Source organism: Notamacropus eugenii, chromosome 2, assembly GCF_028372415.1.
Source record: "Notamacropus eugenii isolate mMacEug1 chromosome 2, mMacEug1.pri_v2, whole genome shotgun sequence".
Classification (NCBI taxonomy): Eukaryota; Metazoa; Chordata; class Mammalia; order Diprotodontia; family Macropodidae; genus Notamacropus; species Notamacropus eugenii.
Window position 1 is genome coordinate 388,805,044 of NC_092873.1, and position 60,948 is coordinate 388,865,991.

Genomic DNA, 60,948 nt, shown 5'->3' on the forward strand with positions numbered 1-60,948 from the left:
TGATTTCAGATTCTGCAAAATAGAAAATAACTGAATATACTCATGTAACAGCAAGGACCCGGCCTGCTGTACAGGCTCTTAGATCTGTTTTTCTAAAAAGAAAGCAGCTTTTGAGGGGATCAACAATCACTTTAATCAAGCATATATATCATTCACTTAGTTCAGGGGGAAGAGTCAACACCCTGAACTTGATCCAAACAGAGAAATAAAGATCAACAGACAGGGTTTCCAACTGTCTGAATACTTTTCAGAGTCAGAGGACATCACAACCCCTGAAAACCAGTGCCTCATTAGATATTAACAAAACGTATGGGACTTCCAGGGAAAAAAAATCTCCCCTAATCAAGCTTCCTTTAATGGGCAGGCCCATTATTGGGTGGGGAAGATCTTTAACTCTCATTTGCACTACAACCCATAACAGAGTTAGGCTCTTCATATTCTTTTGGGATTCCACTCCTACTTCAACACCTATGGCCGGGATTTGGCCACAGGATTCCTCTCAAAATGCTTGTATGATCAATTTCAATGTTTTAGCTGATCAGATCTTGGTGGGTTTGTTTGTTTTTGAGATTGGGTCTCCCAGTCTCACCCAAGTTGAAAGTCACTGGTCATTCTCAGTCAGATCTCATCACTGATCATTACAAGAGTCAATTTGACCTGACCTCTGAGAGGCTTCTTCCTGGGAGCTCACCATATTGGTGCTGGACTTACTTCAAACACTCATTCAGGTGAGCCAAGCCCACTGCAGATCAGAATGCTAGAATTCAAAAGATCTGCCAAGCTCAGCCTTCCCTGAAGCAGGGATTACAGGCATGTGCCATTATGCTTAACATCAAATCTTGTTAAAGATTTAGGGACGATTGACAATGAAAAAGAACCTAGGGGAGCGTGGAAGTGAACTGTAGTTAGCAAATTCTTTGGGGAGAAGTCAAGTAATTTACCATAACCTTGGTTTATTTCAGAAAGCATACTCACAGCATGAGGAAAATAATAATAACCCCACCTCGGAGAAAGCAGATGGAGAATGCGATGATGGTGATCCTAAGATTGAGAATAGGAACCTTGAAATCTCATCCTATAATAGGTAGGCCAAAGGATAAATCTCTGTAGCTATCAGTTATGTATTTCATAACTTTTCTAAGTTAATTTCAATCATCTCTGATTGCCACCACCTTTCTAGATTCACAGCTCTTAGATCTGCAGGGAACTGAGGCTAAATATAGAATGGAGCTCTCATGGCCTAGCGTTCAGTGTGACATTCAGCTGCGAGATTAATCCTGTACATGTTTAATCTTTTGTGCTAGAAAATGAAATGACAAATCATCTTCCAGGTAGAAACCCCCCTGGTGAACTACTGAGCAGATGGTCTAGTTCCCCTGATACTCACACATGGTAGTTACAGAAACCCTAGAAAGTGCTATAATTGGAAAATAAAGCACTTTTTCTCCTGACAGATGAGAAATTCTACCCTCCCAGAATGACTTTCATTAAGGTTTTGTCTGAGTGTGAATCTCTCCGGATTAATTCAGACCTAAACTTTTGATGACACTGACAAAAATCATAAAAATTATAAAGTTATAAAAAATAATAATGATACATAGAAAGTATTATGCAATGGAAAGAATGCTGGATTTGGAGTCAGAGGCACTGAATTCGAATCTTGGCTTGGCCATTTACTACTTATGTGACAATAGGCAAGTCATTTAATCCTTTTCAGTCTCAGTTTCCTCAGTCATGAAAGGAGGGATATGAATCAGGTCAGGGGTTCTTACCTTTTTCTCTGTCATGGACCCTTTTGACAGTCTGGTAAAAATGTATGAGCCCCATCTCAGAATAATATTTTTAAATGCATAAAAAAATACATAGGATTACAAAGGGAGTCAACTATATTGAAATACAGTTATCTTAAGATGTTGAAAAGACAAATTTATAGCATAGTAATATAGGTAGTGACAGGTCTAAGAATTGACAATTTCTGTGTAGTAGTGATTATAAATGATATTTTGAGATATCTGTAGTAACTGCAATGTGATATGAAAATATTTATGATTAACAAAAATAAATAAAATTGACTTTAAAATAAATAAACAAAAGGAAGCACAAATAAGCAGTACAGTGTTAAAAGCAACATGTAGAATTTATTACATACTTTAAAAAATCAGAGACTCAGTTTCATACACAATCCTCTTTATGTGTTCTGCTTTGTGTATAGAAATGGGTTTTTTTTTTGGTATGTTAAAAATAAAATTTTGGTGTGTTAAAAATAAAATGTATTTGGTATGTTAAAAATAAAATGCATGAAGAAAAACAAAGAAATAAAATATCTATTATTACTATTGGTGACAAAAACACAGGTATTGTTCATATTGGTCACTCTACACTCATCATTAAATGATCTTGATGTATCTATCTTCTACGACATTTTTTCTGCAATAAGGGTAATAATACCTTTAGAGAGTAGGGCTAGAGATCCCAGTCAATCTGATGGTTAAAGGATGAGGTCTTTTGGCTGGGCTTTTGCTATGTCTCCTGTGTAGGTGCTAAATTTCAGTTAGAGGTTAGTGGAAATAAAAATGAAAATTTTTTTTCTAATCTAAGTTAATGGAGTACCTGAACTCTATCTACAGACTCTTTGGGGGTCTATGAACCCCAAGTCAAGAACCTCTGACCTAGAAGGTTCCTTCTATCTCTAAAGAGTTCCTTCTCTATCTCTATCTCTATCTATTACAATGAATGATCTCATCAGTGGATTATAACTCTTCCATGATTCTGTGTAAATCTCCTACATGTCTTTCTGTAAAATTTCCATAAAGGGCACACTCCAAGTGTAGGATGTCTTCTTCTCAACCTTTTAATATTTATCTTATCATAGGATCATAACTTTAGAGCTGAACTGAACCTTAGAGGCCACCCAGTCTGATCCCCTCATTTTACAGTGGAGGAAACTGATCTAGAAAAGTTAAGTGACTTTTTTCAAGGTCACACAGGTAGTATCAGAGGTAGTATTTAGTAGCTAACATTTATATAGCATCTACTTCATGTGATTTGAGGATCAACAAGGACATATCTCTTCTCCTTCCTCACTACCACCACTACCACCAACAACAAAATTTCTCTAATCCACTTATAACATTCTACTAAGACAGATTTGATTCCTTTGGGCTTATATCATTTTTAAAAATGCAAATATCCCTCGAGGGACAGAGGAGTGCTACTGGAAGTCATTCATAAATTTGCTTGAATCAATATATAAGCTTAGTTTTCCTTGACAGCTAGCTGTTAAAATAAGGGCACTGAAGGAACAGAAATTTAGATTAGGGAGAATTTTAGTATGTGGAGTCGCCAGTTGGGTAGAGTGGACCTGGGTTATCTGTGGTGAGAGGGTTAAAAAAAAGAAGCGGGGGGGGGGGGGGGGGGGGGCGGGGCTGGGGAGGAAGTCAGGACAATGAAGGGAAGCTTTACCTATTTCCCTATTTTCTTGTTAAGTCATTTCAGTTGTATTCAATTCTCCGTGACCCCATTTGGGGTTTCCTTGGCAGAGATACTGGAGTGGCTTACCATTTCCTTCTCCAGCTCATTTTACAGATGAAGAAATTAAGGCAAACAGGGTTAAGTAACTTGCTGATGGTCACACATCTAAAAGTGTCTGATGCCGCATTAGAACTTAAGTCGTCCTGACTCTAGGGTAAGCTCTCTGTCCATGGTGTCACCTAGCTGCCCATTTCCCTCTTAGTGTATAATAATGTACTGTGTTGAATTGCTCTATAATTCTTTTATATGTGGCATTCCTGTTTTATCTGTTAGACTGTAAGCACCCTGAGGGCAAAACATCATACTTCTCTTTCATCTCCCACAGTATTGGGCATATGGTTGTTACTGATGAAATCCTTGTTGATAAATTGATTCATTGTTCAAAGAAGTGGAAGGCTGACTCTCGAATTTGGCACACTGGGTTTATGAATCATTCTGATTTAGTGGTATAAGTAAGGTGAATTTTAGTGTATGTAAAGTAGACTTTTGTTATTATTTCTTAGAATTCAGTTTCCCAGGATCCATAGCCATAACAGTCTCTTGTTCCCAGGTATTAGATATGAATTCTCATGATTATAGTTCAAAACATCACTACACTTGCATAGCATTGTATAATGATAAATAGAAACATTTGTGCTTAAATTGTACATATCCACTGCCACTGCACAGTAAGATACAGGGATGAGATGATGTAAACTTGTGAGGCTATTGCTGGCAATATGCCTTCTTTTTCTGTTGCCCTATAAAATAGCTGGGTACTGGTCAAGGGGTGGGTAACTTTTAGGGTTGAATGCACAAACTAGAATACTGTATGTACCTTGACTGGCCCCCATCAAGGCTTGGGGGAAATCTGTGTTTGCCTTCAACTGGCCCTCATTGAGGCTTGAGGGGATTTAGGGGAGTGCACAAGCTCTGTCCTTTTCGACTGATCCCATGAGACATAGGAGTAGTGGCCCCTCCCCCCCTTCTCACCAGCCCCTGTGAGAAGGGTGATTAGGGAATGCTGTAGGAGTTGATTCTCCCATTATCAGCAATCCTTGTGAGAAGACTAGATTAGAATAAAGTAAGATTACTAACCCATTCGAAGGTATCCTAGTGCCTTTCCTGTCTGACTAGATCAAGAGTGAACCTGTGCTAGCAGCCCTCCTGTGTGCTGTGTTTATCTCTTACAAGTGGAGAGCAAGTTTCAAAGTCATGAAGACCTGAGTTCATATCCCATCTCTGCCATATCCAGAGGTAAGTTATTTAATCTTTCAGCACCCCAGATCACTCTCTTAGACTTTTAAGTGGCAAGGAATATTCTAATCCATACTGGTGAAGGCAGTTTCTTCTCTCATTGGCAGCTCCCTAGATATGTGATATCATGGGTCTAGAACTCCTCCTCCCCCACCAAAGTACAGAATATTCTGGGTTCCTCTTTACAAAGTCTCCTTTCAAAATACATCTGAACAAAAACATCTGAATCCTATTGGGACTGCACATTTAACTACCCTCCCCTCCCTCACTCAAAAATCAAAGTCAACTGCAAGTCATGTCATGATCTCCGAAGGTATGATCCTCTTCAAGAATGAAGGACAAACACAACAACTTATTTCATATTTTTTCTGTTGTCTCCTCCAGAAGACTATAACTCCCTGCGGTTAGGGATTGTTTAATTTTTTAAGTCTATATCCCCTGAACCTAACACAATGCCCAACCCCTATTAGGCACTTAATTAAGGATAGTTCATTGAGGGTCCTCTTTTACTTTGCTCCTAAATGAAGAACAGGATGTGTATGGGGTAGGAGATTGGAACTGCTCTCTTCACTCAGTCTATAACCTCATCCACTCACAGGATTGTGTTCATCCTGTGAGCAGATGCAGCTGGCTGAATGGAGACCCAGCTCAACTCCTCTTCTCCTTCCTTCTCCTCTCCAAAGGAAGGTAAATTTGGATGGCCAGAAGATGTCCAGTTGACTTGGATTTTACTGTCCCTTTTCCCTTCCTTTCCCTTTCTTTCTCCTGTTCTGCCCTCTTCCAAAACCTTAAACTTACTGCACTGTGAAACTGGGACACCAATGGGCCCCTGCCTAAGGGGTCCTCTTGACCTTCCTAGTTTTATAGTCATTATCAACAGTAACTGTTGCTGTTTCCCACCCAGTCTGAGGTCTTTCTTTTTCTTGACCTCATTAAAGGGGCCATGTCCTGGCTACCTCTTAAAAAGGTCTATTCAATGAATGGGTGTTACCTCACCTTAAGTGAGTACCTGCATAGACCTTGGCCTAAAGGGCCCAAGGCCTCCCAGTGCATCCTGGGTTATCCCCAGTCATCCTGATGAATATCTGGTCACTGGATTCAGATGGCTCTGGAGGAAAAGTGAGGCTGGTGATCTGCACAGTCCTCTCTCACTCAAAACAAAGTCAAATACAAGTCATGTCATCATTTCTCTGATGGCATGGTCTTCTTTGGCAAGGAAGGATGAACACAACTTTCTCATCCAACTTGTACCACACACAAACTTTCATGATCCCTGCAAGAGCTCGTAGAAGAAAAAAGGAAAACAACAAGCATAGATTAGCAGAACAAAGTAGAGTCTCTTCTGCATGGAAACATGGATGAGTGACTTAATGATATGTGGTTGGAAAGTCAGATGATGTGACAGGTGGGTGCAGGCTCAGCATAGGAGATGGTGGGAGGGTTCTGAGATGGGTGTCTGTTTCTTCTCCACTAAGTACAGATCAGAGATGACAGAGCTCCACTCTGGGATGGTGGGAAGAGGTGGCTCCCCATCTCCCCTCTGAGGAGGGTCCCTGGTGACAGAGCAGATCTGAGCAAAATCAAGTCACATTCATATTTGATGTTTTTTCCATCTCCTCTTTCTGAATCCAACTTCCACCTTTTGCATTCCCCTTACCTTTATTCCTTTTCAGTAGTGAATAGAATTGAATAGAATTCTCAGCTTGGAGTCAGAAAGTCTCATATTCCTGAGTTCAAATCCAGCCTCAGGTACTTACTAGCTATGACTTTGGGCAAGTTATTTAACTTTGCCTCAGTTTCCTCATGAAACTCAAATGAGCTGGAGAAGAAAATGGTAAACCACGTCAATGTCTTTGCTAAGAAAATTCCAAATGGGTTCACAAAAAGTCAGATACGACTGAAAAACATATATATGAATAAGGTGGAAAACTTAGCCAGATGTTCACAAGAAGGTTCCAATGGTCTCAGAAGAGAAACATAGTCCTAGGAGAGCTGAGAAGGAAACAAAACATTATATATTGGGGTAAATCTTGATTGGCTGAGATTTTACCCCTTATATATTGGACCTCTGAGACCACTGGAGCCTTCTTGTGAACATCTGGCTTAGTAATACCACAAGGGTATGGTGGGGCCACACCTATCATGCCCAGGAGGTAAATCTGGCTTCCAAATAACTACTTTGTTGTGCTACTGACTTCTTGTAGCAATCCCAGGGGAAAGTGAGGTGATTAAACTACTTCTTACTCAGGTGTAAAGAACTCGTGGGCCAACTTAATGGCCACTGAGCACAGAGCTGGGACTTGAGGCTTAATTAGTCACCCTTCTGGCAATATTTACATTTGAAGATAAAGTACCTCAATTGCCTAGATTTCAACAAACTGTCAAAGGTGTTAGAACTACAGGCTATTGTTTCAAGAGCATCAATTGTTTTAAGAAAATCAGTATCTCTTTTCAGGCAGGCTCTCATGGGGTAAGTCACTTGCAGGGTCTGGGGGTTCGTGTTATAGTACCCCAGTCAATAAACCGAGCCACTAGATGTGAAGATTGGGGAGGGGTCATTGTATCAGGTCTACCAAGGTCATGTCTAAGTAGTAACTTACACTTTAAATTATAACAAGGGTGAGGGAGATCAAGAAAGTAGCCCCTAAATGAAACCTTACTCATATATTCAGTTTGCTTCCCATTATTCCATAAGCCTCTGCCTCACTAGTAGAAGATACCAGTTAGTAGTAGATAGAATCTATCATTTTTGTTTGCAGGAAAGCAATTTTAGGCATTTATTAATTAAAAAAAAAAAACCATATCTTCTCTAGCTTGCACCCATGCACCCAAACACTTAGAGCCAGAGTTAAATGACCCTAAACATTGACTTGGCATTGCTCCCAGTGGGCTGATAAAGTCAAGTCTGGTAAGGTTGTCTTTGCCCTCCCTCCTCCAAATCTAATCACACACTTTTTCAGCCCTCCATCTGAAAGAATTCAGCAACTTTGAAGCCCCACTTTACCTCCAATTCTAATGTATAGCTTACCATTCACATTTCAGATCAGACTAAAATTCAGGTGAGTCACTCTCATCAGAGTTCACCTGAGATCCTCACAATCTTAGCTAATGACAAGAGGGGTAAAATCTCAGCCAATCAAGATTTACCCCAATATATAATGTTTTGTTTCCTTCTCAGCTCTCCTAGGACTATGTTTCTCCTTCACATATGCATCTATCATATTTTACTTTCTATTAAATTAATTTGTGTACTTTTAAAAATTAAATCCAAATTTGTGATTTGGTATAAGGAATTCCCAGTGAGGAAATTCTGTAATTATCCTGCAATTTATAGTTTTAGGAGTTGTCCTAGGACACTGAGAGGTGAAGTGACTTTTTGGTGATCACACAGCTAGGAGTGTCAGGTCAGGATTTGAACTCAGGTCTCCCTGACTCACAGTCTGACACTCTGCACTATGGAAGCAAAGCTGCCTCTCTGTACTTATCTTAATTAAATCAAAAGCTAATGGTGAGCAGGAATTGGGTGGGACTTCATTACTTTTCTATCTTCCTCTGCACCTAGTTCAGTGCCTGGCCCAGGTAGGCTCTCCTTAACAGTTGTTCAGTGTTGAATAAATAAGTATAAGGGTGTGTATTCCACTTCTGTTTATCCAATCAAAGAATTCTGAGACATTTTAATTGAATCAACTGTGAATGTCTACTTTTATAGTGTCTCTCATGTCTTTCTCTTTCTGCTTACACAACCACAACCTTAATTCAGGCTCTCATCATTCCTTACCTGGACTATCAATGAATGAATCAATAAACATTTATTAAGTGCCTACTGTGTGCCAGGCACCATACTATTTCAATAGCTTTTTAATTAGTCCCTCTGCTTCAAGTCTCTTCCCCATTCCAATCTATCCTTCACTTACCCGCAAAAGATGATTTTTCTAAAAGTGCGGTGTAGCCATGTCACTACCCTGCTCAGTGAGTTCCAGTGGCTCCCTGTTACCTCCAGGGTCAAATATAAAAATCTCTGCTTGGTAATAAATCTCTTTGTAATTGATCCTTTTCTACTTTTCCTTTCTTCCTGCACTGTACTATCTTCAGTGTAATCTAGGATCCAACTACACTGGCCAACTTGCTATTTCTTGAATGCACCCACTGTCTTCCACGTCAGTGCCTTTGCACCGGCTGTCCCCTCATCTCTATTCCTTACTTTTCCTGGCTTCCTTCATGACTCAGTTCAAGTTACATCTTCTTCAGGAGGCCTTTCCTGGTCTCCCTAGCTAATAATGCCTTCTGCTCTCAGATTACCTCCCATTTCCACTATATACTTAACTGTATACCTTTCTGACTACTTGGTTATTTACAAATTGTTTCCCCATTCGAATGTAAACACCCTGAAGGCAAGGACTAGGTTTTTTGCCTTTCTCTATTGGCCCAGCACCTAGTAATACTTAATAAATGTAGTACTAGTAGTATTTAAATAAATTTATTAAATAAATACTTTAGTACTTAATAAATGCTTGTTTTGACTGACTGGCTGACTTCCTCTGTGAAACCTTCCCTGATCCTTAAGTAGTTAATGAATATAATTCTAATTTGTGGATATGTTGCATCTTCTCAGTAGAATGAAGGCAGCAACTATTTTTTGTTGCACCTTTACAACCTCCCCTACCCCCAACACTTAGCATTAGTGACTTGCATTGGAGGTGCTCAATAAATGTCTGAGCTGCAGTTAATTTGATTGAATGTAACTCAGGCGGGGTGTTCTGGTGCTAGCTCTGACCATCTTGGAAGAGCCAGTTGTGAAATTGTCAGTGTGAGCATTTACACCTTGGAAATTAACAAAGGCTGCAAATAAAGGCTTGATTTGCTGTTTTGTTTATTGTCTAGAGCCATGATGTCAAACTCAAATAGGAACAGATGCCACTAACCCCTCCCTACACAAGGATCCTTGTGGAAAATCACATATTAACAATATTTATACTTTGTTCTATTTTCATTTATTTTAAAAAATAGTTCCCAATTTTAGTTCCCATTTTAACCTGTTTTTCTTTTTCTTTTTTCCCCCACTGTTTGACACCTCTGCTTTAGACTTGAGAGAGTAATGGAAACAATGTTAATAACGCAGATTAAACCTTCAAAATGTGTCATGTACATTTGGAGGGAACAGCTCATTGTTAAAACATTTACCCCACTTCCCCCCCCCCACATACCCTGGGCACAGGCTGACTCTGAAAGAGCTCCTTCTAAAAGAGCCTGAATTCTAAAAGAGCTCCTGTTACCACCTACCCCTCTCCATAGAGAGTGCATAGTAAGGAACAGCAGTAATTCATAAACTTTTTGGTACCTTTACACTCTTAAAAGTTATTGGATGTCCCCCCAAAACTTTCGTTTGTGTGGGTTAGATTTATTAATATTTACCATATTAGAAAATCAAGCAACTCAGTATTGTTATAAAAATAGTTTTGATTTCATGGATCCCCTGAAAGGATTTTGGGGACCCCCAGGGTTTTATGGACCACACTGAAAATTGCTGCCACGGGACGTCTAAAGCTGTAAGAGCACTCATCTAAAGCATAAAACTTTGAAAGAGGAAGTGCAAAGAAACTTATTAGTGGCCTTGAGGCCAAACATGGAGGCAGAACTTCAGGGACTAATAGCAGAGGCAGTTTCAGGAATGTTCTGTGACTGTAGATATAGAACTAGTTGTGACTGAGGGTAAGAGAAACAGCTGAAACACCTGAAGGAGCGGGGAGGAGAGAAGGTCTTGGGGTGGGGGAGTGTCGTCCTTTGCCACGTAGGTCCTTTCTACCCAAATGACAGATGAGGAGACAAGGAGCTGCCCAGAGAGCCTTCTGGCAGTGACTCAAAGCATCCCTGCCTCTGATATTCATGGAGATGGGTTAGGCTGTAGCACAAAGTAGCCATCCCTCCATTACCTTTGGAGAAGGAGTTTCCCAATGGGGGTTTGACAATCCACTGAAACACTTTTCAGTAACCTCCCCCCAAGAACTGTTAGCATAAAAATCAGTTCAATTAAACAACACATTTATTGTCTACTATGTGCCAGGTGATGTGCTAAGTGCTGGGGACACACAAAAAAATGCATAAAACAATCTAAGCCTATGAGGAACTCATACTCTGACAGGCAAGATGACAGGGAAATAACTATGTATCTCTCATTGAGCTATGGGCAGGATAAAGAGGAAGCTTTCAACAGAGGGAAGGCACCACGGTGAATAGGGATTCAGACAGGCTCCCTGAAGAAGGCACGATTTTATCTGGGACTTGAAGGAAGCCAGGGAACTAGGAGGCAAGTTGAGGATGGAGAGCATTCCATGCAAAGGAGAGCCAGAGGAAATGCCCAGAGTTGAGAGGGTCTTGTTTGAAGAGCATGAAGAAAGTCACTGTCATTGGATGGCAAAGTACATGGTGGTAGGTAATGTGTTAGAAGAATGGAATGGTAAGGGATGGGACTAAGTTATGAAGGGCTTTAAATGATAGAAGACTTTATGTTTGATTCTGTAAGTTCTAGGGAGTCACTAGAGTTTAGAGTGAGGTGTGTGTGTGTGTGTGTGTGTGTGTGTGTGTGTGTGTGTGTGTGTGAGAGAGAGAGAGAGAGAGAGAGAGAGAGAGAGAGAGAGAGAGGGAGGGAGGGAGGGAGGGAGGGAGGGAGGGAGGGAGGGAGGGAGGGAGAGAGAGGTGGTTGAACTACGTTTTATGAAAATGATTGACAGCTGAATGCAAGTTGGACTGGAGTCAGGGGAGACTTGTGGCAGACAGACCAGCTGGTAGGCAATTGCAATAGTTCAGGAGTGAGGAGATGAGTCCAGGGTGTCAGAGGAGAGATATTGCAAAGATGAAATCAACAGGCCTTGGCAACAGTTTGGATATGGGAACTAAGAATTAGTGAGGAGTCAGTGATGATGCCTAGGTTGTAGAGGCTGGAGGACTGGGAGGATGGTGGTGCTCTTGACAGCAGTAGCAGAGTTTGGAAGCATGGATAATTTAGGGAGAAAGATAAGGAGTTCAGTTTTGAAGATGTTACATTTAAGATATGTATGGGGCATCTAGTTTGAGATGTCTGTAGGCATTTGGAGATGTGAAACTGGAGATCAATAGAGAGGTGTGAGTTGGATAACAGATCTGAGAATCATCAGCATACAGATGTGTCCTGAGTTTATGAGATCACCAAGGAAAGTAATACGGAGGGATAAGAGAAGAGGCCCCAGGACAGAATTCCATGGGACACCTATAATTAATAGGCATAACCAGGATGAAAATCCAGGAAAAGAGATTGAGGAACGGTCAGATAGGTAGGAGGAGAACCAGGAATGTAGCTCCCAAAGGCTGGGAGAGAAGCGAGTATCAAGGAGAAGAAGGTTATTTTTAAAGGGATTTAACATTTTAAAAAATAACTATAATACAGGACTACAGAAGGAAACTTCATAGGATCAAAGGAGGAATGCAGTCAAAATGCTTTATTCTTTTTGTCTATTAACAAAAGAGTGTGTGGGGAAAAGTAGTTTTATTTTCCATTGGTTTCTCAAAGACATTTTATGATGTGTTTCCTTGTTAATTATGTTTTGTTAATATTCTTCAGTTATATGCTTGATTTCTGGAGATTTATCTGAACTAAATTAAATAAATGAATAAGCAGAATACATTTCCTCCCTCCCCCCCCAATTCAAGAGTGGCATAAGAACCCTTAGAGTGGAAGAAAGACAACCTCATTATATGTAGTATATGTTTGTATATGCAAATTATGGCAAATATTATTTTATGAGCATATCTAGATGTGTTATGAGAGTCTTGCTTGCAATCTGAGTCTGTTTTATCTTTAATAATGATGATAATTAACATTTATAATCATAAAAACCCTGTGAGGTAGATGTTATTATTATTAACCCATTATACAGATAACAAAACTGAGACTGAAAAAGGTTAAGTGACTTTCCCAGGATCACAGTTAGTAAAGTGTCTGTGGCAGAGTTGAGTTCAGGTCTACCTGATTCCAGGCAGCTAGGTAGCGAAGTGGATAAGGTGCCAGACCTAAAGTCAGGATGACTCCTCTTCCTGAGTTCAAATCTGACCTCAGACACTTAGTAGTTGTGTGGCCCTGGACAAGTCACTTAACCCTGTTTACCTCCGTTTCCTCATCTATGAGACAGGTGGTAATAATGGTCAGTAGATCTCTTAGGGCTGTTTCCATTCAGTCTATAAATATTTATTAAGGGTCTCCTATATATCATGCACTGTGCTAAGCGCTGGGGACAGAGAGAAAGATAGACAGTTCTACTTTCAATGTGCTCACAATCGAATGGAGTAAAACAACACATAAAAAGAAGCTGAAAAGTCAGGGAAGGGAAGGTGCCCTAGTATAGAGACACCCAGTATAGGTGAAGTTCAAGGGAGTGTAAGCCATGGGAAGTGATGAGATGCATGCCCTGGCTGCCCTCCTTAAACAGAGGATCTGGAAAGGGCTCTTTACTGTCTAACCTTCACCCTCTCCTTCATCCAGTGTATCCTCCTCAACATCATCATCAGCTATTCATGTCTTAATATTATTTAACCTGTTAATATCTCCTTGATATTACTGATAACTAACATCAATTAACTTTTACAGAGGGATACATACATACATGTATATACATATATATGCACATATTACATACATTGATTAACTTGGAAGCATGTATGCCCATAGCAGAATCACCGGGTCAAAGGGCATGGATAATTGTTACTTTACTCATATAATTCCAAATTTCTTTCCAAAATAGCTGTACCAATTCACAGCTTCTATGAACCTTGTATTAGGATGCCTGTCTTTTCATAAACCCTCCATTATTGACTGTTTCAAACTTTCATTATCATTATCATTATCATCATCATCATCGCCATCGTCATCCTCGTCATCATCATCGTCATCATCTTTGCCAATTTACTAAATATAAGGTGAAGCCTCAGAGTTGTTTTGATTTATTCTTCTTAGTATTAGTGTTTTAGAGCATTTAAAATATGTTTGTTAATAGTTTGTCATTCTTCCAAAAAACTGTTCCTCTCTTTTGATTGCTTATTTATTGGAGAATAGTCCTTGTATTTTTTAAAAATATAATTTTTTAAAATAAAATTTATTTATTTATTTTTAGTTTACAACATTCAGTTCCACAAGTTTTTGAGTTTTCCGTGTTGTTCTTTAAGTGCAGTAAATGTGCTTTAATGTTTTAATGGAGTTGCACATTCATTTATTTTTCAAAAGTGTTTTACATTGTGGCTCTTAAGATTTTGACATTCCCCCTTCTCCATTGCTGAAGTTGAATGTTACTAAGGAGAAAAGCAGTCATCACTGATAAGACGGGAGCATAGAAGAACTTTCTTTTTAGGGTGCTTATACTTCCCCTGAGTTTTCTATGCCCCCTAAAGTTAAAATCAAATCTTTTTTTTCACTTTAGTACCTAAACCCCTTCAATACAGTGTGCACTCAAATAGTTCAAACACTGTCATTCAGTATTGCGGGCTGATTGACTCCTCAAAGAAACTGACATCATGAAACCCCAAATTTTTAATCTCTCTCCCAAGTGCATCTGAAAACGCACTTTTGTATTATGTAAACCCTGTACCCAAAAAAGACAAACCCAAATAATTCTTTCCCTTCTAATTTTATGATTGCATTTTCCACTCTGAAGAGTGCTTGATATACACAGATGCCTAATCTATTTATAAACATGATAAATGATGTCCTGATGGCTTTGCTAGGTAGATAATACACTACTATAAATTCAGTACAGAGGAAATAGATACCCCGTCCTGGTCCCACTGCCCAGTGTATGTATCATTTACACTATAATCCCAGTGGGCCAACAGCCCAAAGCATTCCTTCTGAAGCAAAATGGGAACAGTCATGGTGGGAGTAGGAAAATTAGGTCCCTGAGGACCCCACCTGGGTGAATTTGGAAACACCTGGTTTTGTAGTGGCATTTTAATGTGTATGTGTGTGTGTGTGTGTGTGTGTGTGTATGTGTGTGTGTGTGACAGAGAGAGAGAGAGAGACAGACAGACAGACAGACAGAGACAGAGATACAGAGACAGAGAGAGAGAAAGACAGAGAGAGACAAAGATACAGAGAAAGAGAGAGATAGAGAAAGAGAGAGAGAGAGAAATATACAGAGAGAGAGAGAGAGAGAGAGAGAGAGAGAGAGAGAGAGAGAGAGATCACTGAGAGGCTTAGTGAGAGCAACAAAGTCCTTCACAAATTTGTGGTGCTAAATGCTCAATCTTAGAAAAGTCCTTAATTCTTCTGGGTGCTTTCAACATGGCCAGCAGAGCAGTGTGTTGATATTCTTTGAATTGGTCTTATCAGTTTGAGTGAGTACAATATGCATTCTGGATATGACTTTTATCCAGAGAAATTATCCAAAGATTTCCCCCCTAGTTATCCACTTCACTTTTAGTTTTAGCTGCATTAGTTTTGTTTGTGCAAAAACCTTTTAAATTTTATATAATCAAAATTGTCCATCTTTTCTCTTGTAATCATTTCTAAGCCTTGTTTGCTCATGAACTCTTTTGTTATTGTTGTTCAGTCCTGTCTGACTTCTTGTGACCCCATAGATCATACTGTTCCTGGGATTTTCTAGGCAAAGACACTGAAGTGATTTGCCGTTTCCTTCTCTGGTGGATTAAGGCAAACAGAAGTTAAATGACTTGCCCAGGACTCATAAGCTACTAAGTGTCTGAGACCAGATTTGAATTCAGGTCTTCCTGACTCCAGCCTCTATTCGTTGAGCCACCAAGCTACCTCCTCATGAACTCTACCAGTATCCACAGATTAGGAAGACAATTTCTTTATTGATCTCCTAATTTTTTATGTACTTAAGTGTTTTAAAGAAAAGATACAGCATTGGACAATGAATAGTGTACCCGCTTGAGAACAAAGAAAATTAGAGTTCAGGGTTTATGTCTGACACTTACTATCTACGTAACCATCAGTAAGTTATTTACCCTCTCTCTAACTAAGGCAAATCTCTTTGACTCTGTTAAAGACTAGTTGTTATCTACCTCAATCGCAGCAGTTGTCATACAGGGAATTAACCAAACCAAGCAAATGACTTAAAAAAAAAGAAATGCAACAATCTACAAACGACATTTTATGTCCAGTGCTGTATTGAGATAAATGCTGTTTATGGTGCTCAATCTGATAACACTTCACATATTCAACAAAGAAATCTCAGGTAGCTAGGTCTGAAATTTCTAGTATTTTGTCGAAGACTTTTCCTATGAAAGTTTATGCTGATAAAATGTAGCTTGTGGCAAAATAAACTGTAATCAACAATAGCACTGTCAAAGACAATCCCAGTTCCAGATCTTTAGATTAGAACTCAAAGCTAATTTCTGTCTTATTTGAAACTAAATTTTCATCAACACCAACAAAATAGAAGTATTGAAGTATTTATGCTTCAGAGGTTCCAACGATTTTGCCATAGAAAATCAATGAAACATGGTATTTAGCCATAAGGATTGTTTCTTTTAACTCTTAAAGGAAGGAAGGAAGGAAGGAAGAGGAAAGAGTTGTTCCTGTCTTCATGAATATTTTCATGGAGCTAATGGTAAAATTCTTGAACTTGGTGTCCTGCCAGGTGAGACAAGTAACCAATGAACAGAACATACTTTCTATTAGTTTAGATGCCTCAGACTCGGTATCAAGCTGATAACTTGAATACTAACTTCAATGATTCAAACCAAATATCTTTTGGAAGATGTTGAATAACTAGCAAAATATCAGCCACACATTTGCAACAATTGTATTAATCATGCATTGAATGTTCTTTCAGTTAATGTGGGAGTTATAAAAAAATTTCAATTTTTTTCTAGTGTGAGAAGACAGGCTGAAATCACTTTTTTACTTACAGAGGAATACAGACATGTTCTGTTGTAATGAAACACAGGATTTGTGAGACTGATGCCCACTTTTGGAAGACTATATTAATGTTTAAAATTGTGCTATGAGCTTTAAAAAAGTTTGTAATTTGTTCTTATATCACTTTCATTTGCCAATGTATCAATCCTCTCTTCACCTCCCAGGGAGTCATTCCTTATAATGAAGAATAAAAAAGATAGAGAAAAAGCATTTCTGAAAACCAACTAAAATATCAACCGTACTTCACAGTTTGCCTTGTGTTCCATAGCTATAGTCCCCAGTTTTTAAAAGGAAAGGGCAGACATGCATTTTTTCTAGCTTTTCTTTGATGCCAATCATGGTCGTTATAATTACTAGCATTCAATTTTAGTTTCATTTATTACTATTCTTTTCATTTCTGTTATTGTAGTCACTTGTACATTTTGTATTCATGGTTCCGCTTTCTTTACTCTGTATCAGTTCATATAAGCCTTCCCGTGCTCCTCTGAATTCTACACATTTATTGTTTCTTAAAATACCATATTATTCCATCACATTCATGTTGCATAACTCTTTTTGACCCCATTTGGGATTGTCTTGGCAAAGACACTAAAGTGGTTTGCCACTTCCGTCTCCAGCCCATCTTACAAATGAGGAAACTGAGGCAAACAGGATTAAGTGACTTGCCCAAGGTCACTCAGCTAGTGAGTGTCTGATGCCAGATTTGAACTTATAAAGTTGAGTCTTCTTGATTCCAGGCCTGGTGTTCAATCCCCTTGACCACCTTGCTGCCCTTGTCACATTCATGTAATTCCTTTAGCCATTCTTCATTTAATAAGAATCTCCTTTTCCCCCCAAGTTCTTCACTCATATGCCAAATATGGCTATAAATATTTTAGTGTACCTGGGAACTTTCTACCTTTGACATCCTTGCAGCATATGCTTAGCATGGGATCTCCAGGTAAAAGGGTGTAGAACTTTTAATCTCTTTCTTAACATTATTTCAAATTGTTTTCTAGATGAGGTCCTATTGGATGAACAATTGCCAGCTTAGATTGTTAGCTTGCTTGTCTTCCCTTGATGCCTCCAACTCTGATTGTTCTTATCTTTTGTTCTCTTTATCCATTTGTAGAGTGTGAGATAAAATCTGAGTTGTTTTGATTTCCATTTTGTGTATTGTTGGTGATTCAGAAAAAACCTATATATAGGTTGAAGTTAATAGTTGTATTGGTTGAAGTTGCTACTGCTGTTTTTATTGACACATTTTGTTTTAACAGAGCAGACAAATATAAACAAACTTATAAATCAAAAACAAAGTATATTTTCCCAAGAACTATTAAAGTAAAACTATTCCGATGAGTGATTCTGACTGATCAAACACCACATACTTCTCTACTTTATCCTTTTCTAAAACAAAGGAAGGCTGTGTGCATTTATTTCAACTAGTACCAATTTATTGTTATTACACTTGAGTTTTATCTCCATCTTGTGTTGTCTTGATTTACATTAATATATTCATCTCTATATATTTTTGTTTATGTTTCCTTCACTCAGTACTACTTTAACTGTCTTCTCATTTTTGAGTTCTTCATATTTGTCTTTTTTGTTGCAACAATGTATTCCATATAGTTTTTACCAAGCATTTAAAGGTTTACTGTGTACCAGGTAATGTGCTAAATGCTGGAGATACAAAGGGAGATATGTAAATAACCAGGTACATTCAAGATACATTCAGGATATTTGGAAGGTAATCTCAGAGATGAAGTTTTGTGTGTCAGGAAGAATAGGCAGATTGATGAGTGAGCTGGATCACTGAATACATGAAGGAGAATAAAATGTAAACAGACTGGAAAGGTAGGAAAAGCCAGGTATAAAAGGCTTTAAAAGCTTGATAACCTCTATCAATTAGCCTGGAATCTATTGGGAGGGGGTGGTGATAATCCCAACAACACACCTAGAATAGAATTATTTGGAGAGGACCTGGAATCTTTTTTGAAAGCATTCCTCTTACTTGGTCCTATAATATTCTGGTTTTTTTGTTTGTTTGTTTGGTTTTTTTTTTTTAGTGACCTTTGAGTTCAAACCCAGTCTCAGATGCTACTAGCTGTGTGACCCAGGGCAATTCACTTAACCCTGTTTGCCTCAGTTTCCTCATCTGTAAAATGGGCTGGAGAAGGAAATGACAAACCACTCCAGTATCTTTGCCAAGAAAACCTCAAATGGGATCACAAAGAGTCATATGTGACTAAAATGATTGAGCAGCAATAATGAGTTCTTAAATCACTGAAGAATGAAAGATAGTTAACTGAAGGAGACATTTTGAAAGTTTCTGAAAGTAATTCTTTTGCTAGGTCTGTATACTTTGAAAGCTTTTCCTTCCATGCATTTTGAAGATTTTGGATAATCAGAATGACATCTGTTTGGTAACTTACGTTGTCAAGGAAATGAGATGTATCAGCTGATATCACCCCAGAATCCACCAACTCATGATTTTTTTGGAATTGGGAGTTTTGAGATTGTTTTGTGAAGATTTCTAGAAAGACCCTAGAAGGAATGGAGCCACATTGAAAGTTAGAGTTAGGGAGATGTTCTCTATTTTGATACCATGTGGATAGGTATTGATGTATCTGGTATTTTATTCTCCAGCTTTCTCCTTCAACAGAGACAAAAAACCTTTGGTCATATTATTGCTGTTATGATAGTAGATGAGTTTTTTGCTACACTGATATGGACCATATTTGGTGGGATTATCCAAGGTCCCCACCACAGGGGACCCTGCCACAATTTCCATCACCTGTGACCCTGAGAGTCTGGGAAGTGAGCTAATCCCATTAATGGAGTAGTAACTCTTTTGAATTGCCTAGCCTAGTCTTCCTCCCTTTGGGGATGGTGCAGGGTGGAACTAGGAATCTAAAGCAGGAAAAGTCAGTATCTGCTACTGTTTGCCAGACTCAGAGCTGATAAAATAAATACAGAAACTGTCCCTCCCTCTTTTACTCTCTGTTCTTCCTTTTCTATCATTTATTTAATTCTTTATATAAACAAACTAGCAACCACTTATCTTAGTTACGTGGTTAATATCAGCAGCATGGATTGAGGTTTGCAGCAAATGCATGACTGTAGGTGGAGCAGTTAGGTGGTACAGTGGTGAAAGTGCTAGACCTGGAGTCAGAAAGACTCACCTGCCTGAGTTCAAATCTGACCTCAGACTAGCTGTGCGACCCTGGGCAAGTCACTTAACCCAGTTTGCCTCAGTTTCTTCATCTGTAAAATTGGGTGGAGAAAGAAATGACAAACCGCATGGGTCTAGGTACAAAGTAAGAGACAAATTCTTCCACTGCATGGCAACAAGACAAAGGTAATAAATCTGACTTAGGTTACAAACATATTGCAGGCAATTTGCAATTGTGTTCCTATACCAGCTGAAATTGATAAGCAGGTGTGATTTTAAACAGAGATGAAATAATATAAAGTGAGTCAAAATACCCACATGTAAAATAAATGTGTGAGACAGCTCTGACCTGGGACAGGGAGGTGTATTATAGTGTGTACCACATGGGACCCTTTTGGGTTCTTTGCAAGTGCTTATGTGACAATCTCCATCCTCTCCACCTTTTTTAATATACCACCCAGTTATAGTTCCCTGTCCCCTACCCTTATTTCAGGTAGTAATAACTGAGGGGAGGGCAACCATCTCTCTGGTAGTTTACATGCAAATAAGGATTCACAAAAGAGGACAACCTAGACCACCTGCCTTGATTGAGAGTAACCTTTAGGTGCCTCCAGCCATTGTGAGCTTAATAGGATGATTTTTTAACCTCGTAGAGGGGATCTCTATCACTTCTGCATCTCCTTTTCCATTGTGAACTTTCATTCCATATATAACTATTACATAATTATATAATGTAATTATATAATAATAATTATATATTTGCTTTCATAATAAAATGTTGTCATTAGATTTTTATGCATCAGTGCTATGTCCAAGGTAATTGTAAACAGTTGTTCTGTCTCTAAAGATGTTTCAATTCTATCCCAGTTTATTTTGTTGAATTCTCCAGAATATTTTGAGGATTTATATTTGTAATATGGGCATTAATCACTTTTTAGTTTAGAAAGGGCAGCTAGGTGGCAGAGTGAATAAAGTGCTAGGCCTGAAGTCAGAAAGACTCATCTTCATGAGTTCAAATTCAGCCTCAGACACTAGCTGTGTGACCCTGGGCAAGTCACCTAAGCCTGTTGTCTCAGTCTCTTCATCTGTAAAATGAGCTGGAGAAGGAAATGGTGAATCACTTCAGTATCTTTGCCAAGAAAATGGGGTCATGAAGAATCAGACATGACTGAATAGCAAAGTTTTGAAAGAATAGTGAGTTTCTGGTACAGAATTCTAGTCAACTGGATGTAACTCTCTAGGAATTCAGTAGATGCTAAAATCTTGGAACCACTAGTGCTATGTTACACAATTTCTGCCACTTCATTATACAGTCTTCATTAAATGATAAGTCCAGGTGTGTTAAAGGTAATCTTTTTGTAATTTCTGGCAGCAATGATCTTGAATTAAATCCTTCCATTTCTAGAAACAAATTTGAACAATTAAGGTGTTTGTCCATTACGACTTTGTCAATCTATTATTCTTTGAGTTCATGTAAATATTGACCATGAAATGTTCTTCGTTTCTACTCCTGGATTTCAGCTGTTTCACAGACTCCATCCAGAGGTGAAGCATGTTTGTTTGCATTCAACAAATCCCGTGGCATATGCCTGTTGTCAGGCTTTACTATGTCTTTGTGAAGTGAGGTCTGTTGTTGCAAAGGTACTTCTAGAAATTTTTTTACCTATTGGTTGTTTGACCTGAGAACATCTATTAATGATGATCTTCTTTTTTGGCAAGGAAAAGCATGTTAATCTTTCCTTGACTGCTGTGGGATGGTGAGCCCTGTGTTTCATTAACACTGTAAGGAACTTTCTCCCTTGTTTTTCATTTTACCATGCTAAAAGAATACAATCATTTCTGATACTGGGCAGGTGTAAATTGCTTTACATGTATTCTTTCTGTTGGGCTTGGACCTTGGGGGATAGTTAATCTCTTAACAAATACAGCTTCAATTTGCTTGTCGCTAGCTTCCGGGATGTATGTGTCTTTTGTCTGAAGTTGACCAAGACATTTTATCATCTTCATCTATTCTTTCAGTCTGACCTCAGAATTTAAGCTCAAAACCTTCTGCCTCTATCCTTTCTGGGTGACCATTGAGAATTTCATATTTATGGAGATTAAATTACATTTTGATATCATTAGAGAAGTTTTCTGTTAGATGAAACAGCTGTTTAATGTGACCTTCAGTGGATGTTGTCCATAGGTAGCAAACGATTATTGTGATATTTTGGTATGATTTCCTCTTTGATTTGAAAGCCATCCTCAATTCTGTTCAGAAGTGGAGATCATGAATTTGAGGGATGGCAGCACTATTGCAGGCTTAAGCTGTCTCCTTGCATGATGTCCCATTTTACATCATTTGATCATGGCAGTATTATATTGATAGCATGTTTAGAACAGAAAACAGTTTTTTTCCCCATGTGGACATAAAATACTTTAATGCTTTGTCAGATGCCTGTGTGCCAGAAGTTGTGTTTTGTGCTCTGACATATGATAAAGCTACATTCTGAGGGCACATAAAAGAAAAGAACAAGGTTAATTGCTTTGATTTTGTTAAAGAGCATGGTTTATTCGAATTTGTAAATTTGTCTTTGAGATTGCAAAAGTTTACAAAGGTCTTTAAAAGATGAATAAAAAATATAAAAGGTATAACCTCAGACCCATAGATCCCTCCAGTGCCCTTGGTTCACATGGACCAGATGTGATTCTGGGGACTGACACATGAGTCATTTTCCTCTCTCTTATTCATTGCTCAGAACTTCAAGAATATTTTAAACTATGTTCATAGTATATCTTGTGTGTATGTTTCTCCAAATGTGAGTAACAATGTCCCTAACTCCTGCAACTCACTGCAGGTAATAAATGTATATCAAATATGGAGCAGCTTTTATTTCTTCATAAGATGTAGATGACTCATAGGAGCCCAATGAACAGTTACAGAAAAATGTAAGGCACTCAAATAGCCTGTTTAGAACCCTGCAAAGTAAAAGTAGTTCCCTTTCCTTTGGACTTCCCAAGTTTGAACAGCTCACTGAAACAGTGGGGTGGGGTGGTAAGGCCCTGGTCTTCAGCCCTCCTCTGCCCATGGTATGGCTCCAGTTTTCCAGCTGTGAAGAGGAATCCAAATAATACTCTGATATTGCTGGAGAAAGTTTCCATGAGATGAAGTAGTTGTTGACTCTGTTTTTCAGTGGTGCTTGATGTCATCCATACATAGCATGCAATTAATATGATATTTTGGTATGGCTTCCTCTTTAACTTGAAAACCATACTCAATTCTGTTCAGAAGTGGAGATAATGGATTCTCCAGTTGGTGATCCTCTTATATCTATAGGAAATCCAGTATTAAAGACCTCCCTTTAGGAGATAGATATCTGAATTTTTAAACTTTTGATTAGCCATCTGGTTTCTCCCAGTTTTCCCATGTAAAAGTACATTCTTGGAATCTCATCTCTCAGGCTATGTACAAGCACTTGTCTATGGACTTATTATTTGCTTTCTAAACCAGATGTGTCCAATGTATTGCCTACAACACTCATGAGTAAGCTCAAACCAAATTAAAATATAATTGGAAATATTTGACAAAATGAATCAAAATACAATAAAACAGATAATATTACATTTTAAAACTAGGTCAATATTCAGCCTACATTTTTATTTGAATTTGATACCACTGTTTTATACTATCTTATTTGTGGATCTTCAATATGCTTATATTATGCTGGACTTTTTAAAAAATATATAATTTATTTATTTTTCAGTTCTTAACATTCACTTCCACAAAAATTTGAATTCAAAATTTTCTCCCCATCTCTTCACCCTCTCCCACCAGGACAATATGCACCCCATCCACATCTTCCTCCAATTTGATCTCCCTTCTATTACCCATCTTTCTTCCATATCCCTTCCCCTCTATTTTCCTGTAGGGCAAAATAGATTTCTATGCTCCATTGCCTGTATGGCTTAATTTCCAGTTGCATGCTAAAATAATTTTTAGCATTCATTCTTAAATCTTTGAGTTTCATATTCCCTCCCTCCCTACCCACCCTTATTGAGAAAACAAGCAATCAATATAGGTCATACATGTGTAACAATGCAAAGCACTTCCATAATAGTTATGTTGGAAAAGACTAACCACGTTTCCTTCTATCCTATCCTGCCCTTCATTTATTCCATTCTCCCCCTGGATCTGTCCTCCCATAATAGTGTTTGCTTCTGATTATCTCTTTCCCCAATTTGCTGTCCTTTCTATTATCTTCCTCTCCTATCCTCTTCCCCCTTGCATTCCTGCAGGGTAAAATAGATTTCCATATCCAATTGAGTGTGTGTTATTCTCTCCTTAAGCCAAATCCCATGAGAGTAAGGCTCAATTATTTCCTTTCATCTCCCCCTCCTCTTCCCCTTCATTGTAAAAGCTTTCTTCCCTCTTTTATGTGAGATAATTTGCTACATTCTACCTCTCCCTTTCTCTTATTCCTAGTACATTCCATTCAACAGTAAATTTTATGGTCTTTTCAACAAGAATGCTTGGAAGTCCTTTTTTGAGTCTCCTTTAGCATCAACACCATTTCCACTGAATGGTTTTGTTGGCTCATCTTTCTATTGCTCAGATGATGTTAATGTGTCTGAGGATTTATCCCTCTTCCCCTGCCTCAGTGATTTTATTAGTTTATTGGTACAGGAAACTTCTGGGCAAGGAAATTCCTTTTACATTCAGGTCAGTATTTTCTTTGAAATTCATATATGTTTCAGAAAAACATATACTTGCACATAAATATATGTTATATGCATGTGTGTACATGTATATTATGTATGAACACATACACACATACAGATATGTATACACACATAACACATGAATGTATAGGGACAAGAGAGAGTAGAGGACTCTACATATGTATGTAGTGAGGGGTGCTCTCTTTGTGTATGAGCCTCCAAGGGAAGTAGAATAGACATCTTTAGCCTCTTTTTTCCTTACCTTTCTCCTGGGGATACTATTATTCCTTCCAGGAGGGGAAGCAGAAAGTTGAGGCTAGAGGCCACCACTTTGCTCTCCTCAGAAAAAGGGGGTACTAGGATGGAAGCATATCTATCTGCTCCCTTAAATACTGTTCATTTAAGGAATATGATCAGATTCTATTTAACTTTTGAACACTTTGTCATTTTGAGTGGAAGGGTGACAACAAGCTCCACATCCAAAGCTTGACCCCTTCTCCTCCTAATGCCAGTTCCGCAATGAACATATAGAGAATAAGAAAAGTAATCATTTATTCAAATCACAGCAAAACAGAAATTGGAGAATGATACATGGGAGAAGGGGCAACTAGGTGGCACAGTAGATACAACATTGGAACTGGAGTCAGGAAGACTCATCTTTCTGAGTTCAAATCTGGCCTTGGACACTTACCAGCTGTGTGACTCTGGGCAAATCACTTAACCTTGTTTGCCTAGGTTTCCTCATCTGTAAAAATAAGCTGGAGAAGGAAATGACAAACCACTCCAGTATTTTTGCCAAGAAAACCCCAAATGGGGTCAGGAAGAGGGATGAAGTTTAATGGACAGGACTGAAATGGCTGAAATAACAACAAATATATAGGAAAATTATACCAGATAACAGAGTGAAGGAGCTTTCTCTTTGGGAGCGAGATAATTCAACCCAAGTAAGAGAGAGCGTTCTGGATCTCCCCCAAGGGGAAACTCCCCAAAGTCTCTAGAGTAACAAACTGAGAATAGGGACATGATAGAGACTGCCTGCTCCTCAACTCATCCCAGAATAGTTTCCTTCAGCAACTTGAAGTAGAGTTGGCCTCTTCCATCTTGTCTCTAAAAGCTGAAACCAACTCCATACTCAAAGAAAACTTGAAGATCGATCAGTCCCAAAGGAGGGACTGGCTCCAACGAGTCCCCCAAAAGGAGACCATCTAAGAACTACAACTCTGCTCTGCCTCATTCATAGGACAGGGTCTTTAACTCCATGAGTAAGGAGAGAGTCTCATAATAATGGGTTTTAGGCACAGTGGTTAGCAGTTTGGAGACTTGAGGCATTCAGTGACTTGCCCATATTCACAGAGTCAGTATGTGTCCAAGGTTGGACTTGAATCTAGGTCTTCCTGGATTAATGACAATAACTGACATTTATATAGGGCTCAATTTAAAGTTTGAAAAGTGCTTTACACATGTTATCTCATTTGAACCTCTCAACAACCCTGAACAGTCAATAGTATCATTTCCCCTATTTCATAGATCAGCAAACTGAAGTTCCGAAAGGCTACATCTTTCCCCATGAAATAAGTATCAGAAGGAATTTGAACCTAGGTTTTCCTTACTCTAAGTCCAACACACTTTCCACCAAAGCACTTTTCACTGTGTCATGATAATATGCCATTAAGGAGTAGTCTACTGAATTTTCTCTGTGAGTCTATATTGGATGAGACCTCTTAGATCTCAGATCAGATTTTTTTCTTTTATGGGTAGGAACAGAAGGCGTTGAATTTTGCAAATAGGAATCATAGAATAAGAGAACTCATAGTTGGAAAGAATCTGAGAGAACCTGAAGATTAACACTTGAAGATATGGCTGAAGGCCATGGATGTTTTATAAGGGGGGGGGGCAGTTTCTCACTCAGACATGTCCATTGCTTGCCTATTTCTGATGTCACAAGCAAAAAGGTTACAGGGACACAGCCTAATCAGGCTCTCCAGGAAGGCTTCATTAAACATAGTGTGAGGCTAGAAGTTTCTGAGAGGGAAGATTTCAGAAAAGGGACATGGAAGGTGAGCCAGTCTGAGGAACACAAATATAATTTTTGAGCCTTATGGGTCTCAGAGAAGCCCCCCAAACCAGAGGTTTTTGAGCCTACCACCCCTTGTGTGTGAGAAGTGAGTTCTGCAAACATCAACCAGACCGTGTATACCTAGCAAAGAAGGTATACGTGAAGAAGGTATACAATTAAGTAGTGAGACTGAGGGATAACAAATGGACAGGCAGAGTTGTGCTGGTTGAAGCACTTTCAAAAATCAGAGAAAGGCCTCCAGGATGCTGGGTGAATCCACTATGGGGTATTTACAGAAAGACATGGTAAAGGACCTCACATGACATTATCATGAACTGTTTGAATGGAGGGAGAGTCCACACTGATGAGTTCGTGAGACTTTAAATCTGTACTAATGTAAGTAAATATCCTCTTATGGCTTCAGCCCACTCTTCCAATATGTTGAAATCTTATGGGATATTACTCAGTAATATAAAGAAAGGACAAGTAGGGAACAATATCCAAAAGAAGATAATAAGGAGGCAGCTAGAGTGGATAGAGCACTAGACCTAAAATCAGGAGGACCTGAGTTCAAATCCAGCCTCAGAGACTTAATAGTTGTGTGATCCTGGGAAAGTCACTTAACCCTGTTAGCTTCAATTTCCTCATCTGTCAGATGGGCTGGAGAAGGAAATGGCAAGCCACTCCAGTATCTTTGCCAAGAAACACCCAAAATGGGGTCACAAACAATCAGGCATGACTGAAATGACTGAACATAACAACAAATTATCACCTACCTCTCATCACCACATCTTTTCCATTAAGAAATCATGAGAGACTTTTGTCAAATGCCTAGCTGGATTCTAAATATAACTACTTATGGCATTTTCCTCATCTATTAGTCTAGGTTGTTAAAAAAAAAATGGAAATGACGTGTTTCACATAAGTTGCTTAGTACTTGGGTACCATTGCTAGATGGATATAAAGTATAGATAATGTCCAAATAACCTCAGAATTATGGGGAAGTCCATAAAAAGAGAAGTCCATAAAAGTCCTCTCCATTGCTGATTTTTATATGCATTCATAAATTCAAAGTTTTATTGGAGACCCCAGAATTACAAGTTATACCACTGATTTAAAGTTCTAGGTGGTATTTGTTCTGCCATTGCAATCTGGTCAAAGCTGGCAGTGTGGTCTAGTGGAAAGAACACTGGATTTGGAATCAGAGGATATGGGTGTGAAGCCCTGGATTTGTAATTTGCGTGTGTGACCTTGAATAAGCTACTAAACCTCTCTGAGCTCCAGTTAGCTCACCTATAAAATGACAGAGTTGGAACAGATTATATCATCTAGTTCTAAAATTATGACATGCTGTTAAGGAGGGAAAAGAAGGAAATAAACATTTATTAAGCAACTACTATGTGCTATCCACTGTGCTAAATACTTTACAAATATCTCCTTTGATCAAGATAGTTTTGATTGCTACCAGTGTCCTTAAAAGTGCCTGTTGAGAATTTGAAAAATAAGTTTTCTTTCTTAATTGTGGTTGGCTTATCATCAACAACAAAGTCATATAGAGTACACCTTGTGTGCTTGGCAACTTCCCCTGAATTAATTTTTGGCATGTTCTATAGATGAACCTGATAAAAAAGATGCCACACTTTCTATCTTGCATAATTTGTTGGGGAGTGGCCCACACTGATGGCTACAAGCACCTATAATAGAATGGAGGTAGGTGAAGGCTAGTAAGGAATTTTTGCAATGAAGAGGTTGAAAAATCAGGCGTAGTTCTGGGCTTGCACTGGTCCCCTCTAGTCCAAAGTTTCATTCAGTATAGGAATCCCTGATACAATGTCCCTTGTAGGTAAGCATCTAGTGTTTCTCTGAACACTTCCAGTGATGGGGATTTCATTACTTATAAGGAAGTCAATTCTATTGCTGGATGATGGCACAATATACTTTTTCACCAAAAATTCTTCTGACCCTCTGACATTTTAGTGCCTTACTATGGCAAATAGTACGCACTAATACTTTAGAGTAAGAAGTAGTACTTGAGTAGTTACAAAGTTTAGATAAGACAGAGGTCCTTAACCTGTATCCAAATTTACTTAACAATATTATCATCCAGCTTTCATTGCTACAGCAAGAAATCATGGTGGAATATAATAGGAGGATAGTAGAAGCAAGAGAAACAAACATGGGCAACTGTAGTACATAACCGTATGTTAATTAATTGATGTGAAATTTGCAAAACAGAGAACTATAGTTAGTTTAGGGGAGGAGGGAGGTCATTAATGATAAAGAATATCCAAGGAGCCTACTGAAGGAAATGGCTGTTGAGTTGAACTCTATTGGATGATTAAGAGTTTATGAGGCAAAGTGGGGTGAGGGATAGGAAGGAAAGATTCCAAGCATAAGCAACAGCATGAGCAAAGGTAAAGAGGTGGGAAACTGAAAGATGCTAAGCTCAACTTCATTATTGTTGTCAGAGGTGCTTCCTTTTACCTAAGCTCCCATATATGACCTGAACAGCTATTCAGTTTTGATGAAGCACAGAATATATGGAATAATAATAGCTAAATTTTATGTAGAGCTTTAAAGTTTGCCAAACACTACACATATACTACCTTATTTGATCCTCACAACAGCCATTCAAGGTAGATGTTATTGTCCCCTTTTTATTAGCAACAGTATTGATGCTAGATTAAGATGGACTGAAGCTGAGAGACTACGAGGTGGGAAGACCTGTTAGGATGTTGTTGAAATAGTCTCTCTGGGTGTTAGGGTATGTATGAAACTAGTGAGAAGTGAGAGGATTCTAATACAAGAGATACAATAGAGAGAATTGACAGGAATTGGTCACAGATTGAGTATGAAAGGTAGAGGGGAGAGAATTGTTATAGATAATACCAAGTTGTTTCAAAATGCAGAAAGAACTAAGAGTAATGGGTGACAGTCACAAAGACCTAAGTTTAGGCTTGTTTGCCAGTTTCCTAGCAATTAGAGCTATCCCAAAATGGAATTGGTTGCTTTTGGAGGTAGTAGTTTCCCCTCCCTCGGTGGTCTTCTAGCAGAGGTTAGATGATTACTTATGAATGTTATAGAGGGAATTCCTTTCAGGAATTATTTGGAGTAGACAGCCACTGAAGTCCCTTCCAACCATGAAATTCTGGCATTTTGATTCCAAATTGTGGTGCCAATGATAGAAATAACAAAATTAGGAGGATCAAGTTTAAAGGGAAAAGTAGGATTTCCTATGTTGAATTTGGATTGGTAGTGAAGTGCCAAGTGATTAAGGATCCAGCAAAGGAGAAGGTGATGTTTCCTTACCTAGGAAGCCAAAGGAGGAAACAGTATCCTTATGCAAGTGTGTGCATGGGGGAGATAGGGGTGAGGGGTGGGGATGGTAGTGGTGGTGGTGGGGTTGCTCAGCAGTGTCAAACATTACATAGAGAATGAGGACTGCAAAAAAAGATATTGAATTTCCTGATTAATAATACTGCAGGTCATTAATAATACTGCAGTTATAATGGAGTATAGGAGGTAGAGTAGGTGAGTGCTGGTGAGTATAGAAGCCAGATTGTAAGAGGCTGAGGAAAGAGTGGGTGGTAGGGGAGTAGAGGAGTCCTTCTGGGTGAATCATTAGGCTCATTGATCACATTTCCTACTGACTTGGGCATTGTATAGGATGCTTGGGAAAGGCGGGGGTGGGGTGGGGTGGTTAGTAGCAAATTGGGTTGAAATGTGAAGGAGTTGTTTGTTTTTTAGGACTGGGAGACCTAAACATGCTTATAGGCAAATTAAAAACAACAACAACATAAGAAAGGGAGTGATAGAAGTTGTATGAGAAAAGTAATAATTGCTGGAGTCAGGTCCTTAAAGAGGCTACAAGGAATGGGATTAAGGGTGCTGGTATAGGGATTCATTTTAATAAGAAGCAGGGAAACCTCTTATTCTGTGAGAGAGAATAATATTCAGAGAGAAGTATGTGAGTGAATATGCAGAGATGGTTTGAGGACTGAAGGCACTGTGAATAACGTATATAAAACATTGTAGAAAGATCAGTTGTTATCATTACTATTTTAAAAATTATTTTGCCTTTTTTCATATTGTTCTAATGAAGTAGACTTTCATCTGCTGCAAGTATGTTAGGAGCAGAATTCAGGGTGACAAGGAGAAAAAAATTAGAATAGTCCCTGGAGAGAATGAGACAGGGAGTCAATAAGGAAGAGCAGAAAAATTGTTGAGTAACCACAATCACCAAGCTCTGTTTACATGCCATCCATTTGAAGCTAATGTGAATAACTACATTTATACAGGTGTTTAAAGTAATAACCTTATGAGGTAGCTTGTATAATTATTAGCCATACTGTTCAGATGAGTCTCAGGCATTAAATGATGACCACAGCTATTAAACTGGAAGCTCAGATTTGAATTTGTCTCCTGGCTCTAGGTTTTTGGTTTTTTTTTTTAAGTCTTTTAATTCTATGTTGCTAAATACAGCCTTGTGGTATAGTGGAAACAGTATTAGAATTAGAAGGACCTTGATTCAAATCATGGGTCTTTCCCTACTATCTCTGTGACCTTGGGCAAGTCATTTAGCCTTTCTGGTCTCAGTTTCCTCAAATGTAAATTGAAGGAGTTGAATTAGGTTACCTAGAAGGTCCATTCCATCTCTAAATCTATGATCCTATGAATTTTTTGTCAGTTGAGGCCTTCCTCTTCTGTACTTATTCAATTTAGTTTTTGAGTCTAAAAGTATAAATTTACATTGATCATCTATCAATGATCATTGATCACTTATAAAAGTATAAATTTACATTGAACTTCATCACCTTGTCTTAAGTCTTGCATTCCAGTCTGTCAAAGCCATTTGGAATTTCCATCATTAGCTATGTCTACCAACTTGGAGACACTCATAGGTTTGGTAAGACTTCTATTTCTTCATTTAAGTCATTAATAAAACTAAAATCAAAATATTTCACCTTACAGCATTTAGATTATGGGACCAGGAGAGCTGGTCCCAAATTGATTGATTTTCATCACCCCTCCCCCCTTCCCATTTGTTGAAATATAAAAGGAGGGCAGGTGATCAAAGAGATTAATTGTTAATTTGTTAACCTGTTAAAATACAAAGGCTTTTCTAAAATACAGATCTCTTTACAAAATGAGAAGTCTCTCCAGTGGAATTAGATGAGGAGTTTGCCACTGGTTGAAGATTGACCATGTTTTTGACCACTTTTAGAAAGCAAGCTTGCTAGCTCTGAGAGTCATTTGAGGACAGAAACAGCTTTGCATAAAGATTGTTCCTCTCTCAGATGGCAGCAGGGGAGAGAGGACATCTCTCCCCTTCCCCATTGGCCATGGCAGCAGAACTACTTACCCATTAAGTGGCACATTATCGAGCATAAAGAGAAGACAGTTGAGCCAATGGAGACAGCTCCAGTAAGTATAAACCCTGGCAGCAGAGAAGAGAGTCAAGTATGGATTCAAGGGAGGATTAGCTCTGGGTGCTGAATTTGAGTTGCAGAAAAGAGAAGGCCCAGAGTATGCAAATGAACAAACTGGCAAAGACAATGAAGCTGCCAGGGAGGGATTAACACAAAAATACCACAAAGAGAGTTTGAAGAATGCAGATCCACAAAGTCACTTTTCCTTTCCATACTAGTACAATTTGGAGGAGTAGTGGATATATCACTAATCCTATCAAAAGGAAAATCATGAAATCAGCCTAATATAACTTGGTTTTAGTGAATTCGTTGCTGAGTTTTAGTTTTTACCACAACCTTTTCAAAAGGCTCATAAATAATATATTTATTATTATTTTCCTATAGATCAATGACAAGTTTACTTAAATTTCTAGTTTATAATCTTTACTTTAGCTTCTAGAATAATTTTTTTTCTTTAAAAAGGGGAGCATTTACCCATTTCCAGTCTAGTTTCAGTCAGTCAATAAACATTTATTAAGTGCTTGTAGATGCAGTTGATGTAATCAATAGCTCAGATGATTAAGAAGTATCTAGAAATTAAAGCCCTGGGTAGTTGCATATTGTTTACCTGTCCCATTTATTGAGGAGGAGGGAGAGGGAGAAGGGAGGAAGCATCTCTGTTTAGTATTCTAAGAGACCTTATACACACAAAATATTTTGTTGAGCACCCTCTCTGGGTATCGTGCAAAATACTAGGTACAAAAGAGCTTGAAGATCACCTAGTGACTACTATCTCAGTGACCAAACAAGAGACAGAGAACATTATTCTGACAAATACGTTATTGCTTGCTCCCCTAATTTGTCTATAATATTGGGGCAGCTGGGTGGTGCAGTGGATAGAGCACCAGTGCAGGAGGACCTGAGTTCAAATCTCACCTCAGACACTTGACACTCACTAGCTGTGTGATCTTGGGCAAGTCACTTAACCTCAGTTGCCTCATCCTGGGTCATCTCCAGTCATCCTGATGAATATCTGGTCACTGGATTCAGATGGCTCTGGAGGAGAAGTGAGGCTGGTGACCTGCACAGCTCTCCCTCACTCAAAACAAAGTCAAGTGCAAGTCAGGTCATTATTTCTCTGATGGTCTTCTTTGGCAATGAAGGATGAATACTCACACTTTCTCAGTGCTTTTATTCCAGTGGTGGTGAGGGCACAGACAATTGAATAAAGATACAGTGAAAAAGTATAACTGTATTCATGATCAATAACAACTGTGCACAGCATTAAAGCATTGCACAATGGAACTTCCCAACATCTTGGAGGTGGTAGTGGAAAGAATGTGGAATTTGGAATCACTGGACTTGGGATTCTAATGCACACTCTGCTACTTAACTCCCTGGGTCATTTTAGGTGCATCATTTGGCCTCTCAGGGCCTCAGTTTTCCTCATCCATGAAATAAAAGGACAGAACTACATCATTTCTAAGAACAAATAACAGAGCCATGTCTTTTTTTTTTAAATTTTATCATCCTATAGGGTAGGGGCCAGCATAACCATCATATGGAAATCCCCTTTTACAGTTTCCTTTCTTTGTAATGCTTGCTTGCATTACTGTTTCAAGTTATCTTAAAAAAAAAAAAAAGCCTTGAGCTTTGAAACTGTTAAGGTAACTTTGTATACTTTTATATAACTATTGAAACAATGTAATACTAAATACCCAAGGAATACAGTATTATGAGAAGTGGGTTTTCAACTGGTTGAAATGACCCCGTATTACTGCTTTAGTGATTTTTGAATTCCTTCATAAACTGGTAACAATGATACTTGGGATGATGACTTGGGAGCAGAGGAAAGGTAGTTTTGAAAGTAGTTCTGAAACAAAACTAAAGACTAATTGTCTTAGTCAACTAGCATTTTATTAATTGCCTACTATGTGCCTGGCACTTTGCTAAGTGTTGGGGATACAAAGAAAGGCAAAAATAGTCCCTCAAGGAATGTTCACATTCCAATGAAAACAAGATCTATATAAGATAAAGATATTCTTAAAGAGGAGGCACTAGCATTAATAACCAAGAACTTTTTGCAGAAAGGATTTTAGCTGAGGCTTGAAAGAATCAAGGCTAGGCAAGAGGTGACCATGAAAAGGGGCAGCAATCCAGGTAAGGGGATAGCCAATGAAAAGGCCCAAAGTTGGAAAATGAAGCAAAATGTGCTAAGAACATCAAGGAGAGCAAGGTCATTGGGTCATAGAGTACTTGATAAAGTGTAAGAAGACTGGAAAAGTTGGAGAGGGCCAGGTTATGAAAGGATTTAAAAGTCAAATAGAGAATTTTGTGTTTGTATATTTATCTTGGAGGTATGAGGAAGACACTGAATTGAGCAGGGTGTGTGATACAATCAGATCTTCACTTTTGGAAGATCATTTTGATAGCTGAAAGGAGGATGGATTGGGGAGGGGAGAGCTTTGAGGAAGAGAGACACCTACCAGCAAGCTATTGCAGTAGCTCAGGCATGAAGTAATAAGGACCAGGGGTAGTTCTGTGCTTTTCAAAGAAGGGCATGTCTATGAGAGATCTTAAGAAGGTAAAATTGGCAAAACAGATTAGATACATGGAGTGAAGGAATATGAGGATTTGAGGGTAACACCTTGGTTATAAGTCTGGTTTTGTGCGAGGATAGGGGTGTCATCCACAGTAACAGGGGAGTTAAGAAGAGGTGTGGGTTTTTGGAAAAAAAGAATTCATTCCATTTTAGACATGTTGAGTTTAAGATGTTTAGGAGATATTCAGTTGGTGAGGTCTAAAAGGCAGTTAGAGATGTGAGACTAAAAATGAGGAGAGGATTTAGGGCTCAATAAATAGAACTGAGAATCATTTGCATAGAGATGATAATTGAATGCATGGGTACTGATATCACCAAGTGAAATAATATAGAGTCAGAAGAGAAGTGAGCTCAGGGCAGAGTCCTTGTTTAGCTTCCATGGCCTGGATAAAGACTTAGAAAAGAAAACTGAGAAGGAAGTGGTTAGAGAGGAAAGAGGAGGAACAGAAGAGATGTGTCAGTGAAATCCTGAAGAGAAGAGTATCAAGAAGAGGGTAGTTGATAGTGTCACAGGATGCAAAGAGGTCAAGAAGGGTGAAGGTTGAGAAAAGTCACTTAGACTCAGAAATTAAGAGATCAATAGTAACTTTAGAAAGAGCAGGTTCAGTTTGTAACAGGTGCCCTGAATGGGGTTGGAGAAGAGACACCAGAGTTCTAGAATGGATCTGCAAGCAGTGTTGACTTTACCTAGGTGAAGTAAGCTGAACCTGAAGTCAGGAGAACCTATTTTAATCACACCTCTGATAGTGTCACTATGGGCCAGAACACTAGTTTCCTCATTTGTAAAATGAGGGAGGTGGATTAGAACCTGATGGAATACAATGGTTGGAAGAGGTCTAAGGTCTCTTCCATCTCCTGTGAGGTGAACATTACCTATTTTACAGCTAAGAAAACTCAAGAGATCTCAGGTCAGTGACTTGCTCAAGGTCCCTGAACAGGTTAAGTGTCAGAGTCAAGACAGAGACGCAGAATTCCTCACTCACAGTCCTGTTCTCTTTCTCTAGACTCTGTCTTGCAAATCGACATGGAGTAGCAGCTGTGGCACACCACATTAGCCCTATTTTAGACAGTTACCTAACTCAAAAGACGAACATAGACAAGGTGCTTTTGAGTATTTGCACTGAGGAGCTCAGGGAAGGAAACCCTGCTTGTCTTGTCCTCCACTGGGCCAGCATCATCTAGGTGACTGAGGGAAGGGGTGTTAGTAGGATGTGCGGAGAGCTAGGAGCTCTCTTTATGGGGTACCCTGGAAGAAGAGGCCAGTGGCCTAGGGCTGGGGCTCCCTGGAATACCATAGAAATATCCATCTCCATCTTTCCTGAGTAGACCAGCCGTGGATTCACTGCCACCCCCTCCAAGGAGGACGGCAAGGGTGGGGGGTTGGAGGGGGTTGGGGGAAACGTGTGGAAGGAGGCGTTTGCTCCGGGAGGGATTTAGGCGGCGCTTTCGCTTCTAATCTGCTTCGAGAACATCTGCCGCCGCTCCACTTGTCGGTGACATCTTGCTATGGTGGAAAGGTTTGGAGGATTGGTTGCTGCGGGATCCGCCGCTGTTACCACCCATTTCGCTTTCTCTTTGGCATAAGGGGCTGAGCTCGAGTCGCAGGAAGGGAGAAGATCCAGGAAGACTCGCCAGAAACGCGAAGAAGGTAAAATGCACCCCCCCCCAAAACCCCAATCCCAACCCCCCAATCCCATCCCCCACCTCCTCCCAAATAACCATGCCCCACATTCTGCATCCAAGACCCCTCTGGCCTCCGAGACAAATTCCCTCAGAACCCCGCCGGACACCTGTCTCCCTGAGGTGTCAAGCACCTCCCAGTTCCCTCCCTGCTACCTCCTCACCCCACCGGGTTTTATGTCACCCCCTCCCCCAAGGTCCTTCTGGGGCATCACCCTCTCGCATCTTCCCTCCAGCCATCCTCTTCCCTAAAGAATGCTTCTTACCCAAAACAGCATCCCCTCTCATGTCCAAGTGACAGTCACCCACTTCTCCTCCCCCTTTCCTCCCACTCCTCTCCCTCCTCGTTTCCCCCTCAGTACCCAGGCACCCTGACCTTTTCCTTCCCTTCCGTAGATATGTCCCATGCCAGCGCAATGCCCTTCCTTTCTCCTTCCCTCCGTGCCACCATCCTCCCCAGTTCCTCCTTTACCCGGGTTAGAGGCGGCCGGGGAAGCCTGCAACAGCCCAGGGTGGCGAACGTCTTTCCCTAGCTCTTCCTCCACTCCCGGGCTCCTCCTCCAGGCCTACTCCGCCATGTCCTCCTCCCCCAGGCCCCGGCCCCGGCCCAGTCCAGCCCTGGTCCCCGCCTCTCCGGGGCGGGGCCCCGCACTTTTAAAAGTAGCGGCGGGAGATGGTGGCAAGCCGATTTGGGGGAGGGGCTGATCTGTGCCCAATTGGGACCCGAGCTTCATCTTTGGTCCCCGGGCGTGGGTGCGTCGCAGGTGGACTAAGGGAGCGAGGAAGCGGCAACCACCGAGAACTCACCTTGGAATAAGCCCGAGGAGGAGGAAGAGAAGGAAGGCAGGCAGCGGCCCGGGGCCTGCAAGCCGCCCCGCTCCGCAGGCTCGGCTTGGGCCAGGACCATGCATTCGGGGAGCAAGGTGAAGAGCGAGTACATGAAGCGTTACAAAGATCCCAAGTGGGACACATGCGGCCCGTGCTACCGGGAGCTGCTGCACTATCGCCTGAGCCGGAGGCTGCTGGAGCAGACGCACAACCCCTGGTTATGGGACGGTTGGGGGCCGTCCAGCACCTCGGACGATTCCTCGTCTTCCGGGGGTGGCGAGGCCTCCACGCCCCAGGGACCCCAGGGAGCTTCGGCCTGGTCTCCACCTCCGACCCCACCCAAGCCCCTGGGAGAGGGAGCGGAGCCGGGAGTGGAGGAGAAGGAGGCCGAGGTCTCTGAGGATGAGGACGCTGCCAGCCTCCCAGGTAAGCTGGCGCCGGACGTGTGCACCAACTCTTATCCTGGAAGTTTGGTTGGGTACACTTTTGTTTATCAAGTTGCTGTCCGAGGTCCGGGCCGGAGGGTGAGAGAGGGACTCCCCCCAGTCCCCCGCCACCCTCCTTACTGCCTTTTCCCTCCCACTATGCAGACCCCAAACTCACACTCCACCCCCAACCCTCAGTCCAGTCCCCGCGTCACACTAGGGGTGCACCCTAGATGAACAAAATAGGGCGATCAGCGGTCCTCTGTTGTTGCCCTAGTAAGGCTGCTTTGCATTGGCGTCTAATTAATTCAGTTGTTGCTTGGCTACCTCCACTAACCTCCTCCGCTGCTATGTTCCTAAAGAACAATGAGAAATTTGTTTAAACGGTCATTTTGTTCCTTGATCTCTCTGTGTGTTAATGGTTCTGGAGTCTGATTATGAAAAGATATTTTTCTTTATCTCTTATTGTTGTTTTCTTTACATCGCCTCCTTTCCAAATATATCCCTTCCTCTTCCCCTACCCGGAGACTCGTTCCTTGTTGCTGAGAATACAAAAGAAGGGGCGGGGATTGGAGGAGTGCTAGAAGGGGGAACAAAACTGAACAATTCGCTGCCAAATCTAACTATAAACTGATTCACATCCATAAATCTCCATCTCTGCTAAGAAGGAAAGGACAGTGAACTGTCTCATTTCTTCAGGTCAAGCTTAATCATTTATAAAATTGCACAGATTTTAGTTTATTTGTCATTGTGGATATTTTTTTCTGGTTTTGCTTACTTTGTTTTTCATTAGCTCATATGCTGTTTGGAATTCTTCATATTCATGTTTCCTAAGGGCTCTATAATATTCCATTACATTAATATGTCATAGATTTGTTTATCCCTCGCCAATAAATGGACATTTATCATTTTGTTTGAAGGGCTTTACATGCTGATCAAAGATTGTTCTTTACCCCGAAGGTAAGAGGGAGCCACTGAAGTTTACTGAGTAGGGGAGTGACTTGTGTTTCAGCAATATTAAATTGGCACCTTGGAGAGAGACAGTATGGGCTGGAGGCCTGGGAGATCTTGTTAGGAGGATATTGAAATAATCTGGATGGCAGATGATGAAGGATGGAAAGAGGAAGAGGGTCAGGAGAAATGTGGAGAAAGAATCTTCAAGATTTAGTAATATATTAGATGTAAGGCAGGAAAGGAGAGTAAAGAGTCAGGAATGATTATTAGGTTGCTTACCTGGAAGGAGGTGTAACAATCCACAGAAATAGGGAAGTTAGCTCAAAAACTTTACTTCCTGTTTAGAGTAGTGATCTTTATGGTTTTCTTTCTTTTGTTTTCTTTCTTTCTTTTTCTTTCTCTTTCCCTTTCCTCTCCCTTTTTACTTTCTCTCTTTTCTAGTTTAGTCACTTCACCAATGTTGTTGGGAGGAAATATTGAATATATTTTCGGCCTGTTTGCTTGTTTTAGGGTTAATTGAAGAGAGGAGGAATGCCTGCTCTCCTTCCTCCTATTTATTTATTTAACAGTTTGAACTGCACTATTTTGCATTGCATTATCTTTTATTGTTCTCTAATAAATTTCTGCGTAGTTACAGATGACAATGTTAAGGTCTAAAGAATATAAGTGACTTGTCCAAGGTCACAGAGTTAGCATAGCTTGCAATAGAAACTAGGTCTCAACCAAAAGCTCAACCAGATTTTAAACTCCTTAAGGGCAATGACTGATGTCCCCTCCCACATCCCTGGACAGAGAACTTGAAGCTTGTCATGGGTCCAAGGCTGATTAAATGCCATATATTTTGAGATGACTGGATTTATTTTCACTGCTGACAATCCAAAAGAATATAGACCAGCTCAAGATCATCTTTGATCTTGAGGAACACACTTTGGAAATCTGAATTTACGTTATAGGTAATTTTGCAAAATTATATTTAATATAAGGCAGCTCTAGGAGGAGTACAAAGAACATTCATCTAAATGTCATGAGACCTAGCTTCTATTCCTGTGACCCTGGGTAGCTCAGTTAAACTCTTTGGACCTTAATTTTCTCATCTGTAATAAGAACATTAGCCTAAATCAGTGTTCTCCCAAGTAGGAACCAGCTTGAAACCTAGAAGTGTGTGATCAACTAAATGGAGAGGAGGAAGATGGTTTACATCTAATCCTCTCTGCAATAGATAGTCATGGGCTTTGTTCTCCACACAACCACATCTACCCTTCATTCATTACCACCCAATTCACCTCCACTCTACTCCTTTGTGTGCAAACTCCCAACCTTCTCCCTTATGGGTTAGGGTGGCCCCTCAGACTTAGGGTTATAACTTAACCCCCATCTGGGCACCGAGAGCAGCGGCAGCAGCTGCACAGGTGACATTGGGAAAATTCCACTCTCCCCCCTCCAATCCCCCAGCACTCTATGCAGCTAGGTGAAGTAGGAGATACAATGCTGGGCCTTGAGTCAGGAAGACTTGAGTTCAAATCCAGACTCTTTACAAGTTGTATGACTGAGCAAGTCACTTAACCAATGTTTGCCTTAGTTTCTTTAACTGTAAAATGGAGATCATTTCTGTGATTCTACATCATAGAGCTGTGTGGATCAAATGAGATACTATTTGTAAAGTTCTTAGCATTGTGCCTGGTATTACATAAATGCTTATTCCTTTCCCCATCTAACATAAAATTACAAATTCTTCAGCATGGTATAAAAAACCCTTTCCAATCTGGCTCTAACTTATCTTTCCCTCCTGTTTTCATATTATTCCTACTTAAGTCAAACTCTGGTCTACTTGGTGTATTTTCAAACTTAACACTCCCAGTTCCAGCTTCCAAATATAGTAGCCTTGCTCCTCATGCTAGAATCCTCATTTTCCTTCAATCAGCTTATGTACCATTTTTTCCAGGAAGTCTTCCCTAATTCTTATTCCTACCATTGTTAGTGCTCTCTTCCCTCTAAAATTATTTGTATTTCTTTATTTGCATGTGTGTTCTTTTCTCTCATTAGATTGTAAGTTACTTGAGAGCAAACTGATTGGATGTGTGGGGTGATTAAGAGGGAGCTTTGAAGAATGACTCAACTGAGGGCCTAGATGACTAAAAGGATGATAGTGTTCTTGACATAGTTACAGGGAAGTTTGGAAAAAGTGTGGATTTGGGTGGGAGGGGAATAGTGTACTTTGCTTTGGACATATGTTTAAAATGTCTTTGGGACAGCCAGTTCCAAATATCCAGTAGGCAGGTGATGATGATGGGAGACTGGAGCAGAGCTCAGGAGAAAGATTAAGTTTGGTTATCCAGATCTGGGAGTCACTTGCATAGAGATGACCATTGGAAGCCATGGAAGCTGATCAGATGAACTAGTGAGAGAATATAGAGGGATGGGGAGGGGGCAAAGGAAGCAGACCCAGAATAGAGCCATGGGCCATACTCATAATTAGTGGGTATGGCATGGATGATGACCCTGAAAAGGAGGTTTGAGAATGTAGTGATCAGAAAGGAAGGAGAATTAGGAGACTGTGATTCTGGGAAAACAGAGAGGACACAGTATGTTTAGGAGGAGAGGGTGGTGAATAGTAATAGATGCTGCTGCAGAGAAACCAAGGATGATGATTGAGAAGAAACTATTAGATTGGGTAATTAAGTAAGCATTGATAACTTTGGAGATTGCCAATAATGAGGTCAGTTGCAGAGGGTTTAGAAGAGTAAGATGAGATGAAGTGATGACTTTTTTCTAAGGAGGTGAGCTGAGAAACAGGAGAGATAGATGTAAGATGATAGCTAGCTAGGGGTATTGGGATCTAGGAAGTTTTTTTTCTTTCCAGTTTTTGAAATAAGAGGAAAGAGGGTCATTTTGTATGGAATACTCATGTTTATATTACCAACTTTTGTCTTTGCCCATGTCTGCCACAATGTCAGCTTATTAAAATGCTTAGAGTTTGCTTTTTAGAATAGACTCTTGTGAGAGAATTATCTTCTTTTAAAATTGTAATTTTTATTATTGCTTTGTTATTAAATTTTACTGTTTGTCTTGAAGCTGTTTTTAGCAAAGGAGTTGATCTATGAAAATTGTTAAATATTGAGAAAAGACTTCCTATGTGTAAATTGGATCCACAAATCCTCTAGCTGTTTTCTGTTCTCATTCCAAGAGAAAATGTGTGGGCTGCTCAGAATTGAATGCAGAACATTTCCCCCCCCTTAGTTTTTCAGCCTTGAAATTGAATCTCACACTCTAAAATTCCCTGTTCCTATGGGATCAGCTAGTAGATAAGCATGTCTCGTTATTTTGAAAGTGGAAAATTTCTAAGATTAGTGTCATTTCAATTTAACACACACTTAGCTGCCTACTATAGTCAAGGTATTTGTTGGGGACACAATATTTCAAAATAAATCTTTGTCCTCAAGATACTAACAGTCTAGTGGGGCATGGGAAAGAGGTGGAATATGAAAAGCACATATACAAATTGTTGTGAATACAGGTTAGAATGCAAATTCGAGTTGGAAAAAAGGTTTAAAAATTGGAAGAGGGAGACATTGCTTTAATTTTGAATACCAAAATTGGGAGGTTTCACAGAAAATGTAGCATCGGTATTGAACCTTCAAGGAAGGAAGGGATTAAAAACCCCAGCAGAGATGGCAAAGGGGAGTCTTGTTTCAAACACATAAAATGATGTGAGCAACAGCAGAAAGAAATAAGAGATGAAGAGTATACAGCTGCATCAGGTAGATTTGAGTCATTGTGCAGGACTCTGAATTACCAGGATCAGTACTTTAAACCAAATATGGTATTAATACCAAATATGGTAAACACAAGGGAGAGTCACTGAAAGTATTTAAGTAGAGGAATAAGAAGGTTATAACGGTGCATTAGGAAGGTTACCCAGGTACGTATGGAGGATGGACTCTAGGAAGGAAGGCCAGCTAGGATACTGTTCCAGGAGTCTAGGTGAGAAGAACTTAAGGCCTCAACTATGGTGATTGCAGTGAGAATGGATGTCTATAAAGGGTGTCCCTTTATACCACTGTTAGAGACTGAATACTCATTTGGATAGACCATGCACTCAATCCCTCATAATCCATCTATTGGAAAATGTTCTATTGTATAGCTTAGTAGCATTTAGATGCAAGACAAACTTTCAACTTGGTATCTTTACTTGGGGAATTCACAACAGATTAGCTGAGGTAGTAACCATGGAAATGCATCCATTATGAGGATTTGAACAGTTGTAAAACTAAGGAACCAGCAAACCTGTATAAATTTCATTCAGTAATCTTCCAGAGGAAGATTGAAACTGCAATTAATTTTGTTTTTAATATTTTAAGATGCTAAATAGGTATAAAATTTTTCTCTGAAAAAGGGCACTAAGCTAGGACATGCTTTTCCTTGAGCAATATCAGTATTGATCATGAAGTGTAATTTCTTTGTTTTTTTTTTTTTGTTTTTGTTTTTTCCACTTTGACCAATTTTTATTAGTCCCTCTTCTTAGGAAGCATTGATCATCAAAAAGCATTTATTGGTCACCAAGTCTACTGTGTTAGGGCTAGAAAAGAGATAAAAAGTAAGGCCGAGTTTCTCTTCATTAATTCTTGACTCAAATGACCAACCTTAATCAACTGGCCCTTCCTATCTGCCTCAGTACTAACTGTTCTAATTTTCTAATATATCCACAGTGGATAGCATAAACTGTCACCTCAGCCAAATAAATCTATTTATGATGTCACTTAACCTCTCTGAGCCTTGGTTTACTAATCTGCAAAATGATGAGGTTGGACTAGACCAGGGGTTAGTCTTATTTATGTCTTAGATTCCTTTGGCAGTCTGGTGAAACCTGTGGACCCCTTCTCAGAATAGTGTTGTCAAATACATTATATACATAGAACTGCAAAGGAAAACAATTATATTAAAATAGTTATAAAAATATTAAAAAAAAATTCAAGACCTCAGATTAAGAATCTCTGCAAAACACAAGTTTTTCAAGTCTGTCTGTCTCTGAACCCTTTGTTACAATTCACCTACTTTCGTCTTCCCCCATGTGTTCCTTGCTCCTGTATAGCACTTTATAAACATTCTTACATATATTATCTCATCGGATCCTCATAAATATCTTATGAAAAATTCAGGGTATCCCCATCTTACAGATGAAGAAACTGAGGTTCAAAGAGGTTAAGTGACTTGTCCAAGGTCCTACTTCATTACACTCATTATTATTATTAAAATAACATGTACACACACACACACACACACACACATACACACAGGCTTCAAAGTTTACAAATCATTTTCCTCACAACAACCCTGTGAGGTAGGTAGTGCAACTATTATTACCCCAATTTCATAGATGAAGAAACTGAGGAGTGAAGAAGGGACTCAGCTACTAAGTGACGGAGCGAAGGCTCAAGCCTTACTATGTGACTCCCCATCTGGTGCTCCTTCCACTCCACCATGGTCTCTCAGTCATGCTACTCCTCTCTCCTGTGAATACTGCCTTTCTGCTATACCTTATCCCTCTTCTCTGCATAGTCTTCATATAACACAATCTGATTTATATCTTTTCATCACGTCAACAACCTTCCCTGAGCAGTTGTTTTACTTTTATAAAATCAAAAGGGTCACATTTCTATGTGTAAGAAAATACATTTTAATATACTTTTATGGTTTTGCTTGTCTGCTCATGTTTTTCATTAATTTCTACCATTAATAGGTAAGCTCCCTGAGGACAGAAATGATGCCACCTGCTTTTGCTATAAATTGGGAATAGGACCTAATGGAGTGTTTTTCACTTAGAATCAATGAAATATTACTGATTAGGCCTTAGATGCTTGATGATCAAATGTAAAGATATGATTTCATTGTGGGTATGAGTAAAAGTATGGTATGATATGGTATGAGCCAAAGTAAGGTTTTAGTCTGATAAATGACTTGGTATAGCCAAAAGGAAAGAGGATATATACTCTATATGTGATTCATAGACTTAAATCCAACATGATAATCAATCAAGTCTATTACAGTGTCCAATATAAGGCACAACTTTTACAAATATTAAATCTAGAGCTCTGATTTTGACATTTTAATTTCTCTTAAACTCCCTGCAACAATGAAATAATCAGCTTACTTCGGCCAAGCTCAGACTTCAAGTGACTGAGTCTGTACTTCTTCACAATAAGAAAACAAGAAAAGGTACTAATAAAGCAATTTAAAAAACAACTAAATTATGATTACCCAAACCTTAGTCTTCATAAGAAATAAGCAATCCTAACAACTGGTTAAAAAAAAATTAAAATAATGATAAAAGCATGGAACATACTTATCTTCAGAGGACAAAATGCCCCATGGTATAGACATCAAACCTATGAAACATAAAAGGTCTGGCAAAAATATCAGTAAGATGAAAAACTGCAAAATCTGTTCTGAGACGTTCAAAATTCCTAATTTGTGTGTCACTTCAAAAAACAAGTCAGAATCATCATGGACTCTCATGTGATTATGTCTAGTTTTGCCAAGAGATGTTCTATTGCAGGACAGTAGAATAAATAGGTTAATGGGATAAATGAGTCATTGGAAGTTTTTCAAATAATTATTTAACAAAATAAAATTAGACACACTGCACTTTCTCTTTGACACAAACCATGTTGTTAATACCAGACTACTTCTAAAAATAGAAGCTAATATGTAAAAATGTTTAACTTATGGTTGGGAGATTCGGTCTGTTTTCAACCAAACCATTATTTGGCCATTTCCTCACCAAATGACTATTTTACTATGTAAGTTTGTGTGTATATGTGTGTATATGTATACACACACACACGTATATACTCATCTATTCATACACATACACATATATGCAAATACATAGAGAGATCTAGCTACTTCTCTATAACTCTGTTGATGGTGTCTGAAAGCATCTGCAATAGAAAAATTCATCACCACGAAGCCCACCTGATGATGAACCTCAGCCTAAAAAGGATGTCTTTTGTTTAAATTTTTTTTAATTTTTATTATGTTTAACAATCACTGCCATACAATTGTGATTTTATCCCCCCACCTACCCCCCACTCCCCCCTTCCCTCCCCACGACTGCATACAATTCTGTATAGATTCTACATATACTTTCCTATTGAGTATATTTTCACTATAGTCATGCTATGTAGTCAGACTAAGATAAATGAAAGAAATCGTATAACAAATCAGAACATGATACACAAACACATACACATACACAAACATGATCTGTTACATTATGTGAGTGACTTCCATATTTCTCTCTCTGAGTGTGGAAGGCATTTTGCCTTGAGAACCACCATTGGGATTCTAAAAAGGATGTCTTACAAAAACATTTTTTTGGAGCGATTCTATTATTGTTATTTCCACAACTGCTTTGGAATACATGTGTATGTGTATAGAAAACCTGCCTCTTCAAAAACCTTAGCTCAGAACAGGAGGTAAAGAAACTTATTTCTCTAATTGCAAGCTCAGTTCACATCTTTGGGATGACCCCAGAGAGACTAGCAATGACCTTGCTAAATAACTGCTAGAGAACTAGAGAATTCTCTGACCCACTGGTATTTAAATTTCCATGGGTTCAGCTTTTCGGTATTAAGCTTATTCCCAAAAGCAACTGTTTTCTTCTGGATCAAAATAGACTCTCGTCATCAAAATCTGGAATGTCATCGTAAGAGTAGCCCCTGTAGCCTTTGGAAGCATAGTAGGCAATGCGCAAATGGTAGAATCCTGGCAGGAATACCAGAATCCCAATTATCAGGACAGGAATGGCTCCGTCTGCCCCCCCTTTGCTGATATATCCAGCTAACAGCAGAGCACCTATGACAATGAGAAAGGTGCCAATCATAAATAGCACTATGGCAAGTGCTATAGCCTTGTAAGGAATTTTGGGAGGGCTCTTCTTAAACTGAAGGTCAATGTAGCCATCATCTGTGCTAGAAAGCTTGGAGTACTTCACTTTACTACTGGGGATCCCAGTAGTTACATTGTTACGGGATGGCATCATAACAAAAAAACTGTTTCCTCAGCTAGAATCTCCAGCCCAGGCCCGTCTCTCCTTCCTCAGGCCCGGCAGAACACGTCCCGAGCCGCGGCCAACGCTACGCCCCTCGGAGAACGAATGAGCGACCGCCGGTCGGCAGGAAGCCAATTTCTTTGTGTTGGTTTTGTTTTATGTGTATTTATAAGGGGAGTAGAAGGGGACTGCTTCAATCGAAAAAACACTGGACTTAGAATCAGAAGCCCTGGGTGTCAATTCTACTCTGATGTTGTGACCATGGGAGATTTGTCTTTTTTCTAAACTCCAGTTTATTTTGTAAAATGAGGATACTCTAACCTACCTACTACTACTGCACAGGGGGTGTTGTTAGCAAAGCATTTTTGTAAACTGCAAGTGGTATCTATCCAAATGTGAGCTATTATTGTTTTATACTGGGCTGAGACTTCCCTGTTTCTATCTTGGGTGCCACCATTCAGCCAGTCTTCCATGTTAGAAATACAGTACAATATACATATTGTACAGGTTTTTGTTTTCTCCTCCTCTTTGCCAACGCTCTCCCCTAATCATATTTCTAATTCTACCATATTTTTCTCATTCATTTTCACTGTTTCTACCTTGATTCAGAACCTCATTACTACCTTCATTTTTCAGTAGTCCTCCTACAGGTCATTGCATCCATTTTCTCTCACTTCTAACTCATTCTTCATACAACTGCCAGGCTCATATGGATTTAAAGCAATGAAGAATTACCAAAGAGTTTTAAACAGAAGGGACATGATCATTAAATCCATAAATCAAGGTTCTCCATGATTATGGTATACATATTTTTTTCTACCTTATTTCAGATTACTTCTCCCCAACATGTATGCTCCAATCAAACTAGGTTTGTACTGTCTATCTTCTCCCTTGGCTCCTGTGTTCCCTAAGTCTGTCATGTCCTTCCTATTATCTGTTTGTTGAAATCCTATCCATATTTTAGGACCTGGAACAAATACTGCTTACTCTAGAAGTCTTTCCTGATCCCCAATTTCTTCCCCTCCTTGATTCTCAAACTTGGTTTTCTATCTTTCTTTGTGAACTTTATGTATCATTTTGTATTCTAGCGATTTGTGTGTGTGTTGTAACTGACTCCCCACTAGATTGTGAGCTCCATGAGGACAGAGGGATGGTCTTATTTTTCTTTGTATCTTTCCTAACCCTCTAGCATAAGTAGATGATGCATAATAAATAAATGTTGGTTCTAGTTGTTGAAGTTGATTTCATTTTTAGGATTGGGAATCTAGTTCTCATCCAGCATTCATCCTTACCAATTCCCTGCATTTAATGCAGAGATTAATACTCAAAACACATCCAATTAATATTATTTGAACATACTATCCTATCAGTGTATTTCTCAAGTTTTTTTTCTTTTAAAAATGGGATAAGTTGGTGTTAAAAATTCTTTTCAAAATTCTAAATAGTTGTATTTCTTCCTCCCCACAATTAACATGTTAATTTTTTCCTATGTTTCCTCTCCTCTAGTGAACAATAACCACAAAAAAAAAACAAACCAAACTAAAACCCTTATATGTTCAGTCAAGTGAAACTTGTGTCTGAAAGTGCAAGTCTCATTATTCTCTATTTTGAGTCTGTCATCTGTATGCAGGAGATGGATACCATGCTTCATCTTCAGTCTTTTAGAATTGTGGCTTGTCTTGCCTCAATCAGAGTTCTAAAATCTTTCAAAGTTACTTTTCTTTATAATGTCATTGTATAAGTGATTCTTTTGGTTCTTCTCACTTTACTCTGTATCACTAAATTTCTTTTTCTAAGGGAAGTTGTGAATCTGACTACAGTTAACTCAGTTACTTGTTAAATCACTCGTGTTCATATTTTTTCATCAGATATATACATATCCATGTAATCAGTAGGCACAGTGGATAGAGTGCTGGATCTGGAGTTATGAAGACCTAAGTTCAAATCCAGCCTCAGATACTTTACTAACTGTATGACCTTGGGCAAGTCATTTAACTTGTTTATCTCACTTTCTTCAGTTGTTAAACTGGGATTATAATAGCACATGCCTTTTGGGATTGTTGTAAGGATCAAATGAGATAAAATTTCTATAAATGCTAGGTATTATTATTTTCCTTTTTCTTAAGACCCCTAGTTATGATATGTTTTTTTTCTTTTTAAAGAAACACCTGGAAAAGATACACAACAAAAAAGTAAACAGCAGGAGGAAGCAAAAGAACCACAAAGAGAAGTGAAAGATACCACTGAGCATCCTCGCCAGCGTGCCTTGCTTGCTAAAACAGATAAGAAACCAGCTAAAAGTCCTCAAAGGCCAAGTAAAACAAAAGAAATCAAACATCCATTTGCCCTTTACGGCTGGGGAGAAAAACAGACAGATACTGGGAGCCAGAAAACACATAATGTATGTGCTTCCGCTTCGACACGACAGGTAAGTTCCCTTGGGTGATGAGCTTACTTTTTCACCTCATCTGGAGGAGAGGAGAGGCTGACAACATTTATACCATCAAGCACTCCTTTCCATCCAGCATCCTGGACGTTTCCACATTAATCTTTCTGGGTCTTGGGATGCAGTGGGATGAGGCAGGCCAGCAAAGTCCAGGGTCCCAAAGGATGTATGTATAAGGTCTGTACAGCAAAGGCTTACAGTCAAAAAGTCAGTTAATAATTCAGATTTATGCACTGCTTTTAGGCTTGTAGGTTTTTCCCAACAACTCTGTTAGGTCAGGTAGAACAAGAATTATTTTTCCCACTTTAGAGGTGAGGAAACTAAGACTCCCAAGAGATAAGATGACTTGCCCATAGTCAACACAAATAATGAGTTGGGATTCAAGCCTAAGTCTCCTGATTTTGCATCCATTTTCTTTCTGCTCTACCACATTATTCCTTGCCTTTTCCCCATGCAGTTAGCATAGGAAAGGGATATAATAATGTCATAAATCCAGGAAAGAAAAGACTCTCTAGGGTTCAGAAATAAACAACAGGTAATGGATTCCAGGTAGAAAGGCCCAATTAGAATCTGCAGGAGCATAAGCAAGAAAAGGGACAAACAAATTAGAACGAGTAAATAAGAGCACTGCTGACTCCAGAGCACAAAGAGTGAGATTCTTTGCTTGGATTTTTTCTTCTTCCTGAACATGGATAGTCCAGAGGTAAGCAGTAAGCATAGAGAGACCTTTGTTGGTTCCAGGAGCTTCTTATTCAAGGATGGTATGAGATATAGACTTTCTAAGGATTCAGTTACAAGTAGATTGTAGCATGCTGTGAAGCTGTCATGGGTGTCACAAAATGCTGGATTTCCTTTATCTTTTTTTGCTCATTCTTTTGACCAGGGGGTAGAGATGAAAAGATAAATTGTGGGGGTGTGTGTGTATATATACACACGCTTTGTTTCTTATGGAACCAGCAATTGTGGTAGAGCTGAACCTCCCAGGATATTCTCTCTTTCAGCTTTGCTAAGCTACCTATCTTATATGTTGAATATTTTTGTCACATGAGAAATATTATTATAAATCTCATATCCTGTAGTTACTGAAACTTATATAGAATTTAGTTTTTGCTCAAATGTCCAGTATTATCATACTCATTTATTCTCTCCTTATGTATTATAGCTAATGTGTTTAACTTCCAAAAACTTGTTTCTCTATAGCATAATTACACTTCTTTTTAGACATTCCTAAGTCAATTCATTATCCCCTTATGCTTTAGTCCTTATTCACCTTATGAGTGGGCTCTGAGGACTGATTTTTGGATTTTAAGTAGTTTTCTGGGAAACAATGTTATTGTTAATAATATATTAATAGCTTAGAAAAAATTCATAACTTTTTTCTTTTTAGCATTGAGGGGCAAATTCTTAGTTTAGGTTGAATTTTATTAGCAACAATAAGAGTCTTGGCTTAACAAAATACTTTCAAACCAAGTTTTAATGGTCTTTTAAAAGTAATATTTGGATATGGTGGTAAAGAATTTGGACAGTAACTACCTGGAATTAATAATGCAACAAGATTTTACCTGTAGCATTTTGATATTTCTAGCTAATTTATTGGACTATAATCTTAAGAATTCATTTGGATGGTTAGTCTACACTGAGTCTAAAATAAATATAAGTTGATTTGGAAAGAGAGGAGTAGGCAGGGTTTGGAATATAATCTAGCCAAAGTCTCAGATTTTGTTTGCAAGTTATTTGAGCCACTTTGAATCTCAGGAATTTTAGCTTTCAGACTTGTAGTGATGGTGGCAAGTAACTGATCTCACTTAGGACTCACCATAGAATGGCATACAATTTTAGATTATTTAGTGTAGCATTTCCAATAAAAGCCCATATTATATCCAAATCTCTTGGGAGAAAAATCCAAAGTCTAGATATTATTATTCATTTATAATATATACTGTGATGCCACTTATGTTTACATGATTCTGATGCAGAGGTATATAAATTGTTATAGTAGAAATATTTCCAATACCATTCCCAGCTTCAATGTAAACACATGAAAGGAGAGCTTAAAATTCAGCTTCCTTCACATAGGTCAGTTGGATTCAATAAATGACCTTGATATTGAATGTAACCTTGAGTGGTGGGGAAGATCATGGAAGAATACTTCTTTTAGGGATCAAGAAAAATGGAGTCACATAAATAGAAAAAAAACCATATTCCAAACTTTAGCGGGCAATATAAAAGATTTATTCGAGGAAAAAGCACTTATTTTCTAATGCTTAGTGGTCCAAGAAATGGTATGATTTATTTATTTTTCTTCTGAGTGAACTAATACACTCAGGCATTATTCACTCCCATAGGAACACTGGCACTAGTCTCACTGACTTTTTCATCCAACCTATCCTGCTTATAGGCTACTAAACCATCTTTCTAATACACATCTCATCACTTCCCAACTCAGAAAATTTCCTTGGCACCCCATAACTCATAGAATAAAATCCCAGCCCCTTTACCTTGCACTTTATTCCTCTGTGATTAGCTCTGACCTCCTCTTTCCATCCTTCTCCCCATTTCCCTGCCTCTCCCCCCCAACAAAAAATATGCCCTTTTCTAGCTATTCCAATATAGCTAGGTGGCACAGTGAACAGAGGGCCAGGCTTGGAGTCAGGAAGACATCTTCCTGAGTTTAATTCTGGCCTCAGAAACCAGCTTTGTGACCTTAGGCAAGTCACTTAACCCTATTTGCCTCAGTTTTGTCATCTATAAAATGAGTTGGAGAAGGAAATGGCAAACCACTCCAGTATTGTTGCCAAAAAAATCCCAAATGGAGTCACAAAGAGTCAGAAAATGACTGAATAAAAGTTATACCAATCTCACTGTCCTCAGACAAGCTCAATTTCATTCTGGTCTCTACTTAAATACATACTGAAGCATTGGGGGAGGTAAAAAGATAAAATGAGTTGACACTATATTTTGAGAAACTCTAATTCTACGCCATACCTAATTAGAATATATTCCTTAATTCATCAAATTTCAGCATTTGTTATGGATACTAGAATGTGCTAGAGTATGAAGTTATGGAACACTCATCCCAGGTCATCAATATGCTGCAGTGGAGACGAGCACTGGCTTTGAAGTCAAGAGCTGTGGGTTCAGATCCTGACTCTGCCACTTGACTACTTATGTGCCCTTGTCCAAATTACTTTACCTCCCTGGGAGGTCCTTAGTTTCTCCTGAAAATGAGGGAGTTGAACTATGGTCTCTCCAGCTATAAAAGATATAAAAATTTGTTCTTAAATGACCACAGTAGGGTAATCTTCCTGAGGTGGTTTCAGGGCTATTCTGCATTAAAGAGTCTAGGAAACAATGTTCTTTTTGTTTTTTAAGTTTAATCTAATGCTTTAAAAAGTCTGTGACTTCCTGATAACTTTCCTGTAGAACCCTTTCTCATTGCAAAGAAAAACAAATAAGCAAAACAAATTAACATATCAGTTATATCTGATTGTGTGTATATGCTGGATTCCATATGTGGAGTTCCCCATCTCTACTGAGAGGAGGGAGACATTTCATTATTAGCCTTCTGGAATCAAAGACTAGTAACTTCATAGGTGGTACAGTAGATAGAGGACTAGACCTAGAGACAGGAAGACCTGAATTCAAACCTGGTCTCAGATGCTTACTAGCTGTGTGACTTTGGGCAAGTCCTTTAACCTGTTTTCCTCAGTTTCCTCATCTGTAAAATAGGGATAATAATAGCACCTATCTCTCAAGGATCAAATGAGGGTCAAATGAGATACTGATTATAATGTAAAGCATTTAGCACAATGTCTGGCACACTATTTAAAGGTGGGCTAATGTTATTATTATCTGAATTATGTCTTTTATTGTTGTTTCCCTTTACATTATTATAGTTATTGTCATATAGTGTTATCTTGGCTCTGCTTTCTTCAAATTTATGTATGCTTTTTAGTCATTAAAATCCCTGTGTGTTTCATGAATCATTACTAACAACTAGGATTCCTTTCAGCTTTGACATTCTCTGAATTCATTATAAGACTGACAAATGGGCATGATAACTGCTAGCAGTTCTATCATAAATTCACCAAGCCAAGTTTTTAGTTGCATATCTAAAAATGGGGCCTTTGAAAATAAAAATTCTTTGGGTTTTTTGGACTGGATCTATAATTTTATGAGTATAGGAACTGAAAATGAGGAAACTCCCATCTACCAAAGCAGATACCAAAGCAGATAGGCACCTCCTTTGCAACTTAATCTTAGAAAATATTCTAGAGCATTGAGAAGAGGTTAAATGACTTGCCTAAAGTTATGAAGTCAGTATATATTTGAGGTTACACTTGAACCCCAAGTTGTTGTGACTCTGAGGCAGCCTCTTTTTTTTTTTAAAGCCTCCTAATTTCTTTCATTAATTCATTAACCATTTTTTGTTTTCTTGTTTGGTTTAAATACACGATTTCTTCACTGTGGAATATTTTTGGCATGAGAACTCCCTTCATTTCTTGAGTTGGAGAAGGAAATGGCAAACCACTCCAGTATCATTGCCAAGAAAATCCCAAATGGGGTCACAAAGAGTCAGAAAATGACTGAATAAAAGCTATACCAATCTCATTATGATTATATTATATTATTATGTAATATATTAACCTCTTCTCAGTGCTCTAGAAAATTCTATAAGATTAAGTTGCAAAGGAGGTGCCTATCTATTTTTGTAGATGGAATTTCTTCACTGTAAGTTCCTTCTACTCATAAAATTATAGGTCCAGTCCAAAAAACCCAAAGAATTTTTATTTTCATAGGCTTCATTTTTGGAGATGCAACTAAATCAGCATTTCTCTTTCAACTTTAAAATAGTCTTAGAGAGATGCTAGTGACCCTGAGAAAAGAGGTTAAATGACTTCCTTCTCTGCTGCTACATAGCTGGTATGTTCCAAAGTCAGGACTGTCCAATACCTCATGATGCTTTTCCTTCCATTTGTTAAATACATCTACTTCATGAATCAGTAGCTTCAAGAAAAATCACTGTCTTCAAGAAAAAAAATAGTCTTGACTAAGATAGCATTTTGTCAATGCCAAGACAATTTGATTTGTGATACTTAATTTTTTTAAACCTTCACAGATTCATGAATCAGCATTACGAGCCAAAAATAGAAGACAAGTGGAGAAAAGGAAACTGGTCATTCAGAGGCAAAGAGCCTATTCTGCAGATGTACAGAAATCCAGAAGGATCAAGCCTTCCTCTGCAGATAATCCATGGATGACAGAATACATGAGATGCTACTCAGCAAGAGCTTGATGAAAGAAAAATGTGCTTAAATAACGCATTAAAAACAATAGGACATTGGTTTAGGAAACCAAATGATTACGGAAGGTTTTATTTAGGGGGTTCCCAAAAGAGTGCTTTTTAAAAATGTATTCTGGTAACTCACTTCTATAGTAGAGCATATAGCTGAAGCCATAGACATCTGAAGTTATTTATGATGATCATTCCCTAAATAACCTCATTAAAAACAACAGGATATTGGTTTAGGAAACCAAATGATTACAGAAGGTTTTATTTAGGGGGTTCCCAAAAGTGTGCTTTTTTTAATGTATTCTGTAGAGCAGATAGCTGAAGCCATACACATTTGAAGTTATTCATGATGATCATTCCCTAACTCTTTGGTATTCTTGAGTTTTTGAAACATCTTAATTTTTGGAGACAATGACACCAAATGGCTTTTAAGTGGCAAGTTTTATGAGATGCTTAATATTCAGTATTTCATAATTGGAGAAGGAGCCCAATCTCTTTCTCTCTTGAACATCAGCAAATGCTGTAGAAAGTAAGATGGTTCCATTTTATACCTAACACAAGCCTATTTTCTATTCTGTGAAATTTTATCCAGTGGAAGCATTAATAGCAAAAGAGCAGTCCTTTCTGAGAGCTGTTCTTCTGATCGTTATCAACTTGTGAAACAAGTTCTGGTAAAAATTGAACTTACCCCATTTCTTTACCAGTTCGTTTAGCATTTCATGTGGACAGTAACATTCAACATTTTTCTAGAGCTGATCTTCACTTTTTTCCCCTACTGGTCTGGGCACTTACTATTTAATACTCCAAATACATTCCAATTGAGAGATATCCATGCAATAAATATTTTAGGGTAAGACTGAAGTTTCTTTGAGTCAAAGACTGTCACAAGTTAAGTTTTCTGCTGCAGAACGTTTTCTCTCAGAGCACACTCCTAGTGATTTAAGATCTGCTGGCCCTATTTTAATCATGTATTTTGTCACTTGTTTACCAGTTGGCTTTTAAGAATAAATGGGCATCAGTGCAGTAAATTTTAGAATTTGTACTCAAACTTAGAATAAATTTATAAGTATTGAGGTTCTGGGACTTATCAGGAATGGGCATCTTGTAGACATCAGGGGTATAGTCTCATTTTTACTTTTCATTGCTTTCCTTTCCAAAACCAATTCAATAATAAGTAAACCTTGGTTTTATGCAGTGTTCCTTAGAGTTTCTACTTCACTGGCATTCCTTTTTTGATATTCTTATAGCAGGACATAGTCTCAGGGAATGAGTGTATGTTTCCCTGCATATGTATAAGAATTTAGGGGGAATTATCTCTCTCTCTTGGGCTCCAGAATGTCCTTAAAATATCCTGCTGAGTCCTGAACATGGATTCTTTCTCCATTTATTAGGGATGGGGACCTGATTGTGGGATCTGATTCTAAAGATCCTTAAAGGAAAGGGGAAAAATCTTGCATATGTAGCTCTAGCAGCCACATGAATAAAAATTAAGTGTTATTATAACAGGTGCTTTTAGATGTGAGACTAAACATTCTCAAGTTTTTATTCTCAGTCTATGGAACCATGCAAACAACTGTAGTGTATAGATTCACTCTCCATCCTATTTTTTCCCTATCTTCATCTGGTCTTTAAATATATTCTACTTGTCTAGTTATAAATAAATTAAGCTTTGAAATTTGATTTCTAAATAGTAATAGCCTTTCTACTTACTGTGATTTTTGACCTTTATATGAAGTTCATTTTGAGGTTCATTCTTTTGTTCAGGGAGCTGTCTGTGCTAGCCATTGAACCACATGATAGGAGTTAAATTAAATCTCTTTATTCCATATATCATCACCAAAACCAAATCACTCAATGCATGTCAGCACTTCTGATGATAATCCTTTAAAGTCATCTTTAGTTTATTAAGCTCTAGACATTGGAAGTACCAGATGTCCAAATGTGGCAATGAGTGGTGGTTGTGTAAATGGATATAAAATTCAGTATTCTCAAAAAAAATCCTCACCTGGTTGGATTTAGTAATCAAGCTTAAACTTTTCATATCGCAGCTGACAATCAGAAAGTGGCACTGTGAAGTAAAGTAGGTTTTAAATGTCTATAAATAGCCTTAGAGAATTCATTTTCAATTCAATATTTTTAAAGCCAGCCTTTTTCTAGTTTAGAAAACTGACTTGCATGTAACTAACTTACTACTGTGAAAATCCAGACACACTCACAGAAAGCTAAAGGCCGAAAATGGTCAAAATGATTTTGTTCAAAAACAACTGGGAGTATAACATAAGTAAGGTTTTAATTCTATTTTTTGATATGTATTGATAACTTACGTTGATTACTTTAAAAGTGACTACAATAATCTTGTTAATTGTTTTTAGAGGTGTGGGAGAGGGAGGGGCACTGATTCAACTCTCGTTAGATTACAACCTATGAAACTTCTTAGGCTGTGAAACAGTTCTGTGCTCATTCAATTTTTTTCCTTTCTTATAAGCAAATATAATTTCTCATAATGCTGTTACAAGTTCTCTGTGATAACTTATCAGAAAATAAGGTTGTGTAAATTATTTCATGTGGAAGAAGTTTGAGACTGAGAATATGATCTTTTAAAATCCAGAATGAAAAGGCATTTAAATGATGAAATGTGGCTATGAGATTTCTCCTTCCTCATTTTAGCTTTAATATCTTTGTTAAAATCTTTTGCCATGATATGCTCCTTTCCTTCTGCCAAGCTCTTTTTCTCTTCACCTTCAAAGTAGTAATAGAATTTTGAAATTAACGGCAGCTATTTGCGTAAATAAAAGTGACTATTTCCTTCTCTCCATGTCCCTTAACACTTATTTAAAACAACAATCCGGTAAGGCACTAAAGACAGCAGTAACAAATATCTCATTTAGAAAGTTGCGTTTCTTCCACTTTTCTTTCTAGGCATGTTTATGTACTACTTTTCCTATTGGTTTATTTTTCTTGTTCAGTATGTTAATGAATTATATGAAATTGAAACCCTTAATGAAAATACTAATAGAAGACTCAGATAGGGTCTTTAACTTGTTTGAACGTAGAATTACAGACTCAGGATGCTCTATGTTGAATCTGCTTAGGTTATATGTGCTTGAGTTAGATCCAAAAGCAGCTGCTAAGCCTGGAAGGAGATAGTAGTAGTATGCTTTGCTTGGGGCCACTAAGTCATGTCAAGGAAAGGTTCAGAGTAACAGCACAGCTACTGCAAATTATAGGTGTCTGAAAGGAATTGATCTTGCATAACCTTACAAAATAAGTCTTACTACGTTATTTCCTCCCAGCTTCTAAGCTGTACCAATTCAAACTCTTGGAGAGCTGGGAACAAAAATTCCTAGTGAAGTGTTGTGATAGTCATATTTGTATGTGCCCAGACTGTTAATGGACAAAAATAGACACATAAAATACATACCAGAAGTGAAAACCCTGTAATATTTCAGTGAAAATAGAGTTTTATATTTCATTAGATTTAAAACCACACAGAGTGAGATGTATTTACATAGCTTAAATCTCTGGTTTGCTTATGTCAAATTGCCAAACTAATATGATCTGTATAAAAACCTTGTTATAATTTGTCTCTGGCACCAGATAAACCACGTAAAAGAAATTAGCATGCTTGTTCCTAACTTGTGCTTTTGAAAGTTGATTTGCTATTGTTTTAAAAATGACACAGGATGATAGGACATTTAACTGCATGACTATGCTCAATATTGAACCATATATAGGAAGTACTGTCTAGATTTAAGACCAACCACGACCCCCTTAACACTTGTAGTGGAATATGGGCAGTTCTAGATTCCAAATGGTTATTTTTCTATAATCTATACAGCTTGGAACTTGTTCAGGGAATTAAAACTTTCTAAGCCCCAATACTCTTTCTAGGAAAGAAAAAATAAATATACATACTAAATATGAAAATTTTATTATTGGCAACAGTGACAAAAAGCTCTTAGCTATTTTAAGGGCACTCAAAAAGGATATTTATGAGCATAACTTCCCATTTCAATTTCAGAGGAACATTGCATTGGATGTGGTCTTTTAGTGAACAAAACCAGGGTTGGAGAAAATGCCCCAAGTTGATATATATGTATGTTTTAGCACTGCATTCACTTTAAATTCTAAGAAGTGTAGGCTAGACTAATCATAAAGTTCTGGCAATGTGAATTTCAGGTTTTACTTTTCTAAGAGAATAGTATGTATTGTTTTTAGCTTCTCCAGTGTTATACTTACTTGTATAAATGTGAATAAAATTAATACATATAGGCAGAGAAATTATAATTTTGTGAAAAACAATTCTGAGTTGATGTACAAGTAGTTGGATATTAAAAAGGATCAGAATTTTAAATTTCAAGGGTAAATTTTTTTTACTGATGCTTTATTTTTTTATACAACACACTCTTTGACTGCTTTATACCAGTCCTCTTGGCTCTCATCCTTCTCTCAAATTGAATCTGTATAATAGAGCTGTTTGTCCCTGAAGGCTTCATTAGACTATGTAGAAAGATTTTAAAAATCTGCTTTCCATATGGAAAGACTTTGGACCTCGCACCAATGCAACCCACCCATGCCTTCCTCTTCTGGGTAATTTTTATCCAACTTCTTATGAAGTTCCTCCCCTATAGAGGAACTAGTTATATTCCTTTCCCCTTCAGATGTGAGCCTCAGATGTACATGAGTTACATGTGTAAATTTGTTTTCTATGTCTTTATTTCCACTTGATTTGCTTCTTCCCCCATCCCCACCCCCTTTCCTGGCTACATACATTTTAAAATGATTTTTTTTTTATTAAGAAAATTTCCCAATTAAAAAAAGCTGATTTTTTCTCTGGCAGGGGGCAGAAGGAAACAGAAAAAAACACTAGTAACCTATACATAGTCAAGGAAAAAAAATTCCCACATTGGCCATGTCTAAAAAATACATCTCTTTCTTAACTCGTTAGTTCCATTACCTCTCTCAGGTTCTGAATAGCATGTTTCATTATTGGTCTTCCGGAATCATGACTGGCCACTGTTATCTATCAGTTCTTGTGACTTCTAAACTTGTTTTAATAATGTTGTTATTTTACAAATTGTTCTCCTAGTTCTTCTCACTTCAACTCTGCACTGGGTCATATAAGTCTTTCCTGGTTTTTCTGAAACTTTCTTCCTTATCATTTCTTATGGTACAATAGGATTCCATTACATTCATATACATAATTGTTCATTCTGCAATTGATGGGCACTCTTTAATTGGAAACCTCTTCAATACTTTGCTATACAAAAAAGTTGCTATATTTTGTACATATGGGTCTTTTTCCTCTTTCTTTGGTCTCTTTGGGGGTATAGGCATTCTAGTAGTATTGCTGGGTCAAAGGATATGCATAGTTGAGTAACTTTTGGGGCATAGTTCCAAACAGTTCTAGAGAGTATAACTTTTTTACATACTGTTTCTTGCCATCATTTTTAAGAAAACACAGGTAATGAAGCAGCAAATATTTATTATTTATTTATTAAGGTACTTATTAAGCTAGATGCTGGGGATGCATAAAATCAAGACTGACATAGACCCTGATATCGAGGTGCTTATATAATGGGGAAGATAAAGCTGATACAGGTTGGAATGTGACAAGTTCAGAAAAAGGACTTTGCGAAATTGGAGAAGGGAGGGATTACTTTTATTATGGGGAGAGTGGGTTAGTGAAAGATTTGTGTGGAAGTCTCACAGCACTTGAGTTTTGCCCCAAATCAGAAAATGAGATATTGTTAAAAGGCAGAGACAGGGGTGGGATTGGACACAGGGAACCTCTTTCAGGAGTGGGAGGCAGCATAAACAGACGGAAAGGGAGAGACAGGAAAAGACTGTGAGAACATGAACAGGGGGTAGCTGAGTTTAGTTACAGCAGAGTAACTGACAGGAAAAAGGAGAACAAAAGGCAGGGTGGTGGCAGATTGTGGAGTGCTTTTAATCTTCTCCATATAGGATGCTTTCTTTCTTCAGTAGACAATGAGGATTTTTGAGGAGAGGAGTGGCTGGATCAGTGCAATATTTTGCATTAGGAGGATTACTCCAACCAAAATGTAAAGCGATGGATTGGGGAGAAGAGATGACTTCATCAAAAACAGTTTGTGCCAGGCTAAATTAATTTTCTTTTTCATTCAAAAACTCAGTAAAGTACTAATCAGTGGACTGTTTCAAATACAGTTTACCTAGTTTTGGCAAAGCATTTAATTCAATCTGGTACACTATTCTTGGTAACGTGATTGAGAGATGTACTGAGTCTGGAGTTGTTGGATGGCAAGATGTAAATAGTAGCCATCAATGGTTTGATGTCACCTTAGAAGGAAGTCTCTAGTAGAGTCTCAGGGATATGTAGTTGGTTTTGTGCTCTTCTGTATTTTCATTGATGATTTGGCTAAGCATGTAGTTGGTAAGCTTATGTTTACAAGTCACAAAAAGCTGGGAGAGAGAGAATTCACTGGATGAAAAGTCAGGATCCAAAATGATCCCATCCTTACGCTAAAATAATAAAATTCAATAAGGAAAAATGCAAAGTCTTGTACATGAGTTAAAGTCCTCTTTTATAAATCAAGATGAGGGAAACATGCCTAGTACATTATCTGAAAATCATTGTAGTGAACTTCAAGCTCAATTTGAATCAATAAAATGAAATGGCAGTCAAAAAAGCTAAAACAATCCT

General features: G+C 38.5%; 1 protein-coding gene and 1 pseudogene across 1 annotated transcript; one reads left to right on the plus strand and one right to left on the minus strand.

The window, feature by feature from the left end:
* Nucleotides 1-36,745: 36,745 nt before the first annotated feature.
* On the plus strand, nt 36,746-60,091 carry CCSAP (centriole, cilia and spindle associated protein). Its single transcript, XM_072647475.1, is given in 5 exon segments — nt 36,746-37,019; nt 37,022-37,084; nt 37,087-37,521; nt 48,687-48,952; nt 54,090-60,091. Coding segments are annotated over 5 exon segments (1,020 nt in total). The 5' UTR covers nt 36,746-36,940; the 3' UTR covers nt 54,267-60,091.
* On the minus strand, nt 45,839-46,650 carry LOC140529072 (transmembrane protein 230 pseudogene; annotated as a pseudogene).
* Nucleotides 60,092-60,948: the final 857 nt, after the last annotated feature.